This window comes from Hylobates moloch, unplaced genomic scaffold, assembly GCF_009828535.3.
Source record: "Hylobates moloch isolate HMO894 unplaced genomic scaffold, HMol_V3 SCAFFOLD_24, whole genome shotgun sequence".
Classification (NCBI taxonomy): Eukaryota; Metazoa; Chordata; class Mammalia; order Primates; family Hylobatidae; genus Hylobates; species Hylobates moloch.
Window position 1 is genome coordinate 22,343,633 of NW_026652299.1, and position 72,089 is coordinate 22,415,721.

Here is a 72,089-nt window from a genome sequence, read left to right on the forward strand (position 1 = left end):
CTGACTTGAACCCCTAACCCTTTGCCCACTCAAGCCCTTCCAGACTTGCTAGGAGAGTCTTGCCCTGCTCTCCCCAGGAACCTCAACTAGGTAATAGATCTTTTCATATCCTCTTTGTGCACCTGTAGCATCATTAGTCTCAATATCCCAACAAAATTTTAGGTTGAGGGTTCCTCCCAATTTTAGAGAGGAACTATACAACAGAATACATTTCCTAACATATCTTCTTATTTGTCTGTATTTCACTTTAGATTATAAATTCCATGAGGGAACATATTGTGTTGTTCACTGCACCCAGAACAGTGAGTAGCAGATATAAGGAACTGAATCAGCTGGGATTGTGTGTTTGCATGTGTGTACATGTGTATGTCAAGTATTTCTTTCTTGGTATAGTAGGTATCCGTGGAGCAAAAATGATCACCCAAACGGTACACCTATTTCTTTTGCAATGAAATATAGTTTACAAACCTCCAAATTAGAAGACATTATAGAACTTCATGCACCCCCACCAAAAAATATTGAAAGTCAAACACACTGACTTTTTAATGATTGCCATTCTAACTGGTGTGAGATGGTATGTGATTGTGGTTTTGATTTGCATTTCTCTGATGGCCAGTGATGATGAACATTTTTTCATGTGTCTGTTGGCTGCATAAATGTCTTCTTTTGAGAAGTGTCTGTTCATATCCTTCGCCCACTTTTTGATGGGGTTGTTTCTTTTTTTCTTGTAAATTTGTTTGAGTTCTTTGTAGATTCTGGATATTAGCCCTTTGTCAGATAAGTAGATTGCAAAAATTTTCTCCCATTTAGAATGGCGATCATTAAAAAGTCATGAAACAACATGTGCTGGAGAGGATGTGGAGAAATAGGAACACTTTTACACTGTTGGTGGGACTGTAAACTAGTTCAACCATTGTGGTAGACAGTGTGGCAATTCCTCAGGGATCTAGAACTAGAAATACCATTTGACCCAGCCATCCCACTACTGGGCATATACCCAAAGGATTATAAATCATGCTGCTATAAAGACACATGCACACGTATGTTTATTGAGGCACTGTTCACAATAGCAAAGACTTGGAACCAACCCAAATGTCCAACAATGATAGACTGGATTAAGAAAATATGGCACATATACACCATGGAATACTACGCAGCCATAAAAAGGATGAGTTCATGTCCTTTGTAGGGACATGGATGAAGCCAGAAACCATCATTCTCAGCAAACTATCCCAAGGACAAAAAACCAAACACTGCATGTTCTCACTCATAGGGGGAAATTGAACAATGAGAACACATGGACACAGGAAGGGGAACATCACACACCTTGGCCTATTGTGGGGTGGGGGGAGGGGTGAGGGATAGCATTAGGAGATATACCTAATGTTAAATGACGAGTTAATGGGTGCAGCACACCAACATGACACATGGATACATATGTAACAAACCTGCACATTGTGCACATGTACCCTAAAACTTAAAGTATAATTGAAAAAACAAAACAGAAAAATTAAAAAAAAAGAAAGTCAAACATACTCTAAGAACTAAAGTATAATGCCAAATAGGATAAACTTGGTATCTACATTATTTATTTAAGAAATACTTGTTAGGCATCATATACAAGGTAGTACTATAAGTACTAGGGATCCTGTGATAAGTAAGACAGAGATAAGAGCCTTGATTTTCTGAAACTTACTTAAATTTTAGCTGTCTTTCTCATTTTCTTTTTTAAAAGTAAAGATATTAGATTCTGTATTTTACTACCTAAAAGCTCATTTTTAAATGTTAAAAATTAGTACATTGCTTAGTTTCCTAAAAAGTAATATTTGTTTTTAATCAATTATCCAATATAATCAATTGGTGAGACAGAGTTAACACCATTCACTACAACTACCTCTTTCCTGAACATGCAAGAAGAATGCACTTCCTGCACTTAGGTTGAAGGCTGTATGACTGAGTTCTGGTCGATAATAAATTAATTGTAAGCTATTTCCACCCTTGGCTTTAAAATTTAGCCATTCAATACTCTTAGCCTTTTAGAGAGACCTCAGAAGCCATTTATTTCAGATGATTTCACAATAAAGTACAAGCTATTTGGGCCAATTGATCACCCTTTGGAGAGGAGCCATTAATAATAGCTCTCATTAATGACTGTCAGATGATCAAAAAAATAAGTTTACGGTGTTAAGGCTTTGAGATGTAGAGGTTGATTGTTACTGCAGCAGACTCTAGACTAGGCAGACACGTCAGTAAAATGAGATTTTACTTTCCTGCTTCTTTCTATACCTAATACAATTGTTGGCCATGCTGTCTTTAATAAAGATATCTCTTGACATCAGTAATTACAGTGACCGCTCACCACTTTAAAGAACATTTTAAGAATAATTAGTGCAAATATTAATGTAAATTTCAAACTCTGTTCATTTCTTGGCTGTGATATTAACATATTCATTCATTATTGACTGGATTGACTGTTCAATTTGAGCAGCTCGAATGTTGGATATTTCCAAGAAGAATTAAAGCCTGTTTGTATTTTACTACTGTTACAGAGAGGTGAAAATAAAGGCACTACCTTAAATATTTCTATTAATCATTTGGCTCCCTGCTCATTTTCATTAGCTGCAGGGAATTGCCCTCTAAATGACTAATTACGACTGGTGTCCTGAGGTACCCAGCACTCCTAGGTGATAAATTACTTGAGATTAAAAGCCAAAGACCAACAGGCCTTAAAGTGTTTAATGGGGCAAAATAACAAGGCTGATGTATAGACTTTCCTGAGCTTGTAGCTGAGATGGCCTAGGAAACATAGATGAATCTAGCTTCCTAGGAAGGGTCCCAACCTGAACTTATGCTATTCATGTGTCAGGAAACTCGAGGAGTTGGTGAATCAACATTTCCATTTCAGGAGCAGCTCTTGAAGAAATATGAAAAGCACTTGAAGAGGGCAGCTCTTAGAAATGTGTCAATGGACGTTTTTCATCAATTTCACTTTAAATTCATAACATTTCCATGAGTTTGGGAGAATCTTCATGGTGACATGTGTTAGATTAATATTATACACATTTGGAATAGACCCTGGACACTATTTCTGGGCCCAAATACCTTGATCTCCTAATGATAGGCTGATTGAAACACTCAACTATGAGAACAGTTTCTCAGAAATTAGGAATTGAGCTTTAGAGATCTTAACGAGTCTGTCTTTAGAGTGTGAGTTGAGATATATGCGAACTTTTGCTACACATCTCCCATGTGGAAAGAAATATCACTGATATACAGAGAGATAACGTTGAATAGACATCAGCAGAGAAATAGAATTAATGGACTACATAATCCCATAGAAAAAGACACGTAAGCGTAGCTCTTTTTGTTTCCGTTTCTAATAGCTAATTCTCTCTGACACTAAAAATGGTGGTGATTTAGTGTTTCTCTGACACTAAAAATGGTGATACAATTTTATAATATGAACTTTTTCTGGTCAAAGGCATTGAACAACAACAAAACCACTAAAAAAAGAAGCATATTTAGAATTGGCTTAAAAACAATACTAAGATTAGCTTGTGTTATCTTTCTCATAATAAAATAACCATTCAGTTTCATCTATAACCTACCATAGAGTAATTAGGCACTGGGGAATAAAATGAGTACATCTGATCTTAGCCAACAATGTAACACCGTCAGTGGTAAATTCCATGTAAAAATCGTTATATAATGACTTTATGGTTAGTTCCCCTGCCTATTTGTGTGACTTGGTTGGATTGGGGTCACCAGCAACTGGAAACTGAGAAATACACAATACATGTTTCTCCCAGTTCTTTCTGTTCTTGTTGGTCTTTTTGTAGCAAGTTTCTCTGGCAAAGGGAAAAGGAGCAATGGATGTTACGATTTGGGAAACTGCTTTCTAATTTCAATGTTCAGCAACCAGAGCACTCACTGAGATTTATTTGCAGCAAGGAAATTGGGGAACATAATTTTTACAGGACATAACAGCACTATATGCTTTTCACAGCTTCCACTGATAACATTTGTGACACTTCGGGGGAAAGTGCAAACTTTTATAAAGCTACAAAACAGGCCTCTAAGGAGAATGATTTTAGTTCAGTTAATAAAAGGTCTCAGAGTATTTCAAGCTTAAAAAGGGGCAAAGAATGAAGACCAAGACATCAGGAAAATCCTAGTCTCAAAATAAATTACCCTGTATCCCAGAAGAGGGAGAGTTGAAAAGTGGCAGACTACATAAGGAACTCATGCAGGTCTTGTGGAATATTTTCTCTAACCTACTTCCATTTAATTTTATGTTGCAGTGATACAGAGAATACTGGAAAGATTTTTTCAGGCTTCCTGCTCTTTAAGTTAGAGTTATATTGAAAAGAAAAATAAAAGAAAGAAGGCAAAAGAAGAAATTTTAGGAACAGGTATTTCTAAAAAGGATAGGGTTATCATGAAAGCTTATGAAAGTAAAATAAAGTGCTACAACATTTTGACTTTTGCCATATGGACATTATAATTAATAAATGTAATTTTGTAGTTGAATAAGAAGGACTTTCTTTTTTTATAATTTCATTTTTTTTAAGAGATGAAATCTCACTATGTTGGCCAGGCTGGTCTTGAACTCCTGGCCTCAAGCGATCCTCCCATCTTGGCCTCCCAAAGTGCTGGGATTACAGGCGTGAGCCACCATTCCTTGCCAAAGAAGGACTTTACATTGGAAATCAGATAAGTAGCCGTGAAAAATCTGGCACGTTAAATAGCTTACCTATTCCTTAGTTATCATACTGTTAAATGAAAACAGGAAACAAGCTAAATGCTTCAACTTTAGGCTTATGTATATTACATTCAACGAAATGTATTGCATGCCTATTTGACTGTGGTAGTCACCCCACCCCCAACATACTTTGTATAATCTTTAAAAATATTCTATAGTTGATAACAGTTTTCAGAGTATTTCTGAAGATTAAACATAACATTTGGAAGCATATAACACAGTCCTAAGAATAAGACCGAGAGTCAGAATTCAAAATATCAAAACTATTTTAAATATAACTCAAGTGAATAGTTAATTTAAGTTGCACTATTTCCCGCAACGTATAACTAAAATGAATAGGCTCAAAATACACTCTTGAAATAGAGATGTGTAAAGGCATGTTCCAGGAGTTGTAGATAGTAAGAGGATGGGTGAAAATTCAAACATAACATTTTGATGTAAGTTGAGTACTGTCTCCACTTTACCAATTTTCTCATAATCTAATAAAATAATGTATGGGAAAATGTTTTCCTTTTTATAGTTTTTTATGTTTTTAAAACATTTTTGTGGTGTACATAGTAGGTGTGTACATGTAATGGGTACATGAGATGTTCTGATATAGGCATGTGATGTGAAACAAGAATATCACGAAGAACGGGGCATCCATCGGCCCAGGCACCTATCCATTGAGCTGCAATGCCATCAATATTAGGTCTTATTCATTCTTTCTAACTAGTTCTTTTATACCCATTAACCATCCCAGCCCCCTACTACACTTTCCAGTCTCTGGTAACCATCCTTCTACTCTCCATGTACATAAGTACAATTGGTTTGATTTTTAGATTCCACAAATAAGAGAGAAGATATGATGTTTATCTTTCTGTGCCTGGTTTATTTCACTTAAAATAATGATCTCCAGTTCCATCCATGTTGCAAATGATTGGATCCTATTTTTTTTTTATGGATGAATAGTACTCCATTGTGTATATGTACCATATTTTCTATATCCATTCATCTGTTCATGGACACTTATGTTGCTTCCAAATCTTAGCTTATTGTAAACAGTGCTGCAACAAACATAGGAGTGCAGATATTTCTTTGATATGCCAATTTCCTTTCTTTTTTACCCAGTAGTGGGATTGCCTGATCCTATGGTAGCCCTATTTTTAGTTTTTTTGAGGAATCTCCAAACTGTTCTCCATAGTAGTTGTATTAATTTACATTCCCATTAAACATGCACAAGTGTTCCCTTTTCTCCACATCCTCACTAGCATTTGCTATTGCTTGTCTTTTGAATATAAGCCATTTTAACAGAGTTGAGATGGTATCTCATTATAGTTTTGATTTGAATTTCTCTGATCAATGATTTTGAGCTCTTTGCATATCCCTGTTTGTTATTTGTATCTCCTATTTTGAGAAAGGTCTCTTCAAATATTTTGCTCATCTTTTGATCAAATTATTAGATGTTTTCCTATAGAATGTTTGAGATCTTAACATAGTGTGGTTATTAATCCCTTGTCAGATAGGTAGTTTGCAAATATTGTCTCCCATTCTGTGGCTGTCTCTTCACTTTGTTGATTGTGTGCTTTGGTGTGCAGAAGCTTTTTAACGTGATGTGATATCATTTGCTCATTTTTGCTTTGGTTGTCTGTGCTTACAGGGTATCACTCAAATTCTTGCCCAGACCAATGTCCTAGGTATTTTCCTCAATGTTTTCTTATAGTAGTTTCATGGTTTGAGGTTTTGATGTAATTCTTTAATCCATTTTTATTTCATTTTTGTATATGGTGAGAAATAGGGGTACAGTTTCATTCATTTGCATGTAGACACCCAGTTGTCCTAGCACAATTTATTGAAGGGACTTTCTTTTCCTTACTGTTATGTTCTTGGCACCTGTGTCTAAAATAAGTTACTGTAGATGTGTGGACTGTTTTATGGGTTCTCCATTCTGTTCCATTGTTCTATGTGTCTGTGTTTATGCCAGTGCAATGCTGTTTTGGTTACAAAAATTCTGCAGTATAATTTGAAGCCAGGTAATTCCTCCAATTATGTTCTTTTAGCTTGGAACAGCTTGGGCTATTCTGGGTCTTTTGTGTTTCCATATAAGTTTTAAGATTTTTTTTCTATTTCTGTGAAGAATGTCATTTGTATTTTGATAAGGATTTCATTGAATCTGTAGATTGCTTTGGTGGTATGGACATTTTAACAGTTTTCATTCATCCAATCCATGAACATAGAATATTTTTCAATGATTTTGTATTCTCCTCAATTTTTTTCATCAGTGCTTTACAGTTTTCATTATAGACATCCTTCATTTTTTTGGTTAATTCTTAGATATTTAATTTTATGTGTAGCTACTGTAAATTGGATTACTTCTAAATTTATTTTTCATTGTTCACTGTTGGCATATAGAAATGCTACTGATTTTTGTATGTTGATTTTGCATCTTGAAATGAGTGAATTTGCTTTTAAGTTCCAATAGTTTACCTGTGGAGTCTTTAGGTTTTTCCAAATTTAAGATTATATCATCTGTAAACAAGGATACTTGGACTTCTTCCTTTCCAATTTGGGTGTCCTTTATATCTTTCTCTTGTCCTATTGCTTTAGCTAGATTTTTCAGTAATACGCTGAATAACAGTGGTGACAGTGGGCATTCTTATTATGTTCCAGATATTAGAGGAAGGGCTCTCAGTTTTTCTTCATTCAGTACGATACTAACTGTGGGTTTGTTATTTAGGGTTTTATTATTCTAGAGTATGTTTCTTCTAATACCAGTTTTTTGAGGGTGTTTATCATGAAGGGATGTTGAATTTTATCAAACGTTTTTCAGCATCAGTTGAAATGATACGGTTTTTATCCTTCATTCTGTTGATATGATGTATCACACTGAGTGAGTAGTATATGTTGAACCATCCTTCCATCCCATCAACAAATCCCATGATCATGATCAGTTGTCTTTCTATTGTATTAATTGGGTTTGCTAGCATTTTGTTGAGATTTTTTGCATCAATATTTACTAGAGATATTGGACTCTAGTTTTCTTTCTTTCTTTGTCTTTATAGTTTTCTTTCTTTCTCTTTCTTTCTTTGTTTCTTTTTCTTCTTTCCCACTCCTTCCTTCCTTCCTTCTTTCATTCATTTTTCAGTGGCTTTGGTATTAGGGTGCCCTGTACTACTTGTAGAATGAGTTTGGAAGTATTCTGTCCTCCTCTGTTTTTCAAAATACTTTGAGTAGAATTGGTATTAGTTCTTTAAATGTTTGCTAGAATTTAGTAGTGACGCCATCAGGTCTCAGGCTTTTACTTTTTATTACAGCTTCAATCTCGTTACTTGTTATTGGTTTGTTCTGGTTTTGGATTTCTTCTTGGTTTAATCTTGGTAGGTTGTATGTTTCTAGGAATCCATCCCTTTCTTCTAGATTTTCCAATTTATTGGCATATAGCTGCTCATAGTAGCAACAAATGACCCTTTAAATTTCTGCATTATCAATTGTAGTGTCTGCTTTTTCATTTCTGATTTTATTCATTTGGATCTTTTCTTTTTCATAGTCAGATTTAAGGTTTGTCAATTTTGTTCAACTTTTCAAGAAAAACAACATTTTTTCATTGAATTTTTAAATTTTTTTACTTCAGTTTTATTGATTTCTGCTCTAATTTTTATTATTTATTTTCTTCCGCTGGTTTTGGTTAGGTTTGCTCTTGCTTCTCCAGTTCTTCAAGGTACATCATTAGATTGTTTATTTGAAGTTTTTTTCTTTCTTTGATGTAGGAACTTATAGCTATAAAGTGCCTTATAGCTATAAAGCTTAAAGCTATAAACTTTCCTCTTAGTACCGCTTTTGCTGTATCCCATAGGTTTTGGCATGTTATGTTATTATAATCATTTGTTTCAAAAATATTTTCAGTTTTCTTCTTATTGTCTCATTGGCCCACTGGTCATTCAGGAGCATATTGTTTAATTTCCATGTATTTGTATGATTTATAAAATTTCTCTTGTAATTAATTTGTAGTTTGATTCCATCTGAGAAGATGGATGTTATTATTTTAGCTTTTCTGAATGTTTTAAGGCTTGTTTTGTGAACTAACATGTGGTCTGTCCTTTGAGAATGATGCATATGGTGAGGAAAGAAATGTGTATTGTGCAGCCATTGGATGAAATGTTCTGTTAATATCTATTAGGTCCATTTGGCCTACAGTGCAGATTAAGTCTGTTGTTTCTTTGTCTACTTTCTGCCTGGAAGATCTGCCCAGTGCTGAAAGTGGGGTGCTGAAGTGTCCAGCTATTACTGTATTGGGGCCTATAGCTCTCTTTACTCTAATAATATTTCCTTTTTATATCCAGCTGCTCCCATGTATGGTGCAAATATATTTAAACTAGTTGTATCCTTTTACTGCATTTAACCCTTTATCATTATATAGTGACCTTCTTTGTCTCTTCTTATAGTTTTTTTCTTTAAATTTATTTTGTCTGCTGTAAGTTTAGCAACTTTTGTTCTGTTTTGGTTTCCACTGGCATGAAATTTCCTTTTTAAAATTTTATTTTTTTTTTTACTACTTCATAATTTAAGTTATGGGATACATGTGCAGAACGTGCAGGTTTGTTACATAGGTATCCGTGTGCCACAGTGGTTTGCTGCACCTATCAACCCGTCACCTAGGGTTTAAGCCCCTCATGCATTAGGTATTTGTCCTGATGCTCTCCCTCCTTTACCCTCCCTTGACAGGCCCAGGTGTGTGTTGCTCCCCTCCCTCTGTACATGTGTTCTCATTGTTCAACTCCTTCTTATGAGTGAGAACATGTGATGTTTGGTTTTCTGTTCCTGTGTTAGTTTTCTGAGAATAGTTGCTTCCAGCTTCATCCATGTCCCTGCAAAGGACATGATCTCATTCATTTTTGTGGCAGCATATTATTCCATGGTATATATATTTACCACATTTTCTTTATCCAATCTATCAATGATGGGCATTTGGGTTGGTTCAATGTCTTTGCTCTTGTGAATAATGCTGCAATAAACATACATGTGGATGTATCTTTATAACAGAATGATTTATATTCCTTTGGGTATATACCCAGTAATGGGATTGCTAGGTCCAATAGTATTTCTGGTTCTAGATCCTTGAGGAACTGCCATACTGTTTTCCAAAATGATTGAACTAATTTACATTCCCACTGACAATATAAAAGTGTTTCTATTTCTCCACAACCTTGCCACCATTTATTTTTCTTGAAATTTTAATAATCGCCATTCTGACTGGCATGAGATGGTATCTCATTTTGGTGTTCATTTGCATTTATCTAATGATCAGTGATGTTGAGCTTTCTTTCATATGTTTGTTGGCTGCATAAATGTCTTCTGTCTGTTCATATCCTTTGCCCACTTTTTGATGGGGTTGTTTTTCCCTTTTTCTTTTCTATTTTTTTTGAGATGGAGTCTCACCCTGTTGCCCAGGCTGGAGTGCAATGGTGCGATCTTGGCTCACTCCAATCTCCTCCTCCTGGGTTTAAGCGGTTCTCCTGCTTCAGTCTCCCAAGTAGCTGGGATTACAGGTGCGTGCCACCACACCTGGCTAATTTTTTGTATCTTTAGTAGAGATGGAGTTTCACCATGTTGGCCAGACTAGTCTCAAAATCCTGACCTCGTGATCTGCCTGCTTCAGTCTCCCAAAGTGCTGGGATTACAGGTGTGAGCCACTGCGCTCAGCCTATTTATTCCTGTAAACTTGTTTAAGCTCCTTGTAAATTCTGGATATTAGCCCTTTGTCAGATGGGTAGATTGCAAAAGTTTTCTCCCATTCTATAGGTTGCCTGTTCACTCTGATGATAGTTTCTTTTGCTTTGCAGAAGCTCTTTAATTTCATTAGATCCCACTTGTCAATTTTAGCATTTGTTGCTTTAGGCCATTTCTTTATTTAGCAATTCTTTAGGCCATTTCTTTATAAAATCTTTGCCCATGCCTATGCCCTGAATGGTATTGCATAGGTTTTCTTCCAGAGTTTTTATGGTTTGGGGATTTACATTTAAGTCTTTAATCCATCTTTAGTTAATGTTTGCGTAAAGTGTAAAGAAGGGGTCCCACTTCAGTTTTCTGCAAATGGCTCCCAGTTTTCCCAGTACCATTTATTAAATGGGGAATCCTTTTCCCATTGCTTGTTTTTGTCAGGTTTGTTGAAGATCAGATGGTTGTAGATGTGTGGTCTTATTCTGAGGTCACTATTCTGTTCCATTGGTCTATATGTCTGTTTTGGTACCAGTACCATGCTGTTTTGGTTACTGTAGCCTTGTAGTATAGTTTGAAATCAGGTAGCGTGATGTCTCTAGCTTTGTTCTTTTTGCTTGGGATTGTCTTGGATATGTGAGCTCTCTTGGTTTCATATGAATTTTAATGTAGTTTTTTCTAATTCTGTGAAGAATGTCAATGTTAGTTGGATGAAAGCAGCATTGAATCTATAAATTACTTTGGGTAATATGGCCATTTTCATTGACTTTTTTCTATTCATCAGAATGAAATGTGTTTCTATTTGTTTGTGTCCTCTCTTATTTCCTTGAGCTGTGGTTTGTAGTTCTCTTCAAAGAGGTCTTTCATGTCCTTTGTTAGTTATATTCCTAGCTATTTTATTCTCTTTGTAAGAATTGTGAATGGGAGTTCTGTGGCACATCTAAAAAAAGCTTATCCACCATGATCAAGTCAGCTTGATCCCTGAAATGCAAGGCTGCTTCATCCCTAAATGCAAGGCAAATTAATAAACGTTATCCATCACATAAACAGAACCAATGACAAAAACCACATGATTATCTCAACAGATACAGAAAGGACTTTGATAAAATTCAGCATCCCTTCATTTTAAAAACTCTCAATAAACTAGGTACTGATGGAATGTATCTCAAAATAATAAGAGCTATTTATGACAAACTCACAGCCAATATCATACTGAATGGGCAAAAGCATGAAGCATTCCCTTTGAAAACTGGCACAAGAAAAGCATGCCCTCTCTCACCACTCCTATTCAACATAGGATTGAAAGTTCTCACCAGGACAATCAGGCAAGAGAAATAAATAAACTGTATTCAAACAGGAAGAGAGGAAGGCAAATTGTCTCTGTTTGCAGATGATATGATCCTATATTTAGAAAATCTCATTGTCTCAGCCCAAATACTCCTTAAGCTGATAAGCAACTTTGGTAAAGTCTCAGGATACAAAATCAATGTGCAAAAATCACAAGCATTCCTATCTGCCAACAACAGACAATCAGAGAGTCAAATCATGGAATTTGTTTCATCCCTTGATTTTCAGTCTATGTGCATCTTTATAGGTGAAAGGTGTTTCTTTTAGGCAACAGATCAATGGATTTTATGTTTTCATTTATTCAGCCAATCTATGTCTTTCGATTGGAGAGTTTAGCCCATTTGCATTCAATGTATTAATAAGGACTTACTCCAGCCAAATTATTATTTGTTTTCTGGTTTTCTTGTGATCTTCAGTTCTTTCTTAAATTTATCTGTCTTCCTCTAGTTATGATGATTTTCTCTTGTGATTTCACATAGTCTTGCTTTTTATTTTTTGTGTATCCATTGTATGTTATTTTATTTGAAGTTACCATGAAATTTGCAAATACTATCTTTTAATTCATTGTTGTAATCTGATAACAACACTATTTGTGTAAACAAACAAACAAGCAAAAAGAAAGTTATAAAAACTTGCCTTCACTTTGTCACCCCACTTCTTAATTTTTTGCTTTTTCTATTTATATTTTGTTGTACTGTGTGTTGAAAAGCTGTAGTTATTATTTTTGATTAGCTCATCATTTAATGTTTCTACTTAAGAACAAGAGTAGTTTACACACCGCATTTACAGTGCTATAATATTCTGTGTTTTTCTTTGTACTTACTATTACCAGTAAGATTTTTTCTTTCTTTTTTTACCTTCAGGTAATTATTTAGTGCTCATTAATGTCCTTTTCTCTCTGACTGAAGTACTCTCTTAAGCATTTATTGTGGGACAGGTCTGCTTTTGATGAAATCCCTCAGCTTTGTGTGCACAGGAAAGGCTTTATTTCTCCGTCAGGATAAAAGGATATTTTTGCCAGATATTCTATTATAGGGCAAAAGGTTTTTACCTGCAGCACTTTAAATATGTCATGCCATCCTCTCTTGGCCTGTAAGGTTTCCACTGAAAAGTCTGCTGCCAGGTGTATTGGAGCTCAATTGTATGTTTTTTTTTTTTTTTCTCTTGCTGCTTTTGGGATCTTTTCTTTATCTCTGACCTTTGAAAGTCTGATTATTAAATGCCTTGAAGCAGTCTTCTTTGGGTTAAATCTTCTTGGTGTTCTATAACCTCCCTGTACCTGGATGTTGATATCTTTCTCTAGGTGTAGGATGTTTTCTGTCATTATACTTTTGAATAAATTTTCTACCCCGTCTCTTTCTCTACCTTCTCATTAAAGCCAATAAAGCTTAGATTTGCCCTTTTGAGGTTATTTTCTAGAGGTTGTAAGCATGTCTTTTTAATTCTTTTTCTTTCTAACCCTATCTTTATCTCTACCTTCTCATAAAGGCCAATAAAGCTTAGATGTGCAATTTTGAGGTTATTTTCTAGAGGTTGTAGGCATGTTTTTATTCTTTCTTTTTCTTTTTTATTCTCTGAATATATTTTTAAATATCTTGTGTTTAAGCTGACTAATTATTTATTCTTCTTGATCCATTCTGCCGTTAAAGGACTCTGATGTATTCTTCAGTATGCCAATTGCATTATTTAGCTCCAGAATTTCTGCTTGACTCTTTTTAATTATTTCAATCTCTTTGTTAAATTTATCTGATAGAATTCTGAATTATTTATCTGTGTTATCTTCAATTTCTTTGTTTCCTCAACACAACTATTTTGAATTCTCTGTCTGAAAGATCACATCTATTTGTTTCTCCAGGATTAGTCCCTGGTGCCTTACTTAGTTCATTTAGTGAGGTCACATTTTCCTGTATGATCTTGATACTTGTAGATGTTTGTCTGTGTCTGGTCCTTTAAGAGTGAGGTATTTATTGTAGTCTTCACTGTCTGAATGTATTTGTACCTATCCTTCTTGAGAAGGCTTTCCAGATATTTAAAAGGAGTTGAGTGCTTTAATCTAAGCTGATTTTGCTTTAGGGGGCACCTCAAGTCCAGTAACACTGTGGTTTTTGCATACTTGTAGGGGTACTGCCTTGATGGTCTTGGACGAGATTCAGGATAATTCTCTGGGTTACCAAGCAGAGACTCTTGTTCTCTTCCCTTAATTTCTCCAAGACCAAGTTTCCCTCTCTCTTTTTCTAAGCCACCTAACACTGGGGATGGAGTGACAGACACAAGCACCTCTGTGGCCACCATCACTATTACTGCTCTAGGTCAGAGCTGAAGCCAGCACTGTGCCAAAGGCCTGCTATAACCACTCTTTGGCTACTATTTATGTCCACTCAAGGCCCAGGGACTCTACAATAGGCATATGGTAAAACTAGCTAGGCATGTGTCCTCCTGTATTAGTCTGTTCTTACACTGCTATGATGAAATACCTGAGAATGGGTAATTTATAAAGGAAAAAGGTTTAATTGACTCATTGTTCCACATTGCTGAGAAGGCCTCAGGAAACTTATAATCATGGTGGAAAACAAAGGAGAAACAGGCACCTTCTTCACAGGGCAGCAGAATGGAGTCAATGCAAGCAAGGGAAATGCCGGATGCTTATAAAACCATCAGATATTGTGATATTCACTCATTATCACAAGAACAGCATGGGAGAAACTGCCCTCATGATCTAATTACTTCCCACTGGGTCCCTCCCATGACATGTGCGGATTACGTGAACTACAAGTCAAGACGAGATTTGGGTGGGGACACAGCAAAACCATATCACTTCCCCTTCAGGGAGGTGAAATCCCTTATCCTCAGGTGGGTCCAGAAGTACCATCCAGGAGTCAGAAACTAGATTAAAAAACCTTAGAATTCTACCTGGTGTTCTATTGTATTGTTGGCTGAGCTGGCAACTCACACCACAAAATACAGTTCTTCCTGCTCTTCTCTCCCCTTTCTGAAGGGAGAGGAGCCTCACCCCATAGGCACCACCACTCCTGGTCAGAAAGAGTACTTCCAAGCTACCACTAATGTTCTCTTAATGCCTAAGGTCTCTTAAGTCAGCTTGTGAATGCTGCCTGACCTAGGACTCACCCTTCATAACAGTGGGCTCCCCCATGGCTCAGGGCAGGTCCAGAAATGCTGTCCAAGATTTAAGTCCTGGAATTAAGGACCCCAAAAGCCCACTTGGTGTTCTACCTACCATGGCCATGCTGGTACCTAAGTTGCAAGACGAAGTCCTTTTTACTTTCCCCTCTGCTTCTCTCAAGAAGAAGGCATGTTGCCCCATATCCACCACAGCTGGTAAGGTTCTGAGTCTCACCTGAAGCCAGCAAGTCTCAGAGGCTCACCAAGGCCTTTGATGTAGTACCTGGATATTGTTGCTGGTTATTTAGAGCCCTAGGGCTCTTCAGTTAGCAGTAAGGCAGTGGGTTCCCTTCTAGCCAAGGGTGTATCTGGAAATGTAGTCTGGGAGCTAGGGCCTAAATAAGGGGCCTCATGATTCTGACAGGTGCCTATCCTGCCATGGCTGAGCTGATATCTAAGATGCAAGACAAAGTCCTCCTCATTCTTTTCTCTCCTCCCCTCAAGCAGAAGGAAGAGATATCTTTTGGACCTGCAAACTATGCAACCTGGAGTTAGGGAATGGGTAATGCCAGGACTCCTCTGGCTGCCTCAGTATATCTCAGTGTTGCCTGTCCCCTACACAGTCCACTGTCTCTGGGCCTACTTCAGCCTTAGGACACGCCTAAGAGCTTCAGTCCTTACAGCCTACCTAGACTGTCTTTCAACTTTACTTAAAGACTGAGAGCACTTTGGCCCTGGGTGGTGAGGTTTGTGGGCACTCAAGTTTTCACCACTGAGAGAGGTAATTTCCCTCTGGCTAGGGTTGGTTTAAACGCACCTTCCTTGGGCAGGCAACAATTGAGTTTGGTCCCGTACTCCTTTCTTCTCTAACAAAACAGCATTAAGTTCTATGCCTTGCAATTGCTGTTTTCTCCTCCGCATCACCCAGAGAAGCTCTCTGCACCAAGCCTCTGCTACCGGGGGTGGGCGGTGGTGGTAGGGGTGCCGTCAAGGATTCTGGCCTGTTTTTTAAAAATCTCTTCATTAGAGATATGAAGTTAAAACCAGGTACTATGAATGCTCATATGACTTTTGGTTCTTATGAAGGTGTTTTATCTGTGTTGATAGTTGTTAACTTGGTGTCCTTGTGAGGGGGACAATCAGTGGAACTTTCTATTCACCATCTTGCTCCACCTCTGTGTGAAAACGTTTTCTTAAGTGAAAAATAGTACAAAATGTCTATCTGATAGTGACAGAAGACAGACAAATTTCTAGGTAGGCAGCGATGGGTCACCTGTGAAACCCAACCTTCAAGTCAAAGATGGCCTGAAACCTAGAAGTTGAACTTCCTGTTCTGGATAGAGTCCATGACCAGAGTGAAAACTTTTATCCCTGTCTCACCCTCTCTCTCTTGATTGGTTCCTTCGAGAACCAATTGAATGGTGCTTTTTCCAAGACCATAAGAAAGCTGAAATGCTTTGACTATATGTTAAAGACAGATGGTATAAATGTGATTTGGGGAGATAGGTGGAAGTGGGGCAAATCAACTAAGCTGTCAGCCTCATAATTGCAAAGAAAGCAGACTGGGAACTCAGATATATTGTGGAAGCCTTGGTAGATAGCAGTTGTCTCTTTGTGTGTGTGTGTGTGTGTGTGTGTGTGTGTGTGTGTAGACATATATTTCAGAAGCATTGGCCCATTAGGAAAGTTAAATATTTGTCTATTCCTGTTAGGGCCATAATTTTCACATTGAGTCTGATTATAGCATTAAAGCTGCTTATCATACAATCAATAATAAAACACAGTTTTACAATCTATTCTGTATTATGAGAAAATCAGAACTATACTTGGGTTGATTTTCAAGTGTACATCATTTACCATGGGAACACTCTAAATATGTTCCTGCTCCATTTTTTTTTTTATTGAAGCTGGATGCAATATATGGAGACTATAGTTTCTCTGCAATGTGATAACCATAACAGGTAAACACTAGAGAAATGAGTGGATTTATATAAGGAATCACTTTGAGCTTAACAATATTGAATAAACTTTATATTTTGAAAAGAAAAAAATGACTGTGATTTACAATGTTTATGATACTTACTTTACTGTAAAGAATTGTTATATTCATTAACATTTTTGCTTCCCACTTTTGCTTTTTCACTTTTTTTTTTTGAATACGAAATTTCTTTCCTGAATGGGCATAAGCGAAAATACGGGCAGAAAGATCAGCCAAATTTGTGCTGTTTTGGCCATCTTCGGGATTATGCCCTCTCTAAAGGTAAAGGAGTTGCCAATCAGATTTTTCAAAACCCATCAGGTTATGTTAGTGTCTAGTGTCTGTTAAGGTCAGGTTCCAGGTAGGGGGAAATCCTTTTACCTATCGTACCCTATTAGTTAAGCACACCTAAAGATGCCCCAATATATTCTTCCTCTTATACATCTGGCCCTTATTGGTAGAGTCTAAGTCACTCATCTTGTAGTAGTAGGGTCTGAGCATTGTGCTCTGTGCTACATGTTCACCTTGCCTTAGGATGGGTAAATCCAACCAAAGGCATCACCACAGACCCAGACATTTTAGACTTAAGGGAGAAGAAGTAGGATGCAAGAGGCTGGCCCAGATTTTTTTTTTTTTTTTTGAGACGGAGTTTCACTCTTGTTGCCCAGGCTGTAGTGCAATGGCGCAATCTCGGCTCACCGCAACCTCCGCCCCCCAAGTTCAAGCAATTCTCCTGCCTCAGCCTCCCGAGTAGCTGGGATTACAGGCATGCACCACCACTCCTGGCTAATTTTGTATTTTTAGTAAAGATGGGGTTTCTCCATTTTGCTCAGGCTGGTCTCGAACTCCTGACCTCAGGTGATCCGCCTGCCTCGGCCTCCCAAAGTGCTGGGATTATAGGCATGAGCCACTGTGCTCAGCCTGGCCCAGACTCTTTAGACTAAGCTGCTTTCTATAATCCACTTGTTATGAAACTTCTATATTTGGTGTATACAATTATGTATCCATGATTAAAGTTAACCTTTGTTTCTTATGTCAATTAAGATAAAACTCAACTGTAAATAAATTATAAATACAACAAAGTAAATCAAACAGGATTTCTTGGTTAGTTATTTGTTTTAACTTCTATTCTTTTTTACATAACAAGATGTCTAAAGCCATAGCTAAGCAGCCCAAGGCCAATGAAGATGCTCCATGATTATGCCAGGAATGCAATAGATAATTAAGAGGCGATGCAGCCATTCAAAGAAGCAGCTAACTGGGGATACAGCATGAATTGTGTTATATAAGCAACAGTAGTCATAATCATTTATTGAGAATATGCCTTTTAATAGGATGTTACGTAATGCTTTACATATATTACATCCATTAATATTTATAACAACAATAAAAAGCTCTGAGAAAGAAGCACTGTGATGATGATTCTCATTTACACATAAAGAAATGCACCCAAGAAGAAGCTTCAATGTCTAGAGCAGATAGTAGTACGTCAGGTAGATTATGAAAAAGTGGCAGATACAGTGTCAGACATAATTTCTTGTGGAGTTAGGAGACATAAGTTAAATAATGTATAATCAGAATCCAAATTACAAGTCACTGAAAAACAGCAGCCAAGACAGAGAAAGTGAAGTACAGACTGTGAAAGCAGAGTCACTGCAAAGTTGCTAGTGAACCAATGAGGGGCTTAGCCTCCAGCTTGCTCTGAGAAGCTGCCTGAACTGGGTACATGTAGGAGGAATCTTGATGTAGCGTTAATCAGTGAGACTTTCCTCTCACATATAAATTGTATCTGGATAGGCTATGGGGGAGGTGATGACAATGACACATTTCCTCCTGGCCAAGGCTAGAAGGAATAAAATTAAGGGGAAGAGCCAAAACTCCTCTGTGGAATGTATTGGTCAATACTTTTATGCAATGAAGCTCTTTTATCTGCATTATAAATATCAATTTTTAAAAATAGTTGATCTTGACATCAAAGGACACAATCAATAGACTGAAAAGGTAATCCACGGAATGGGAGAAAATGTTTGCAAATCTTACATCTGATAAGGAGTTAATAGACTATCTACGTAACTGTACAACAACAACAAAACAAGCTGTTTACAAAATGGGCAAAGGACTTGAATGACATTTGTCCAAAGGAAATACACAAATTGCCAATAAAAACACAAAAAAGAGACTCAGAATAAATCAAATCAAATGCAAATCAAAACCACAATGATATATTACCTCACATCCATTAGAATGATGCTATGGTTTTAGTATTTGTACCTTCCAAAACTCAAGATGAAACTTAATCCTCATTGCAACAACATTAAGAGGGTGAAAAACCTGACTATGACATTTGAGAGGGTGGGAAGTTTGGAATGTAATTAAGATTAGATGAGATCACGAGGTCAGAACAATAGTGGCTCTATAAGAAGAGAGAGGGGGGCCTGAGTGAGCAAGCATCACACTATGCAATGGCCTGCAGTGCCTCAGGACCCTGCAGAGGGTCCTCACCAGCAACATGGTCCTCACCAGATATGTCCTCTCAAGCTTGGATTCCCAGCCTCTGGAAATGGAAGAAATAGATTCTTTTTATATATAAATTACCCAGTATCAGGTATTCAGTTATAGCAACAGGAAGTGAACTAAGTCAGATGGCGTCTGCAGAAAAAAAAAAAAAAAAAAGAAAGAAAACGACCGAAGAAAACATTGGTTAGGATGAGGAGAAAATTGGATCACTTGTCCTCTTTTCGTGAAATGCAAACTGGTATAGCCCCTATGAAAAGCGGTATGGCAGTTTCTCAAAAAAAAAAATTTTTAAAAAGAATTATCATAAGATCCAACAATTCCACTTACGGCTATATATTCAAAACTATTAAAAATGAAGTCTCAAAGAGATATTTGTGCACTCATGTTCACAGCATCATTATTCATCATAGCAAAAAGGCAGAATCAACCAAAATATCTATTTATGGATGAGTGGGATCAACAAATTGTGGTATACACCTTGCAATGGAATATTATTCAACCTTAAGAAAAAGAAAATTCCGAGACATGCTCTAACATAGATGAACTGTAAGGACATTATGCTAAGTGATATAAGCCAGGCACACAAAAGACAATTACTACATTATTCTACTACATTATTCTGCTTACATAAAGTACCTAGAGATTGATAGAGACTGAAAGTAAAATGGCAGCTGCCAAGAGCTGAGGGGGGTGGGGAATGGGAAGTTGTGGTTTAATGAGCATAGAATTTCAGTTTTACAAGACGAAAAAATATGAAGATTGGTTGCACAACAATGTGAATGTACTGCTGAACTGTACACTTAAAATGGTTAATATGATTTTTTAAAAAAGAACCTGGTCTGGAATGCCGAACAAATTGGAGTTTTTTCTCTAGTCAGTGGACAGTGAGCCTCTAAAGATGTATAAGAAAACATTTGCAGTTTAGAAATATCCTCTTACCAACATCTAGTGGATGAATAGTTGGGAGACTGGAAGTAACTAGGAATCTATCCAACACAGAGGAACTTTGAAAATGTTATGCTAAGTGAAAGAAGTCAGTCACAGAAGAACATATATTGTTAGAATATGTGCTTATCTATATAAAATGTCCAGAGTAGGCAAATTTAAAGAGACAGAAAGTATATTCGTGTTTTTCTATGGCTAGGGGTGTGAAGGGGCTGGAGGCGGGCAACTAAATGGTATGGGGTTTCTCTATGAGTGATGAAAATGGCATAAAATTGATTGTAGTGACAAGTCTCATTACTCTGTGAATATATCAAAACCATTGATATATAAGAATCATGTGAATTACATCTCAGGAAAACTCTATCATCTATCTATCTATCTATCTATCTATCTATCTATCTATCTATCTATCTATCTATCTATCTATCTATCTATCTAATTGAGCTTTTAAAATTCGTTCACAGGGTTGCATATATTTAACACCATAAAGTCCTAAGCAGGAAGACCTTCTATGAAAGCTTCCACTGGTATGTGTTCTTGAGACTCCTGAGCCAATAATCAAAGTAATAAGAGACTGATCTTCAATCTTTGTTTTCATCCTGTATCATCGAAATTGGATGCCTCACGCTTGCAAAACCTCTCCAGTCTCGGTTTTTCAGGGCACACAGTTCACATCATCAGGGGATGGTTTGAAGACTGAGTCTGTATGCAAAAGACTTAGAGCAGAATATGAGAGAAGTGACCATATTTGCACTTAGAAAGTTGTGGTATCACTGAGAATGAAGAAGTATCAGGTGAAAACTACATGCTGGAGACTACCTGATTCTCTCACTCTTAAGCTAGCATTTCCTACACAATAGTGAGGTAAGGTTGGGTTGCACAGAGCAGAAGAGGAAGGAATACAGGAGGAAAAAACAGACTGTAAGGCATTACAGCAATATGTACTAAATCAAAATTTACGGAGAGGAATGAATTTTAATAAAAGAAGATATGAATGCTTCTTACAGTAGGAGCCAAGAAAGATAAACCATCACTGATCCTGTAGACCCAGGCTAGTGAAAACTGGAACAATATAATATTGGTGATAAGATTTTGGCTAGAATCCCTTTCATAGTAAAGCTATATTCCAGAGCATACTTGAAAGATATCAGGATTTAGAAGCTGGAAACTATCTTGATTTTTTAAGTTGTCATTTGCATCATGATCTCATAGCTTGTAATATATTCTTTTGTAAAAATGTGCACCTTCCAAATGCCTGATACTTTGTGAAGACATTAAGAAGAATAGTTAAACATTGACATTATTAGATCAATCCAGAAAATTAAAAAAAATCATGGCTGACAAGAATGTATAATACTGCTCTCCATGAATTAATGAAGAAGAAAAAATAATAATTTTATGCCCTTCTCTAAACTAATAATTCACTTGGCAAGAGCAAGCCTGAAGGGGTTTGGCAGTAGAATTTTTCTCTCAAGATTTATTACAGTCCATTCAAATCAAGATTGAGGTCTCAAGAGAAAAGTGGTGAGAAAGATGTGAAGCGTTTATGATTTGGTTGCCATTTGCTTTGCAAGAAATAGATATATAGTTACTATTACGGACTGAAAATTTTCTATCAGAACAAAGCAATGGTTTTAAAACTGCAAAGTTCTCCATTCCTCTCTGAACTGATCTAGATTCTTTTTATATCAAATAACCCAATTCAAGGCTTCATTTCCTATAAAACATATAAGGGCCAGCCTTAATCAACCTTCATTTTTTTCCAGTACCTCAATATTTGCATATAATATCCAGTATTTGATGTACACTCTTATCTAATAATGCCTTCTCCATAAGTCTTTGTTTTTCCACCACAAGAGTATTTCTCTTTTGTTTTTAGATGTAGCTCACCTACTATACAAATCAGACCACTGCAATCCTGTGAGAGAAAAATGTGTGTACTCATTTATGTGTAGAAGAAAAATATGGTGTTGTAATTCTTCACTATTTTTGTTGCACTCCTCCATCTCAATGTCTACACTAAACAGGTTTTGAACTTTGAGCTTATTAATCATATGTTACACAATCCTGGAATCACCTCTTAGACACAGTGACAAATTGATTCCAGTTTTGTTTTTAATCTGCCTATTCTCATGGATAAAGTTTTTCCCTTAAGTTGTTCTCTATTCTGATTTCTCTTACCTACCACTTAACCTATCACACCCTGATTCCCAGATGCCAGTGTCAAGATTGGGGTAACTCACTTGTCTGTGTGGCAAAAAACATTTTGACCTGTTGCAGGAAAGCTTTTCTTTTATTATGTCTGTAACTTTCATGCTTCCAGCCATAATTTGGGGTCTATAAAGATAATTTTAAAATATTTTTATTTAATTACATTATCAAAATTTAGCAAAGCATACTGGGAAATCAAACAGTTTGTTTACTGGGCTTCAAAAACAGGTTTAATAGATTATTGTTCTTCTGTTGAGTTGACTGAATAAATCAGTGGCCTTAGCCTTCCACAGACAAATACCTAAATGAACCCTGGTCATTGGTGGATCACTGCCATGGAAAAGACTTCTTTGTCTCTTCAGTATACACAAAGAGCAAGAAAACAACAATGGAGCAATTCTATCCAAGATCACATTTGCTATTATAATTACAGGGTGTCATGACTGCTGCTAGTCGTTAAGCTTCTGAAAGACTAGGTAAAAATAATAAGCATTTCATCAAACTTGATGTATGCCAAGAAGAAAAGTCTTCTTTCTCTGAAGATTGCCTGTTTTCTTTTTCTTTTTGTCACTTTTTAGCAAGCATTTTGTATTACTCAGAGGTAGCTATTGTCATTGTTTGTTTTACACTTACAGACTTGGTAATAAAACAAATGCTCACCCAGGTATCCTAGCAACTCCGTTCCCTTTTTTATTTCTCTCTGGTGCTTAAATTAGATGCTCTGAGAGCCTTTTCTCAAGCTATTAAGGGACACATATGGCTAATCTAGAGCAACACACTTCATCTTGGTTGAACTCACTGGAAATCAATATTCATTATCATGGATTATTCACCTCAAAAAAGAACACTATTGGATCTGAAAGTTATCAGGAGGCTAGAAATAACTACAAAATGGTGATAAAGGAGACACCTTGTGGAAAGCAAGGCCACAGATCGGAAAGGAGTGACAGAGGAGTTATGTCTCATTCTCCCACTGGACTCTGGCTTTCATTGCCCCAGCTGCAATCCCTGGCCTAAGGATGTAGGAGTTACCAGACTTAAATGTGGCCCCAGCTCTGTCATTACTAAAGTGTGTGATTGTCAGCAGGTCACTTAAGCCCAGGTTTATCTATGATCTAACAAGAAAAGGCAGTGTCAGTGATCTGGAGAGATTGGCCGGCCCCCCCCCCGGCATTCTGGGCAACCTCTAAAGTGTTGACTAAAAACCCAAGACACAAGTGTTCGTGGTAGACACCCATATACGGAGCAAGACAAAATGAAAATATGAAGACTATAGCCTTGTTTAGGGAAACAGACTTGGGAAATAAGCTTCTAGAAACACAGAGACAAGCAGAAACAGTCCTAGTATCCTGGAAGGGAATAGGGTGAGACTACAGCTGTCATATGAGAGCTGATTATTAAATTTTTAGGAATTTTGCTAGCTGGTCATTAAATCTGCCACTGGTAAAATCTAAATTATGTAAATGTACAATAAAAATACATTAGAAACAAAGATAAAAGACAAAATTAATCACTCCTTTATTATTTTACTATATTTCAGTAGTATCTATGAATTGGTACTATGTACATGATTGAAATTAGCAAATGCCTCAAATCAGGGTTTTTTGGAAGAGAGTGGAGAGGGATAACTATACTGGCTTTCAGAACACTTTTCACACACCTTGTGAGACAGTCAAGGTAATCACCATCATCTTACCTTATTATAGATTAAAAAAATTAATGAAGTAAAGTGACTGGCTTGAGTCACATAGTAAAGGGCTGCATACAGGTAAGATTCCAAGTCTCCTGACTCCTAGTCCACAAATATAATTTTCCTCTGTCACACTTCATCTTAGTTCATTTTCTGTTGCTTATAATGGAATATCTGAAACTGGGTAATTTATAAAGAAAATAAATTCATTTCATACAGTTACGAAGGCTGAGAAGTCCAAGGCCCAGGGGCTGCATCTGGTGAGGGCCATCTTGCTGATGGGGATTTTCTACAGAGTCATAAAGTGGTGCAGGGATCACATAGGAAAAACTGGCAGAATGTGGCTCAAATAACAAACTTATTTTGTTTATTTAGTCATTAGATAGCTCAAGTCTCTCTTCCCCTTCTAATAAAGGCACCAGTTTCTCTCCCATGATAACCCATTAACCCATTAATCATTAATTCATGAATAATCCATTAATGAGAGCAAAGCCCTCATGACCCAATCACCCCTTAAGACCTTACCTTTCAGTACTGCCACATTGAGGATTAAGTTTCAACATGATCTTTGGAGCAGACAAAGATTCAAACCATAGCATGTTTCACTTATTTTTCTTGTTATAGGAGGCCATAGACCAAACTTTTGGTGATTTTATGTAGGCTCCTTACCTTGCTTAGCAAAATATTGTGTTACGTCCGTGACACACCTAATTCTCTGTCACTCTTTAAAAGCCAGGTACTCCATTGTCTCAAGGGTAATGACATCTTCCCTGCCTTACCGGGTTGTTTTGAGAAAGAAGTGAGAAATGGATAGAAAAGTGTTTTGAAATGAATGTAGAGCTGTTAGAATTTTATGAAGTATTTTTTATTAAATTCTTTTAAATTTTGTTATTATCTCCACAATGATAAGAATTAAGCTAGTAGTAAAAGGATACAAACTGTTAGCTGGGACTTAAAAAAGAGACAAGTAAATAGCAGAACATGAATTTTCTGTCCCATTTACTCTCTCTTCAGTCTGTTTAGGTTCGCTATACAGGTGTGGGGTTTGTGACTCAAGTTCGAAGAAGTGTTAAAGGTAAGATCTCAAACTATAAGAGTCTGAGGAGACAACCTAAAAAATATAATTCTGGACATTGGCTTTGGCAAATAATGTATGATGAAGCCCTAAAGAGCAATTGTGACAAAAACAAAGATTGACAATTGGAACCTAATTAAACTAAACAGCTTCTGCACAGCAAAGGAAACTATCAATAAAGCAAAAAGACAGCCTACAGAATGGGAGCAAGTATTCACAAATTATTAGTCTGACAAAGGGCTAACATCCACAATCTATAAGAAATTTAAACAATTCAACAAGCACAAACCAAATAGCCCCCATTAAAAGATAGACCAAAGACATGAACAAACTTTTCTCAAAAGAAGACATACAAGTGGCCAAGAAACGTGAAAAAATGCTCAAGATAACTAATCGTCAGAGAAATGCAAATCAAAACCTCAAGGAGATGCCATCTCTCACCAGTCAGAAAGGCTATTACTAAAAAATCAAAAAACAAGAGATGCGGGTGAGGCTGTGTAGAAAAGGGAAGATTTCTACACTGTTGGTGCGGCTGTAAATTAGTCCAGCCACTGTGGAAAGCAGTTTGGAGATTTATCAGAGAACTTAAAACAGAACTGCCATTTGACCCAATAATCACATTACTGGATATATATCCAAAAGAAAATAAATTTTTCTGCCAAAAAGATACATGCACTCACATGTTCATCACAGCACTATTCATCATAGCAAAGACACGGAATCAACCTAGGTGCGCATGAATAGTGAACTGGATAAAGAAAATGTACATATACACTACAGAATACTATGCACAGCCATTAAAAAAAAAGAAGAACAAAATCATGTCCTTTGCAGCAACATAGATGCAGGTGAAGGACATTATTCATTTTTTGCTTTTTTCGTTTGTTTGTTTCTTTTTGAGACAGAGTCTCACTCTGTCACCCAGGCTGGAGTACAGTAGCGCGATCTCGTCTCACTGCAAGCTCCGCCTCCCAGGTTCACGCCATTCTCCTGCCTCAGCCTCCCGAGTAGCTGGGACTACAGGCGCCTGCCACCAGGTCCGGCTAATTTTTTCTATTTTTTAGTAGAGACAGGGTTTCACCGTGTTAGCCAGGATGGTCTCGATCTCCTGACCTCGTGATCCGCCCGCCTCGCCCTCCCAAAGTGCTGGGATTACAAGCGTGAGCCACGGTGCCTGGCCTGAAGGACAATACTCTAAATGAATTAACACACAACAAAAAAACAAATACTTCATGTTCTCACTTATACGCGGAACTAAGCATTGGATGCGCATGGACATAAAGATAAAAACAGTATACACTGGAGACTACTGAGGGGAAATGGGGAAGCAAAAGGGCTGAAAAACTACCTGTTGGGTATTAGGCCCATTACCTCGATGATAGGATCATTTGTACCCCAAACTGAAATGTCATGTAATATGCCCATGTAACAAACCTACACATGTACCCCTGAATCTAAAATAAAAGTTGAAATTATAAAAAACAAAAGAAAAAGGGAATAGTTTATTACTTTTTATTAAAGGTATACAAGTAATTGAGCAGAAGATTGTGACTACAAAAGAAAGAAGAAGTAAATAGAAAACCTTTGGCTAATAAAGAAGGAAAATATTTCTTAGCAATATAAAGTGTTCTTTGTTGACAGGAGAAAGTCCACAAAGATTATGATGTAGTTAAGTTATCTGGGGTTTGTAAAACTCAAAACTGATCTCCAGTAATCTGGGATTCTATAAGAATCAGATTCCCTACATACCTATGAGACAAAATTATACAAGGTGTTTGGGTTAACAGACAGGGCTGTTACAAGCAAAAGTTGGAAAATGCAAATTCAGGCAGAAAATAATTCTTGAGCTTTAAAACCTTCACAAAATTATGTATTTGAAATTAAGAACATAAAATCTTCTGACTTTTCCAGTATCAGAGAAATATTTTTAATATTTTCTTAATGAGGTTTTATTTTTATTTTTATTTTTTTTTTTTTGAGACGGAGTCTTGCTCTGTCACCCAGGCTGGAGTGCAGTGGCACGATCTCGGCTCACTGCAAGCTCCGCCTCCCAGGTTCATGCCATTCTCCTGCCTCTCAGCCTCCCGAGTAGCTGGGACTACAGGCGCCCAACACCATGCCCGGCTAATTTTTTGTATTTTTAGTAGAAACAGGGTTTTACCGCGTTAGCCAGGATGTTCTCAATCTCCTGACGTCCGGATCCCCCCACCTAGGCCTCCCAAAGTGCTGGGATTACAGGCGTGAGCCACTGCGCCCAGCCTACTTTCTTATTGAGTTTTAACTTTTTTTTTTCTTTCTACTTTAGTGGTACTTTGTAGTGCTTTATTTATATCTAACATGTATATATATATATACGTTAGATATATATATACACACACATGTGATATGTATATATATACATGTGATATATATATGATTATATATATTACACATATATATCAACAACTTGTTCAACAACAACTTGAACACAGAAGCAGATAAAATAATCTACCTATTAAATATCTAAACATTGTTTTTAGAAGCCACTATTCTCAATACTTTGTTAAAAAGTAATCTTTCTTTTGGCTGGGAACAATGGCTTATGCTTGTAATTCCACCACTTTGGGAAGCCAAGGCTGGCAGATTGCTTGCGCTTAGGAGTTCGAGACTAGCCTAGTCAAAATGGTCAAACCTTATCTCCACTAAAAATACAAAAATCTAGCCAGACATGGTGGTGAATGCCTGTAGTCCCAGCTACTCAGGAGGCTGAGATGGGAGAATCACATGAGACCCGGAAGTTGAGGCTGCAGTGAGCCATAATCACATCACTGCACTTCAGTCTGGGCAATGACAGGGAGACCCTGTCCCTCCCTGCCAAAAAAAAAAAAGGAATCTTTCATAAGACTATAAGACTATTTCATGTTAATATGAAATGTGTTCATTGTTATTTTAATAAACAAATAGACAAATAATAACATTAAAAATAGTGATACCTGTGTTTACTTAATATTTAAAATGGTAAATGTTGATATAGTCCCCATGATCAGAAACTCTTTGGAGTCTTCAATATTTTTTAAGAATGTAAAGGAGTCCTGAGGCCAAAAAAAAATTTTTTTAATATAAAAATTGATTAGTTGACGAAAGAAATTGGACCTTTTGGTCTTTAATTTCTGTAACTTTCAAATACCATTTATAATGAAGTAAAAACAAGACTTAGTATAACCCCCAAATCTACTGTAGTTGGCACTGCAAAACGGGAGATGTTAGTAGTGTGTTTTATTAAGTTCCTGTCATTCACCGACAAGAGATGAGCAAAGGTTCAGCTTTTTATAATCTAGCCTAATGGAAATTAAAACCATCCCTTTTATGCCTCTTTTATGCACACAAACCTACGTGTGCTTTTGGACAAGAAACTGATGAACATTCTTGCAACAGAGGACACTCAGATACCAAAGTTGGTTCATGCACATTGACATAAAAATAATGAAAATAGTCCTTTTAATTGTAGTTACATAGTCATAACTGGACTGGAGAAGACCTTAACTTTTAGAATCAAGAATCCATTGTCTAGAGAACATTCTGTCAGGCAAGCTGTTTACATTATAGTTTTTACATTAAGTTTTTTTTGGTCTAAATATCCTGTGCTTTATACAAATGTCCTCTGTGGATAAACAGAATGAAAAAAAAAAAAAAAAACAGAAAACTAAAACCAGACAGGGGGCACTGAAAACACTTGAGTAGAAAAGACAAAGTTCAAGATGAAGAGTAGGAGCAAATCAAGTTGGATTGTTAAAGTACATCAAATTGTGATGGCCAATTATAATAGTTGCAATTTGTATTTAAAATGTACTTCAAGTAAAAAAGGTGGTAAGGAGTGACCAAAAGTGAAATTTAACTTGGTGATAACACAGATAAAATCAGAAAGAGTATTCTAGAGATAGAGATACTATAACAGGAAAACTTCAGTTCATTTTTTCATTAACATATATTCAGTGACTCTATGGAGATGAATTAGGTGCTAGTCTAGATCCCAGAAATACAAGATTAATACAACACAGAATTTGTCCTTGAGATTCAGGAATTGTATTTCTATGCTTATATATTTATAACAATTGATTAAAATAAAAGATTCCATTAGATCTAAATTGATAGAGCTTCAAATAAGATTGTCCTCCAAAGGATATTTTCATCAAGAGTGCAAGTGGATGCTATTGAAAACATTTTTTTCCTGTGGATTCTGCCATAGGTGTAGATTTTGGCATCTGACACTTTCTTTCCCTGGCAGTCCTTGGAAGAAATTTATTTGCCTTCAAATAAGAATAATAGAAGTGGCATTCAAAATAATTGTTGCCTTAAGTTTGATTTTGTGGGACAAAGATGAAAAACAGTGGCTTTATCCCTGTGCTATTAATGGGAACAGTGCTGATACAGTCACTCCCTTTTCCTGCCCCACAGTGAAAGTCAGTGTGAAATAATCTGTTTAGAAACTGAATTATATTTTATTGATATATTGCAAATGTAAAACATTTCCCCACAAGTACGTTAATAAAAATCCATTCTTTTAAATAAATGAGAATAGTCTTTCCCTACTGGATTGAGCCACCTAACAAGAAAATCTCAGTTAAAAAGTTATATTCTGTTTTTGAAATGAAAAATGAAGACTAGCACCAGAGAACTAATGTCAGTAAATGGAGGCCATGTAAAATATGCTGTAGTTTGAACTTTGGAGTAATGAAACCCTCACACGCAAGGGGCTTCCAACCACTGAATCTCACTTTGATCCTGATTATACATTGCCTTCAAGCTTTCATGTGAAGTAGACAAACAGAGCTTTCAGAATCACACACACACACACACACACGCACACACACACACACGGGAGGAAGCCTGAGAACATATCCCCAGGAGCTGCGGTAGAGGGCAGATCGATCATCAAGAAAACTCTTTCCCAAGGAAAGCTCATGTGTAAATGAAAAATTTCCTCTACCTACAACTAGGAGAAAAGCTCATTAAAATTATGAAGAAATTTGAATTAAGTCCTGGTCTTTCTTTTTCTCAGCGTCCCTCAATGACCCTTTCCTAAACATGTTTCACACTAAAAAATGACCTCTTCCACCCCTCCTGTTGAAATCCCTATAACCTAATGGAACTCATTTCATCCAGTAACACCATATAAGCCTAGTGGCAAATTGTTGTAAATGGCTACCTGATATTGTATCTGTACAATTTCCATGTCTAAAAAGGAAATCTTAAATTCAAAGTAATCAATTTATCTTTTAATTTTTGTATTGGCGTGAAACTCATGTAACATAAAATGAACTATTTTCATATGATTAAAGACGTGTTATTAAAGGCACAAACACCACTTCTATCTAATCCCACATTTTTTTATCACTCCAAAATGAAACATCATACCCATTAAGGAGTTGCTCCATATTCTCCCCTCCACCCAGCTCCTGTCAATCACCAATCGACATTCTGTTCCTGTGGGTTTAATTTTCACATATATTTCATATAAATGGAATCATACAATATGTAAACATTTGTGTTTGGCTTTATTTACTTAGCATAATATTTTTGAGGTTCATCCATTTTTTGGTATGTATCATTCCTCGTTTCTTTTTGTGGCTGTAAAATATTCCATTATATCTATGTACCATAATTTACCCATTCATCTATTGAGGGATATATGGGCTCTTTTTATCTTTGGCCCTTGTGAATAGTTCTGCTATAAACATGTGTGTACAAGTCTATTTTAATATTAGTTTTTAACTCTTTGGGGTATGATGCTTTGAGGAATTGTAATCCTGAGTGCAATGGTAATTCTATGTTTAACTTTTGAAGAATGACCAAACTGTTTTCTACACTCCTAAACCACCTTAAATTTCCCTTATCAATGTACAGGAGTTCCATTTTCTCAATTTTTTTTTTTTGAGATGGAGTCTTATTCTGTTGCCCAGGCTGGAGTGGTGCAATCTCGGCTCACTGCAACCTCTGCCTCCTGGGTTCAAGAGATTCTCCTGCCTCAGCCTCCTGAGTAGCTGGAATTATGGAAGCCCACCACCACACCTGGCTAAATTTTTTATATTTAGTAGAGATGGGGTTTCGCCATATTGGCCAAGGTGGTCTCAAACTCCTGACCTCAGGTGATCCACCTGTTTTGGCCTCTCAAAGTTCTGGGATTACAGGCATGAGCCATTGCATCCAGCCCCCTTTTCTGATTTTTAATTGTGGTCATCACACTGGGTGTGATGTGCTACATACTTGCAATTTTAAATTGCTTTTCTCAGATGGCAAATCATGTTGGACGCTATCTCATGTGCTTTTTGGCCATTAGTATATCTTCTTTGAACAAATGTCTATTATTCCAGTCCTTTGTCCATTTTTTTACTTGGGGAAATCAATTTTTATTTTTTTTCAACTTTTATCTTGAAGGGGTACATGTTCAGATTTGTTAGCTGGGTATATTTTGTGATGCTGAGGTCTGGAGTACAAATGATTATGTCACCAGGGTACTGAGTGTACCCAGTAGTTCATTTTTCATCCCTTGCCTCACTCCTGACTTCGTCCTCTGGTAATGTTCAGTGTCTATTTTTGCCATCATTATGTCCATAAATATACAATGTTTAGCTCCCACTTTTTATAAGTGAGAATATGCAGTATACGGTTTTCTCTTCCTGTGTTAATTTACTTGGGATAATATCCTTCAGCTGCATCCATGTTGCTGCAAAGGACATTATTTTATTCTTTTTCTATGGCTGCATAGTATTCCACAGTGTATATATACCATATTTTCTTTATTCAATCCACTGTTCATGGGCACCTAGGTAGATTCCATGTCTTTGCTATGGTGAATAGTGTTGCAATGGACATGTGAATTGAATAGTGTTGCAATGGACGTGTGAATGCATGTATCTTTTTAGCAGAAGGATTTACTGTCTTTTGGATATACACCCAGTAATGGGATTGCTGGGTCTAATGGTAATTCTGCTTTAAGTTCTTTGAGAAATTTCTGAACTTATTTCCACAACGGCTGAGCTAATTTACATTCCCACCAACAGTATATAAGGGTATAGCAAGAATTCAGCGAAATATTTAGAAACAAAAGAGGAGAAAGAAAGCAAAGAATGGAATCCCTCCTGCTGCCTTGTTGCTGCTCCTCCTAAAACCACCCTCCTTATGAGGCTGTTTATTTTTTTCACACCCCAGGTAGCTTGAAGCAATGGGACTGTTACCCAACTTGATACACAATTGGACTTCTAATGCTTTGAAATAATCACTGTACACCCACTTGTGACAAACAAACCCAAAAGGAAAAAAAACAAACAACAAGAACAATAAAACACTTCTGCCCCCTACCCCCCCCCCCCCCACCCCTCCCCCCCTTAAAGCTCCTGTCCTTTGAAAGTATGCTGATGGCTTGGCATTTGGGCATCTTGTAAGAATGGTTACAGTGCAGTCAGGTTGCCCAGGTTCGCTCAAACTCTGACTCTGTCACTTTCTCGCTGTACGATTTGGGGAAAGTTGCCATGGCCTGCTTTATAAAATTACTGTGAAAATAAGAGAGCCTATACATGATGAAAATAATAAAATGTCCAACATAGTGTATTCACATAAAAACAACTTATGAATAAATATTAGCTATCAATGTTTTTGGCTATCTTACATGTCCCTCGTACTGTCATGCAACTAGCTCCAGAACACTGTTCATTAACTGAATGGATTGGTACTGGGTGCATATCTCCCTCTCAATTCAAAATCCAGCTGGTGTCCTTATTTCTATTTCTTCCCCTATCTCTCTTTATTCTTTCCTAGCCATTGTATACATATTCTCTGCTGACATTCACATTTTAATAGACTCTAATACAGGCCTCTTCTCCACCCAGATTACTGTTTTTCAGTTACTACATACAAATAATACATTTTAGCTGTCATCTGACTCCACTACCCCTCACTTCATTCAAACTATTTTCCACACTCTGATATAGCCTTCTCATTGAAAAGAATTCTCTTTTTTTTTTTTTTGGTCTCTTTCCTCCCTTCTTACTTTGAAGATTTATGCCCTGTACCTGGTCATTAAAAATATTAGCATTTTAAGTCTTATGCCTAGATTTACTTTACTCTATTTTCTCTTTCTAGCCAATAATAATTTTTGTTGGGTGAATCAATGTGTGAATAAGCATGTAAATGCCATTTAGTTCCATATCTTCTAGGTAATTAGTCAATACAATTTTCCTTAGAAGCTTTCCACTTATAAACATATTTGCTCCTTCCTTGGTAAAGTTTTTGTTGTATTGTCTTACTTCATACTGAGGGTGTACTGTTAAGTATTGCCTACAGGTGCTTATCATCCACAAACTTCTAATGAACCCCACATAACAGTTCAATAATTTTAATATTGACAATAACTTTGCTAGGCACTTTATATGTTTCTCATTTAATTATCACCACAAGCTGCTAGTTGTGTATTAACAACCCCAATTTGAAGATGAAGACATACCTTCCAGAAGTTTAGCAGCTGCACAGACTGAACACATCTAGTTAATGTTGAAACCAGAATTAATATAATGTTAGTGATGCTCTAAACCACTGCTCTTTCCAGTGTTTCAATTTTCCTCTCATAAAATCAGATCAGTCACATTTGTGCCTATACATAAACACTGACTGAGAAAAAAGATGATTACATCAAAGATCTGATTCTTTTCAAAACAAAAATGAGTAACCAGATGTTGCAAAGCATGGTTATGTGTGTGTCAATGTAGTGTCAATTTGCCTGAAATTGACAGACCTAGTCTAAGAAACCATGAGAAATTGACAAATGGTAAGAGGGTAACTTAGAAAATAAAAATTCTAATAGCTAATAATATTACTAAAAATGGCTGCATCACACTAAAGCACTTTAAACTACATTAAATCAGAATATGAAATTTAAGGTATGCAGTAATCTGTATTAAAAATATCTGGGGTGATTTGGGAATTAAAAAATAATATACTGAAGATTCCCTTCAGAAACACTCTAAAATTTGTGAAAGTAAATGTATCAATGTAGAGCTAATGAATAGAAGGCACATTACTTGATTAAGAAAACTAAGATTATAGCAACAAAATGCTTATTTTTATTAGTCTGCATACAAAGGGCACATTAAAAAATGCCTTTTGCAAGTGGTAAAATTATTTAAAGTTTCTTCTTTTCTTTCAATTTGCATATGCAGTTGTTTATAGGCAAAAAGGCAGTCTTGCTTCCATTGATGGAGACAGAAATTGAGTTTGTATTCTTTTCAAACTTGATAGTATTTAAAGAGCTTTGCACACAAATAATTTAGATTATGATTTTTCCTCAGTTCTGTGTAACAGTTGTACCTTCTGTTCTGTACACATAGATATTCAAAGGACTATACCAAAAAGGGATCTTCTAAATGAGTTCAAATAAAGTGAGTCTGGTTGATTGGATTAGAAAGTAGTGCTTTTATGAAACATTTAGATGAAGTCTGGAATGGTGACACTTGATAATTTAACTTTTGCCTTAGTTCTCATCTCACCTAGATTCTTCAATAACGAAAGAGCATATTTTCAAGGTTTTGTTTGTAGCTCATACAATAGTCAGGTAGTTCTAAAAAAAATAGCTATTTATGGTGCAGTGAGGCTGGGCCATCAGAATAGCAGGATCAGTGCGCAGTTGGTCCTGAGACACAAAATTCATTGCAGGTTGAGGTATAATACAAATATTTGAAATCCAAAATGCTCCCAAATCTAAAACTATTTGAGTGCTGAGATGATGCCACAAGTGGAAAATTCCACACCTGACCTCATGTGCTAGGTTGCAGTCAAAACAGTCAAAATTTTGTTTCATAAACAAAATTATTTAAAATATTATATAAAATTACCTCCAGGCTATGTGTTTAAGGTATATATGAAACATAAATAAATTTTGTGTTTAGAGATGGGTTTCAATCCCAAGATATCTCATTATGTATATGCAAATATATCAAAATTCAAAAAATCCAAAATCCAGAACATCTCTGGTCTCAAGTATTTTGGATAGGGAATATTTAACTTGTAGTTCTAATTCTCTGATAAAAGGTTACAGTCATCCTTGCTTAAATAATGATCTCAAAGAGAGTGCAGGCAAAGAAAACAGTAACAGAAAGTGGAAAATGGACAACAGTCAGAAAATAGTAGGCTTTCGATTATTACATAGTCCTTTTTAGAGGACTGGCTTGAGTTTGGGAAAACTATGTAGCATCACTGAGATATAAAACAATGCCTACTATAACCATTTGTAAGTAAGATAAGAAATTGTAGATTGATTTGCACATGAGAATAGTAAAATGGTAAAGTGAGAAAAGAATCTGAGTTCTGTGTACAGTTCACTCATTAAATATGCAGTTCCCACGGAAAATGGTGGAAACCAAACACTTAATTGGTTACAGGACATTTGTTCCAGAGAAACAGTAGTATCTAAACATGGTAAATTACTTGGTAGGTTTTTTTCTTTTCTTTTCTTTTCTTTTTTTTTTGAGACAGAGTTTCACTCTGTCGTCCAGGCTGGAGTGCAGTGGCGCAATCTCGGCTCACTGCAACCTCCACCTCCCGGGTTCAAGCGATTTTCCTGCCTCAGCCTCCGGAGTAGCTGGAATTACAGGCACCCGCCACCACGCCCAGCTAATTTTTTGTATTTTTAGTAGAGACAGGGTTTCACTGTGTTGGCCAGGCTAGTCTCGAACTCCTGACCTCATGATCCGCCCTCCTTGGCCTCCCAAAGTGCTGGGATTACAGGCATGAGCCACCACACCCGGCTGTAAGTTTTTTGTTTGTTTGTTTGTTTGTTTGTTTTTTACATAAAATCTCCTAAATACCTACCCAATCTTAAAGTGTTAGAATTTATGTGGAAAGAATTTCAAAACTGTATTTTAAAGAGCCCTCCAGTTAATGCTGACATGTGATCACCCAGGAACCCCTAAACTTAATCTGAATGGCTATTATGCTCTTGACAAGTTAATATTTCTGTAAAACAGAAAGGAATGTCTTCATCTCTCTTTCAACTTTTCTAACTAGCGAACTACAAAGTTATATTTATTATTTAATAATCATAACCACAACAACAGCCTAACCAATATTAAGCACCTTCCAAACAGGCCTATGGAAATTACTTTCCATGTGCTACTTAATTCTATTCACACAATTACGAAAAAGATAGGTACTATTGTTTTCTACTTTATATAAAAAAAAAATTCAAGAGATCAAGTACCTGCCCAGTGTAAAAGCTGATACATTGTAGAGCTTTGATTCATTGTGTAATGTGGCCGACATGGAGATGCCCTCCCCAGATCCCTCTTCATAGAAAGATTTGTTGCCCCAAGTGCTGAGAGTGTGGTCAGCAGACGGCTTCCAGCTGACAGCTTCTTCACAGTTTGTCTTAGGTAACAGAGCTGCCTTGCCCAAGGAAATATTCATCTTGGAGTTGCCCACATCCAGTGACTAATTAAGGCAAGTGTAAAGTGTACAAGGGACAGGCCATCCCAGCAACGACGGGACAATTTTGACAGGTCAAATATGCTCCTGCAATTCCTGTGAAGTGACTAAACTGTTTATCTCTAATAAATACCATGCATGCTAATTTTCATCTCAGCATCTGCTTTGGGGTTGACAATCTGCAATACCAGGCAGATCGGATTTTTGAATCCATTGTTTCAAGGCACCGTATTTCTCTTACTGTTTTTCCTTCATTCTTTTCTATTTTCCATTGCAGGATGTTGTACATTATTGGGAAACAAACTCTAAGATACAGATTTGTGTGTAGAGTATTTACCGGAAAGTACTCTCAAAATCAACACCTATTTCCTCAAGAGGAAACAAGATTGGGTAGAGGGCATAATAAATTGCTATACAGTCACAAGAAGGATTTTAAGTTATTTTACAGAGCTCTGGAGCTGAACTGACCATTTAGACTTTCTGCAATGAGGCAAAAGGGCCAGTAGGCTATTACGTCTCAGAATTATGATCAGTTGCAAGCTGTGCCTAGGAAAGGAGTTTAATAAGTAGCTCACCAGTTGAGGGTAATTTTTAGAGAAGGGGTAAGCTGAGAGCTGAAAATAATCAATAATGCCAGCTTCTGGGGGAATGCAAGTAATGTAGTGTTGTAAAGGAGGAGTTTCTGGGTAGTCTGCCAAAAGCATCTGCTATAATCCAGCCCTCACTCCACTTGGGTCCACAGTCTTATTTGATGTATTTTAGGAACTTTTACTTCAGGAACCTTCTTGACTTCCTTTCATAGGAAAACACAAAAGGAAGATTAGTAAATAATTGGTAACCCCTTCTGACTGCAACATATATATATTATTTTCTATTTTGTCTGAAGGTGAGAAGCGCAGTTTCAGAGCTTTTCAGTCTTTGGATGATACTAAATATGTCCTTTTTTCTTCCAATTTTTTATTACCCTCACCATCAACTAGACACTCTAATGAGGAGACCCAGAACCCCAGCAATTGGGAGTCTAAGCCCCTGGTCACCACCCTTTCTGAGGCCATGGCTGCAAAATTAGTCAATTTATCCTTGAAACTGGCAAGAGAGTATCAAGACACACCAAATTGTATTATTTGGGTGCCAAACATGCTCTTTCCTGCATACACCAGGTAACAACAGTTCTACCTCCTCCTGATTATCAAAATAATTATACCTACAGAATGGCGATCCCTATCCTTGTTAATAGTCTCTAGACTATCCATATGAGGAGCCCAACATTACAGAGTGCAAACTATGTCTTAAGAATAAACGGGATTCTCCTTTTGGAAGAAATTTCTGTCTCGAAACTAGGACCCCTGTAAGCTCACAGAGCTCAGAGTTGTGGGAGGCGAAAGCACAAATTCCCCAAGCAGGTCACTGGATGTGGTCGTAAGCAGAGCCCCACTTCGATTTCACTCTCTGGTCCTTTGACCAATTTATTTTGCTTATTAAGGACAAAGTATCAAATAATAATTATTGACCTAGGATGTATATACTGAGTCCTGGAGGTTGGTACCTCACCTGTGCAAGGTATCATCTCCAAGTTGCATATCTCAGTTGGGCTGTCAGCTCCTGAATAGCATATTATGTCATAAGACCAGTGGACCCTATAGTCATGAGTCTACTTTCATACTTGCTGTAAAGAGCAGCCCTTGTTTCGGTGCAGTATCATTCAGGCTCTTGTGTTAATGGCTCAAATATCTGTCAGCCTTTAGATATCAGTGCTGAATGAAGCCATGCAAATAGGAAGGAAAAACTTATTGTTAGAATATGTGCTGAAGAGTTGAGATAAAGCACTATCTCTTGAAGGGTAAAATAAATCTAATGTAATCAACTTAATTTCAAATAACTGGTACCTGATGTCCTTGAGGAATCTCTGATGTTTGTGGATTGGACAGGTGGCATTAGCAATAGCTAGAATAGCCTTGGTGAATAAAAGCTCTGGCTGTTTGGACCCATGCAAAACATCCATTCCTACCACTATGTTCTCTTTCTTCATGCACCTTTTTTTTTTTTTTTTTTTTTTTTATTACTGGCAGGGCTAATGACAGAGGTTAGTGGACATCAACTGGCAGTGATTTTTTTTTTAACTTGGTTATTTAGACTCTCATTTGTAGTTTTTTTTTTTTTTTTTATGTGTGTTTTATACCAAATCCCCATAGGTTCACCCAACTACAAGCCTTTTTCTGAACGTAATTTCACTCTTGATTTTTTAAGCTCTCTCTTTAGTTCCTTTCAGAACCATGACTAATGAGTAAGCCCATTCACCACTACTTGTAATCTTGTATGTGTGTGTGTTTATGTGAGTATATACGTACATGCAGTCATACCTTGGAAATACCAGGGGTTTGGCTCCAGACCACCATAATAAAGTGAATATTACAATAAAAAAGTCACATAACTTTTTGGTTTCCCAGTATATAAAAGTTACATTACACTATGCTGTAGTCTATTAAGTGTGCAATAGCATTATGTTGAAAAAGTACATAACTCAATGAAATATATTTTATTGCTAAAAAAATGCAAACAATCATCTGAGCCTTAAGGGACTTAAAATCTTTTTGCTAGTGGAGGGAGGGTCTTGCCTCAATGTTGATTGTTGCTGACTGAACAGGGTGGTGGTTGCTGAAGGTTGGGGTGGTTGTGGCAATGTTTTAAAATAAAACAACAAAGTTTGCTGCACTAATTGACTCTTCATTTAATTAAAGATTTATCTTCCTTTCATTTGAATACTTAGAAGCCAAAATAGGGTTACGATATGGATTGGTTCTGTATCCCCACCCAAATCTCATCTTGAATTGTACTCTCATAATTCCCACATGTTGTGGGAGGGACCCGTGGGAGATAATTTGAATCGTGGGGGAGGTTTCCCTCATACTGTTCCTGTGGTAGTTAATAAGTCTCATGAGATCTGATGGTTTTACCAGGAATTTCTGCTTTTGGATCTTCTTCATTTTCTCTTGTTGACACCATATAAGAAATGACTTTCACCTCCCACCATGATTCTGAGGCTGCCCCGGCCATGTGGAACTGTAAGTCCAATTAAACCTCTTTTTCTTCCCAGTCTCAGGTATGTCTTTATCAGCAGCATGAAAATGGACTAATACAGTAAATTGGTACCAACAGAGTGAGGCATTGATGAAAAAATACCAAAAAATGTGGAAGCGACTTTGGAACTGGGTAACAGGCAGAGTTTGGAACAGTTTGGAGGGCTCAGAATAAGACAGGAAAATGTGAGAAAGTTTGGAACTTCCTAGAGACTTGTTGAATGGCTTTGACCAAAAGCCTGATAGCGATATGGAAAATAAGGTCAAGGCAGAGGTGGTCTCAGATGGAAATGAACAACTTGCTGGGAACTGGAGCAAAGGTGACTCTTGTTATGTTTTAGCAAAGAGACTAGAGGCATTTTGCCACTGCCCTAGAGATTTGTGGAACTTTGAACTTGAAGATGATTTAGTTCAGAAAATTTGCAGCCTGACAATGTGATAGAAAAGAAAAACTCATTTTCTAAGGAGAAATTCAAGCTGGCTGCAAAAATTTGCCTGAGTAACAAGGAGCAGAATGTTAATCCCCAAGACAATGGGGAAAATGTCTCCAGGGCATGTCAGAGGTCTTCATGGCAGCCCTTCCCTTCACAGGCCCAGAGGCCTAGGAGAAAATGGTTTCCTGAGCCGTGCCCAGGGTCCCTGTGCCGGGTGCAGCCTAGGAACTTAGTGCCCTGTGTCCCAGCTGCTCCAGCTGTGGCTGAAAGGGGCCAACATAGAGCTAGGGCCATGGCTTCAGAGGGTGCAGGTCCCAAGCCTTGGCAGCTCTCACATGGTGTTGAGACTGAATGTACATGGAAGTCAAGAATTGGGGTTTGGCTGACAAAAACAAGCAATGGGAAAAGGATTCCCTATTTAATAAATGGTGCTGGGAAAACTGGCTAGTCATATGCAGAAAACTGAAACTGGATCCCTTCCTTACACCTTATACAAAAATTAACTCAAGATAGATTAAAGACTTAAACGTAAGACCTAAAACCATGAAAATCCTAGAAGAAAACCTAGGCAATACCATTCAGGACATAGGCATGGGCAAAAACTTCATGTCTAAAACACCAAAAGCAATGGCAATAAGAGCCAAAATTGACAAATAGGATTTAATTAAACTAGAGAGCTTCTGCACAGCAAAAGAAACTATCATCAGAGTGACCAGGCAACCTACAGAATGGGAGAAAATTTTTGCAATCTATTCATCTGACAAAGGACTGATATCCAGAATCTACAAATAATTTAAACAAATTTACAAGAAAAAAACAACCCCATCAAAAAGTGAGCAAAGGATATCAACAGACACTTCTCAAAAGAAGACATTTATGTGGACAACAAACATGAAAAAACACTCATCATCACTGGTCATTAGAGAAATGCAAATCAAAACCACAATGAGATACCATCTCACTCCAGTTAGAATGGTGGTCATTAAAAAGTCAGGAAACAACAGATGCGGGGGAGGATGTGGAGAAATAGGAATGCTTTTACAGTGTTGGTGGGAGTGTAAATTAATTCAACCATTGTGGAAGACAGTGTAGCGATTCCTCAAGGACCTAGAAACAGAAATACCTTTGACCCAGCAATCCCATTACTGGGTATATACCCAAAGGATTATAAATCATTCTACTATAAAGACATATGCACCTATATGTTTATCGTGGCACTATTCACAATAGCAAAGACTTGGAACCAACCGAAATGTCTGTCAAGGATAGACTGGATAAAGAAAATGTGGCACATATATATCGTGGAATACTATGCAGCCATAAAAAAGGATGAGTTCATGTCCTTTGCAGGGACATGGATGAAGCTGTAAAACATCATTCTCAGCAAACTAACACAAAAACAGAAAACCAAACACCACATGTTCTCACTCGTAAGTGGGAGTTGAACAATGAGAACACATGGACACAGGGAGGGGAAGATTACACAATGGGGCCTGTTGTGGGGTGGAGGGCTAGGGAAAGGATATCATTAGGAGAAATACCTAATATAAGTGATGGTTTGATGGGTGCAGCAAACAACCATGGCACGTGTATACCTATGTAACAAAACTGCACATTCTGCACATGTACTCTAGAACTTAAAGTATAAAAAAAAAGTATTGGCCAGGTGCGGTGGCTCACGCTTGTAATCCCAGCACTTTGGGAGGCCGAGGCGGGCGGATCACGAGGTCAGGAGATCGAGACCATGGTGAAACCCCATCTCTACTAAAAATACAAAAAAAAAATTAGCCGGGCGTGGTGGCGGGCGCCTGTAGTCTCAGCTACTCGGAGAGGCTGAGGCAGGAGAATGGCGTGAACCCGGGAGGCGGAGCTTGCAGTGAGCTGAGATTGCGCCACTGCACTCCAGCCTGGGCGACAGAGCGAGACTCCGTCTCAAAAAAAAAAAAGTATTGGGGTTTGGGAACCTCCGCCTAGATTTCAGAAGATGTAATGGAAACACTTGGATGCCCAGGCAGAAGTTTGTGCCAGGGGTGGGGCTCTCATGGAGAACCTCTACTGTGGCAGTGCAAAAGGGAAATGTGGGGTCAGAGATGCAAGAAGGAAACCCACTTCTTGCATCAGCATGACCTGGAGGTGAGACCTGGAGTCAAAGGAGATCATTTTGGAGCTTTAAAATTTGACTGCTCTGCTGGATTTCGAACTTGCATGGGCCCTGTAATCCCTTTGTTTTGGCCAATTTCTCCCATTTGGAACTGCTGTATTTACCCAATACCTGTACCCACATTGTATCTGAGACGTAGCAAGCTTGTTTTGATTTTACAGTCTCATAGGCAGAAGGGACTTGCCTTGTCTCAGATGCGACTTTGGACTGTGGACTTTTAGGTTCATGCTAAAATGAGTGAAGACTTTGGGGAACTGTTGGGAAAGGCATGATTGGTTTTGACATGTGAGAACATGAGATTTGGAGGGGCCAGGGGTGGAATGATATGGTTTGGCTTTGTATCCCCACCCAATTCTCACCTTGAATCGTACTCCCATAATTCCCATGTGTTGTGGGAGGACCCCGTGGGATATAATTTGAATCATGTGGGCAGTTTCCCACATATTGTTCTTGTGGCAGCAATTCTGTCTCATGAGATCTGATGGTTTTATCGGGAATTTCCACATTTGTATCCTCCTCATTTTCTCTTGCTGCTGTCATGTAAGCAGTGCCTTTCACCTCCCACCATGATTATGAGGCCTCCCCAGCCATGTGGAACTGTAAGTCCAATTCAACCTCTTTTTCTTTTTAGTCTCAGGTGTGTCTGTATCAGCAGTGTGAAAATGGGCTAATCCAGTTATTAACTGGCCTAATTTTAATATTTCTGATTCTGGGGATAGAGAGGACCTAGAAGAAGGAGAGAGAGAGGGGAACGACCAGTTTTTGGAGCAGTCACAACCCACACAACATTTATTGATTAAATTTGCTATCTTATATGGTCGTGGTTTGTGACACCCCAAAATAATCACAACATCAAATATCATCAAATATCACAAATATCATCAAAAATCACAACATCAATAACATCAAATATCACTGATCACAGATCACAATGACAGATATAATAATGAAAAAGTTCAAAATATTGCAAGAATTACCAAAATGTGACACAGAGACACAAAGAGAGGACATGCTGTTAGAAAACAAATGGCACTGATAGGCTCGCTCAACACAGGGTTTTCACAATTTTCAATTTGTAAACATTGAAATATCTAAGAAGTGCAAGAAAACAATGTACAATACAATGAAGTATGCCTGCAAACATGTTTGTGTACACACATGTACCTACACCCTTCAGGCTACTTCTTTTTATAGACAATGTGGCTGGCCAGGCACACAGACTACATTCCTGCCGATTTACCCCTCACTGCTTTCTTTCTGTTATCTCTGAGTGAGCCTTTAGTGCAGCTAAAAAGCCCTTTTCACCTGCATCCAAAATTCAAGCTGGCAATTCCATTAAACAAGCATATTTTCTTTTCTCCTTCAACTTGTAATGGTGATGGCTGCTGAAGCCATAGATGTAAGCTGAGGAAGAGCTACTGGGGAAAAAGCTGTGGATGATGCACAGGTCTGAGCCTCTGGTTGATGTGGTTTACTTGAGACCTCCCAAATGCTTGACTGCTTGACTGTGATACTAGATGAATTATTTTCTTTTTCTTTCTTTTCTTTTTCTTTTCTTTTTTTTTTTTTAGATGGAGTGTCACTCTGTCACCCAGGCTGGAGTGCAGTGGCACAATTTTGGTTCACTGCAATCCTGCAACCTCTGCCTCCTGAGTAGCTGGTATTACAGGCATGCATCATCATGCCTGGCTAATTCTTCTATTTTTAGTAGAGACGGGGTTTCACCATGTTGGCTAGGCCAGTCTCGAACTCCTGACCTCAAGTGATCCTCCTGCCTCAGCTTCCCAAAGTGCTACGATTATAGGCATGAGCCACTGTGCCTGGCCTAGATGTACTATTTTCATCTTAGCTTATGTCGGTATGCTCTAACAAAGACATCATATATATCATAGTAGGTGCAAATGGGACTGCTACTAGGATAGCTTTTAAAAAACCCACTGTCATCTTCCATGATCATTTAATTTTTATAGGCGCTAGACTTGATATAAATGAAAATATTAGAAACACTACACATGCATCTTTTATGTTATTAAAATCATCACTAACTTCTGCTATTCCACCTGGAGTGTTTTATACACATATGTACACACACACTCACACACACACACTTTTACAAATATGCTATCTAGGCTAAGCTGTAGTGAGTTTCAGAGGAAGGCTTCTATTTGACCTTACCCCCTAGAATTGCACTATAATCACTCTTATCACACACCTTGCATCAGTCAGGACAAGAGAAACAGAACCGATACAAGATTATATTGTACATACATAAACACATACGAAGCATATAGGTTCTGTATTCCTTTGGTGATTCTAAATTTATTGAGTCTCAAATCCATTTTCATTTCTATGATACCTAGAACAGAGGAAGGAAACAATTGCTATAAATAAAAAATATATTTTCAATACCAAGTCATATCATATCTACATATTGACTTATTATCTTCAGGTCCTTAACCAGGCATCAAAAACACTCACTATTGGTTACGGTAAGATGTAATTATACCATAGGCCTTTGCAATGCTCAGAACACAGCTGATTTAATAATTTTTAAGACCTTTTCTTTGACAGAAAAACTAAAATACTAGAGTTAATTAAGAGTATGTTGGCAAAAATGGTAAAAACTTAAATATTGTAACCAGAGGAAAGCAACAGAGGTTCTTTAGCCTGAAAACATTACCCATTATTGGGCATGAGAGGGCATGAAAGAAAGATACATTGACATCTTTAAAGAGATTCCTTCATGTGTTGCTAAGAGAGTAAAAGAAGGCTCAGGTGAAAGCTATGAAGAGAAGACTTGAAATTTAGTAGGGGACAAATAATTGAGAAATAAGATTGTACATGAAATAGAATGGCTGGCTCGTGTCTCATTCCCTAGTTCATTTATTCTTTAAATATTTGTATTGACTGCATACTTTATACTAAGTCTTTGCTGGGTAGATGGGATATCGAAATGAATCAAATATGACCAATTTCTGCTTTAGAGACATCATAGTTTTGGGGAGAAGAAAAATTGCAGACAAATGACTGCAATCAAGTTCTACATTTAATGATGGAAAATATTGAGATAACAAAGTGGGCAAGGTGCATTACACTTGGGCAGGGGATGTGAGGTAGGAGTGACACACCCACTGAGAAAAAGTTTCAGAGGGTACAACGTGTGCAAGTAAAGGCAAAATGATCACCCTTAACCTTTGCTATGGTGGCGATTCCTACATTAATAAAAGTTGGAATTATCCACTCTTCCCCACTCTCTACATTCTACAAATCCTTTTCCTTTTCCTTGTAGCTTTTGTTGCTAACTGAAATAATCTTGCCCATCTATTTGCTAATATCCTTATTGTCTTTTCTTCACCCTGCTGGAGTGGGAGAACAATGTTTACAATTCTATCCCCAGTGCGTAGGTCTCTGCCTGGCACAGTACAAGTGCTCAATAAATGTCTTTTAAGTGAAAGAAGAAAAATCATCCTAGATTTATCTATGACTCTAATATCTTATAATTCTAGGTTCCTTTGAATAAGATGCATCTATAAATGTTCTTATATACTTCACGTAGCACTACTCAGGGCGGCAAATATAAAAATCTCATTTTGAATAACAGTCACACCTGGCTGTCATTTTACATTGAAATGCTCCATGTGCTTTAATTGAATGGCAATTAGACTTAAAGCTTGACTATATTGATTGAAGGGCAACAAACTACAGCTTCTTGGTCATAGTTGTTAAGTATTCAAGCCAAGTACTTGTGATTAATTGGCAAACAGCAGCATGTGGGCCTGCATGTCCCCAGGCTCAGCTACATAGACATGAATGCAGATTTTTACAGGGAGGCCAGCTCTTCTCATCCTTTTGACTCTCAATGCCTGGAATTTCATTTTCATACCAAGAGGATTTGCTTGAATTACTGAGCACCAAATTAGGTCATTTGAAAGTCTCAAATAACAGATCCTTCAAGCTAAACTGCCCAAAGGTATCAAACTATGCAAGTCAATCAATAAGCGACTTGTGGATTTGGGAAAACTGTGGCTATGCTATAGGTACCAAGTGTAATATATGCTTTCCTGAATTATCCAACAGATTTAGAAGAATCCCTGAAGTCGGTTTATCATTTTCATTTTATTCTTGTTTTTTAAATTTTATTTTCTTTTCAAAACATAATGGAGGAGAGGAGGGCTATAGGAGGTTTTGATATATACTTATGTTGTTGATCTGTCTTGTGTGTCTTAATTTACAATATTAAACTATAGGACCTTAAAAATTAGTATTTTCAAGCATATAACATATGCCATGTGACTTCCTCTAGCTCAGTTTTATGCTGCTAATTATGTGGCTCCCAGAAGCAGCAGGAAATTGTCCAAAAAATGAGGCTGATTCCCAAGGAGGGAGCATTGAAAAATCACCCACACAGTAGGAGGCATAATCCATTGTTATTCTCTCACTGATGTGGGAGGGGAAAATACCCGACAAAAATTAAATGCAAATATTCCCCCCCCTTTTTTTTGCCAAAAAAGGATTAACACCAATTCTTCTCAAGCTCTTAAAAAAATGAGTAAGATAGACAAGTAATTCAATGAGGCTAATATTACCCCTTATATCAAAGTAGAAAGCAAATGCGTTAAGTACAGGACAATATGACTTTTGAATATAGATGTAAAAATCCTCAATAAAATAATAGTGAACTGAATCCAGCAGCATATTAAAAGATTCTACACTATGGCCAAGTGAGATTTATCCTAGTAATACAGTGTTTCAACATAAGCAAATCAATCAATATAATACATATAACTAAAACAATAGGGGAATACCACGTGATTATATCAGTCAATTCAGAAAAGTATTTGACAAAATCTAACACCACTTCATAAAAAAATAAAACTCTAAAAATTATCAACTGATGGGAACTTCCTCAACATAATAAAGTGCATTCAAGAAAAATTTACATCTAAAACGGTACTCAAGTGATGTCAGCAGTCTGACAGAGGAGAAGATACCAGCCTTCATCCTCTCACAAAAGACAGCAAATAGATACTTGCTCCGCAAAGGTCACTGGCATCTTTTGTCACTGAGATAAATAAAAGCCATTACTGCTTACTGGCCCCTTGGAGAGGATATGCTGCTGCACCCACCATCCGCAAGAGTGAGCCTCTGTTTTATTACCCTGGGACCAGGGCCAACATACCTCTCAAATCTATGTGCAGCAGTTCCACGCATGTCTGTATTCCATATCCCAGCTCTGCAGCCACACTGCACGCCTGCACTTCAAACACTGGGGGCACTGACATTTAGACATTTAGAATGCCTGCAAGGCATTCTCAGTTCCCATAGGATTCCCTTAGCCATGACTTCTTGGTGGGAGAAAAATAGATTAGAAAGATCCCAGTAGCGTTCACCACCAAAGACTGCACCTTACCTTGGAGCCTCAGTTGCTCTGCACACACCAATGCCACATGCTGTGGCTCCACCACCACTACATGAGTACCTGTACTTTAGACATCTGAGCCACCGCCCCTGTACTCCAGTCTCTAGCTCTGTGCCTCTACCGCTCATGTGTTTTTATCTCAAACACCAGGGCCACTATATCTCCATCTTTGTGGGCTAGTCCATACCCCAGTTATTGCCGCAGTGGGTCTCTCTGCATGTACCTGTCCACTGGGCACCATTTCTACTGCTATATTGGGAGCACCCACACCTTAGACATTTGAGTCACTACCACAGTGGGCTATCCTATGCCTCAGGCCCCATAGCCACTGTCACTCCCCACCTTTCCATGATTCAGTACCCAGTTGCTCTATCAGCATTTGCACCTAACATACCATAACCAACATGGCAGCAGAGGCACCTGCTGAAGATCAATGAAAGTGGAAAAACAACATACCAAAATTTATGAGATGCAGCAAAAACAGTTCCAACAGTGAAGTTTACAGCAATAATGGCTATGTTCTAAAAAAAAATCTGTAAATAATCGAATGTTACACCTCAAATATGTAAAGAAACAACAATAAACTAAGCTTAAAGCTATTAAAAGGAAGAAAATACAAAGATAAGTGCTGAATGAGACACTAGAAAAACAATTGAAAATATTCACAAAACTAAGAATTGATTTTTTAAAAAGATAAAATCGACAAACCTGTAGCTAGATTACAAAAAAAGAGAAATCTCAAATAATAAAATCAAAATGAAAGAGGACAGACATTACAACTGTTATTATAGAAATTCAAACGATCATTAGAGACTGCTATGAACAACTATATGCCAAAAAATTAAATAAGAAGAAAAAAATGAATAAATGTTTAAAAATGTACAAACTACTAAGAATGAATCATGATAAAATAGAATATCTGAAGAAATACCAAGTAAGTAGACTGATGAAGTAAAAAGTCTCTCATAAAAGGAAAGCCTAGGGCCTGTGTTATTACTGCTCAATGGTACCAAATATTTAAAGAATTAATACCAACAATCTCAAATTTAACCAAAAATATAAAGAGGAGCAAACACTACTAAACTAATTTTACAAGGACAACATTACCCTGATACCAAAGTCAGACGATAACACTAAAAAACACAAAATTGCAGGCCAACATCCCCAATGAACACAGATGCAAAGTATTTACCAATTACACACAAATAAAATTTAACAGCATATTAAAACAATCATATCCCTCAATCAAGTGGGATTTATCCTTGGAATGCAAAGCCAGTTAAACATATACAAATACAAAAATGTGATACACTGCATGAGCAAAATGAAGGATAAAAATCATATGGTTATCTCTACAGATACAGAAAAAACATTTGACAATGTTCAAAATCCTTTTATTAAAAAAAAGCTCTCAATAAATTAGATACAGAAATAATCTACCTCAACTTAGTAGAGGTCATGTATTGCAAGGCCACAGCTAACATCATACTCAAAAGTGAAAACCAGAAAGCATTTTATCTACAATGAAGAATAAGATAAAGATCTCCACTCTCACCATTATATCCAACACATTAATAGTACTGGAAGTCCTAGCCAGAGCGATTAGGCAAGACAAAAAAATGAAGTGCATACAAATTAGAAAGGCAGATGTTAAATTGTCTGTTTGCAGATGGCATGATTTTATGTACAGAAAACCTTAAAGTCTCCACCAAAAGACAGAAATAATGAACAAATTCAGGAAAGTTTGAAGATACAAAATCAACATACAAAAATCAATTGTGCTTCTACATGTTAACAATGAGCTATTTGAAAACAAAATCAACAAGATAATCCCATTTGAAATAGCATCAAAAATAATAAATGGGAATAAAGTTTAACAAGAAGATGAAAAATCTATACACTGAAAAGTACAAAATAATGATGAAAGAAATCAGAGAAGATACAAATAAGTGGAAAGATACCCCATGTCCATTGCTTGGAAGAATTAATATTTTTTGAAATGCCCACACTACCAAAAGCAATCTACAGATTCAGCACAATCACAATCAAAATTCTAATAGTATTTGTAACAGATACAGAAAAAATGTTAAAATTCACATGGAACCACGAAAGACCCATAATAGCTAAAGCAATCTTGAGAAACAAGAACAAAGTTGGCATAGTAACTGATCTCAAATTATGTTTCAAAGGTATAGTAATGAAAACAGTATGGTACTGGCATTAAAAACAGACACCTAGACCAATAGGACAGAAAGAGAATCTAGAAATAAGCATATATATATATATATATATATGTATATGAAATAAGCATATATATATGACTATATATGTATATGTATATAGTATATGTATATGTATATGTGTGTATATATATGTATATGTATGTGTATATATATATACATAGTCGACTAATCTCCATCATAGGTGCTAGGAATACACAATGAGGAGACAATAGCCTCTTCACATAAATGGTGTTGTGAAACTGGATATGGACATGCAAAATAAAAAAAATTGAACTTATCTTTTACCAAAAAAATTAACTCAAAGTAAACTAAAGAATTGAGTATAGACCTAAAATTGTAAAACTCCTAGAGGAAAACATAGGAGAAAACCTTTTAGACATTATCTTGGCAATGACTTTTTTGGCTATGACACCAAAAGCACAGGCAACAAAAGCAAAAATTAATATTTGCGACTATATCAAGTTAAAATTTTCTGCACAGAAAAATAAACAACAAAATGAAATGCAACTCATGAAATGAAATAACATATCTGCAAACCATATATCTCATAAGAAGTTATTACCCAAAATATATTAAAAATTCAGACAACTCAATAGTATAAAGAGGTATTGCCTGATTAAAAAGTGAGAAGTGAGGAAGAATAGACATTTTCCAAGAAAGATATTAAAGTGAGCAACAGGCATATGAAAAGTGCTCAACACCTCTAGTCACTAGGAAGATGTAAATCAAAACCACAATGATATATTGCTTTATATCTGCTAGGAGGGCTATTATCAAAAATACAAATGATAACAAGTATTGTTGAGAACATGAAGAAAAGGAAGCCCTTGTAAATCGTTGGTCAGAAAGCAAATTGGTACAACCATTATGGAAAACAGTATAAAGTTTCCAAAAAAATATAAAAAAAACAGAACTACCGTATAATCCAGCAATCTTCCTTCTAGATATATATTTAAAGGAGTTGAAATAAGGATCTTGAAGAGATATCTCTACTCTCATGGTCATTGAAACATTATTTATAATAGCCAAGATATGCAAACAACCTAAGTGTCCATCAGTGGATGAATGGATAAAGAAAATGTGAAATATTCACACACACACACACATAAATATACACACACATACAAGCATACACAATGGAATGCTATTCAAACTTCAGGAAATCCTTTCATTTGCAACAACATGGATAAACATCAAAGACATTATGCTAAGTCAAATAAATCAGACACTGAAAGACAAATACTGCATGATATAACTTATGAGGGGAATCTAAACAATTCAAACTCTTAGAAGTAGAATGGTAGTTACAATGGATTGGTAGAGTGGTGATTCAATGGAGAGATGTTGGTCAAAGGGTACAAACTTTTAGTTACACCTGAATAAGTTCTGGAGTTCTAGTGTACAGCATGATTACTATAGTTAATAATAATAAATTATAAACCTTAAATTTGCTAAGAGAGATCTTAAATGTTTTCATCAAAATAAACATAACTGTGAGATGATATATGAATTACTTATTTGGATTATGGTAATTCTTTTATAATGTATACATATATTAAATCATTATACACATCTTAAATATATATAGTTTTTATTTGTCAATTAGACCTCAATACAGCTAGAAAAAAAATCAAAATAAAGGCAACCTACATTCTTGGATTGAGACTTAATATTGTTAAGATGTCAATACTACCCAGAGAAATCTACAGATTCAGTGCAATCCCTATAGAATCCCAACAGCCTCGTTTGCAAAAATGATAAAAGCAATTCTCACATTTATATGAAATTTCAAGGGACTCAATAGCCAAAATAATCTTAGAAAAGAAAAAAAAACTGAATGGCTCATGTTTCCTGATTTCAAACCTTATTACAAAGCAACAAATTCAAAACAGTATGATACCAGAATAATACATATATAGATTAATGGAATAGAACTGAGAGTCCAGAAGTAAACCATGAATTTATTGCCAATTAATTTTTGGCAAGGGTGTCAAGATCATCACCGGAAAATAATGGACTTTTTAACAAATTGTGCTGGAATATCTGGATATCCACAGGCAAAATAATAAATTTTGAGACCTGCCACACATACATAAAAAAGTACCTCAAAATAGTTCAATCTAAATATAAGTGCTAAAACCATAAACTAATGGTAAAGAAAACACAGTAGTATATATTCATGACAAATCTACTGGATTTGTCAATGGATTCTTAGATATGACACCCAAAGCATGAGCAACAAAATAATAAAATAGATAAATTAGACCTCATAAAATTAAAACATTTTTTGCATCAAAGGACATTATAAATAAAATGAAAAGACAATTGCAGAATGGGAGAAAATATTTGCAATTCATCTATATTATAAGGGTCTAGTACAGAGAATATAAAAAGAACTTATAACGCAGTTGCAAAAGGACAAACAACCTGATTAAAATATAAGCAGAGGACTTAAATAGACATTTCTCCAAAGAAAATATACAAATGACCAACACATACATGAAAAGATGCTCAATACCATTAGTCATTAGGGAAAAGTAAATCAAGACCACAATGAAGTACCACTTCATACGCAATAGGATAGTTATAAATAAAAAGAAAAAAAAACAGAAAATAAGTCATCGTGAGAAATTGGAGAAATGGAAATATTTCTACATTGGTGAGGGGAATATAAAATGGTTCGGCCACATGGAAAAAATAATTTGGTAGTTTCTCAAAAATCTAACAAAATTACCATATAATCCCACAATTATAATCCTAGACATGTATCCAAAAGAGCTGGAAATGGAAATGAACTCAAGAAATAGACTCAAGAATTGGAATTGGAAATGGACTCAAACAAGTACATGCTGTAAGTACACAGCAGCGCTATTCACAAGAGCCAAATGGTGGAAACGATAGAAATGTTCATCAGTGGATGAATGGATACTCAAAATGTGACATGTACATACAATGGAATATTATTCAGCATGAAAAGTGATGACACATGCTATTATATGAATGAATCTTGAAAACATGCTGAGTGAATGAGGCCAGACACAAAATGTTACATATGCTGTGATTCCAGTTAAATGAAATAGGCAGAATAGGTAGATCCATAGAGAGGGAAAGCTGATTAGTGATTGCCAGGGAGAGGGGAAAAGGAAGAATAACTATTTGTGGATACAGAGTTCCTTTTGGAGTGATGAAAATATTTTAGAACTAGACAGAGGTGATAGTTGCACAACACTGTAAATGTATTAAATGCCATCAAATTATTTAATTAGAAATACATTAATTTTATGTTATGCGAATTTCACCTTTTATTTGACAATAGCTCATAAACATTGAGAGTATTCTGGAAAATATTTAAACTGTAATATATAAGCATTCATTGAATTCACTTACTTTTTGAAAAAAAAAATGGCCTGCCCCAACTTACATGTTTAAGAATTGTAATGTATCTCTCTCATGTTTAGCTGAACATCTTAGTCCTTTCTTTATTGGATTTGTGCATAATATTTAATAAAATTCGAATAATAAAACAAAAAATATTAATGCTTATATTTTCAGATGTGGTTTATTACTTGGATTATGAATAGTGTTAAAATGAAGATTTGTCTTTATATTTTGATTGTGGAGCCATGATAAGAGGAGTAGGTGGCTGATATTCACCAAGTTAACTTATTGATATGTGCTGTGTCATTATTATGTGAGCTTTTAAAGTTGGCGCAACATAATGCAAAGAAAGTGTTACAATGAAAAGTAAGGCATGCCAGTTTCAGTTATCTGTAAGACTGTAGAAACCAATACATATTATATTTCTCATTATTGTAGTCAGCCCATGAAAATATGTGTATGTGTTTTCTCACCAGAAGTGTTGTAAAGCTGAGGACATTTTACCAGATACAGTAATACTGCTTAAAAAATCATTACCTTCACTGCTCAGGGACATAAGAGAGGAAACAAACAAATGGAAAAACATTCTATGCTCATGCATAGGAAGAATCAATATTGTGAAAATGGCCATACTGCCCAAGGTAATTTACAAATTCAATGCTATTCTTATCAAGCTACCACTGACTTTCTTCACAGAATTAGAAAAAACTACTTTAAATTTCATATGGAATCAAAAAAGAGCTCATACAACCAAGACAATCCTAAGCAAAAAGAACAAAGCTGGAGGCATCAGCTACCTGACTTCAAACTACACTACAAGGCTATAATAACCAAAACAGCATGGTACTGGTACCAAAACAGATATATAGACCAATGGAACAGAACAGAGGCCTCAGATATAATGCCGCACATCTACAACCATCTGATCTTTGACCAACCTGACAAAAACAAGCAATGGGGAAAGGATTCCCTATTTAATAAATGGTGTTGGGAAAACCAGCTAGCCATATGCAGAAAACTGAAACTGGACCCCTTCCTTAAACCTATATAAAAATTCATGCAAAATGGATTAAAGACTTAAACGTAAAGCCTAAAACCATAAAAATCCTAGAAGAAAACCTGGGCAATATCATTCAGGACATAGACATGCACAAAGTCTTCATGTTTAAAACACCAAAAGCAATGGCAACAAAAGCCAAAACTGACAAATGGGATCTAATTAAACTAAATGGCTTCTGCACAGCAAAAGAAACTACCATCAGAGTGAACAGGCAATCTAGAGAATGGGAGAAAATTTCTGAAATCTATCCATCTGACAAAGGGCTAATATCCAGAATCTACAAAGAAGTTAAACAAATTTACAAGAAAAAAAAACAAACAACCACATCAAAAAGTGGGCAAAGGATATGAACAGACACTTCTCAAAAGCAGGCACAACAAACATGAAAAAAAGCTCATCATCACTGGTCATTAGACAAATGTAAATCAAAACCACAATGAAATACAATCTCATGCCAGTTAGAATGGTGATCATTAAAAAGTCAGGAAACAACAGATGCTGGAGAGGATGTGGAGAAATAGGAACACTTTTACACTGTTGGTAGGAATGTAAATTAGTTCATCCATTGTGGAAGACAGTGTGGTGATTCCTCAAGGACCTAGAACCAGAAATACCATTTGACCCAGCAATCTCATTACTGGATATATACCCAAAGGACTATAAATCATTCTACTATGAAGACACATGCACATATATGTTTGTTGCAGCACTGTTCACAATAGCAAAGACTTGGAACCAACCCAAATCCCTATCAATGATAGACTGGATAAAGAAAATGTGGCATATATACATCATGGAATACTATGCAGCCATAAAAAAGGATGAGTTCATGTTCTTTGCAGTGACATGGATAAAGCTGGAAACCATCAGCAGACTAACACAGGAACAGAAACCCAAACACCACATGTTCTCACTAATAATTGGGACTTGAACAAATAGAACATGTGGACACAGGGAGGGTAACATCACACATGGGGCCCTGTTGGGGGGGTTGGGGGCTAGGGAAGGGATAGCATTAGGAGAAATACCTAATGTAGGTGGCAGGTTGATGGCACATGTATACCTATGTAACAAACCTGCACATTCTACATATGTATCCCAGAACTTAAAGTATAATAATAAAAAAAGTATTACATTCTTTTGGTATGCTTAATTTTTTCACAAACTATTATTTGTTTGTTTTTTCTTAATTTACTTTTAGTGACAAAAATATATATTCATTGTTAGAATATGTGTTGATTTATGTATACATTGTGGAATGGCTAAATCAAGCTAATTAACATTCTGTTATCTCACATAATTGTCATTTTGTGGTGGTGAGAACACTTAAAATCTACTATCTAAGCAATTTTCAAGTATACAATGTATTATTATAATAATTATTATCACTATGTACACCATGTCTAGTTGTACAATAGATCTCCTAAACTTTTTTCTATCTATGTGAAACTTTACAGCCTTTGACCAACATCTCCCCAGTCTCTCCTCCCCATCAACTCCCAGCCAAGGCCCCGGTAACCACCATTCTACTCGGCTTCTATGAGTTTAAATCTACTTTCAAATGCAATAGTCCATGATACATATCTTCTCTTTCCTTTAAAGCATTAAGAGATCAAGTAAGGGCAAGTAAATATTTTCAGGTTAAATACAATCACTTCAAAACTAAAAGGAATCACAACAAAACTTTTATTTTATAAAATTCTGACTCGAATTTAAATATTCCTATATTTGATTCCTAGAGTTGGAAGGGGTCTTGCATTCACTACGTTCAATATGTGTTTTCTATAAAAGCAAAGATCAAGATCTAAAAACGTTACATGGCATTGCTGTGGTAATATAGATTATTAGTGATGAAAACTGGATTAGAACTGGGGTTGTGTAACTTATTTCAAAACACTGAAAATTTCTATCCTAAAATAATTACCACAATCTTTCAAACCTAAGGCAGAGAATATATAAGTGATGCGAGCAAGGTTATATCAAGTTATCAAGAGACATTTGAAACAAGATATAGATTATAAATATGTTTGATGTTCTCTCTAAACTGCTGTTATTTGTAGACATTTTAATTCTAAGGAGATCATTAAATAAAACATTTAGAAAGCAAATGACATTATGATATACAATTCTAGTCTTTCTTGCAATTGTGGAAGAAGCAGAGATAAAAATTACCTTACAGAAGATATTATTCCAACAATAAGAAATGTAACAGAAGTTATCTTCTATTGATATGAGATGAATATATTTCCACAACCAGAAGGGCAAATAACTCTATTTGTGGAGTTTGATGAGCCCTAAAATGTGGATAATTTCCCTTTATCTATGAAGGCTACTGTAAAAGTTCCAACACTAGTTTCCATTTGGTCCTCTTTTCAATATGATTAACTGAAGTATTTAGGTGGTTAGTATGAGGTCTAACAAGGAGTTTGTGCATGAAATTTATAGTCTTTTAGAGGAATGCTTATGCTTGCTGAGCTCCAAAGCTAACGTTGCAAGGCAATAGACACAAATGACTCGTGACAGGCAGTACAGTTTTCTAAGAGATTACAATCCACTTCCTGGACCTGGAGGGTGCTACTGAGAAGGCAATGCCATTTATAGGCAAGAGTTTTCTACTAGATAAAGAGATATGCATGGGCAGTTGAAATCTCAACAACTCGCCTGTCAACTTGGACTGTTATGATTCTTCAAGTCTCACATGATGCTTCCAGGAATTAATTTCCAAGGCCTGTAATGTATCTTGCTGGGTTTGCACCCACCATAATTGCAGACTCAAGAAAATGCAATGCAGGCTTTGGGAATCCATTTATGGAGTTAGAGAAAATAACTGAAAAATAGCAAGCAACTAATGAAAAATCTAAACTCCAGTTTGGCCAGCTATGGAAGTCTTCTGTGTATCTCACTTTTATTGTTTTTTCTTTTTCTTTTTTTTTTTTTTGACAGGATCTCATACTGTCACACAGGTTGAAGTGCACAATCATAGCTCACTGCTGCAGCCTAGAACTCCTGGGCTCACGTGATCCTCTACCTCAATCTCCCAAGTAGCTGGGACCACAGGTGCGCACCAACTTGCCCAGTTAATTAAAAAAAATTTTTTGTAGATACAGGGTCTCCCTATGTTGCCCAGGCTGGTCTCAAACTCCTGTACTCATGTGATCCTCCTGCTGTGGCCTCCTAAACTGCTTGAACTGTAGGTGTGAGCCGCTGATCCTGGCCTGTGTATCTCACCTGCTGAATCTAAATTTCTTATTTTTAAATAATTAATATTAATTTACCATTTTTAACTTTTCATCTCAACTACTTTACCTAACTGGATGATTCTGTATCTCTTCAATATACTGACTTCATTTCCTTTGGATATATATATCCAAAGAATACTGAGTATACCCATTTGTAGGACTGCTGGATAATATGGTAGTTCTATTTTAATTTTTTGTGGAACCTCCATACTGTTTTCCACAGTAGCTGTACCAGTCTACATTTCCACCAACACTGTTGAAGGGTTTCCTTTTCTCCACACTCTCACCAAAATTTGTTATATTTTGTCTTTTTCATAACAGCTCTTGTAACTGGAGTGAGGTGCTATTTTATTGCGTTTTGATTTGCATTTCACTAATGATGAGTGATTTTGAACATTTTGTCATATACCTGTTGGTCATTTCTGTGTCTTCGTTGCCACGTTTATTCAAAGCACTTATTCACAATAGCCAAGATATGGAAGCAACTGAAGTGTTCATTAATGGATAAATAAAGAAAATATATATGCACATAACGAAATATATGCACACAATGAAATACTATTAATCTATAAAAAAGAAAATCGTGTCATTTTCAACAACAAGGATGAACCTGGAAGATATTATAAATGAAAAAATACAGACATGGAAAGACATACAGCATATGATCTCACTCTAAAAAAGCTGATATCATAGAATCAGACATTAAAATAGTGGTTACCAAAGGCTAGAAAGATTAGGGTAGAGGAGAGAATGGGGAGAGGTTGGTCAATGGGTAAAAAGTTACAGTTACATAGGAAAAATAAGTTTTGGTGTTCTATTGCACAATAAGGTGATTACGGCTAACAACAATGTGCTGTATATTTCAAAATACCCAGAAGAAAGGCTTTTAAATGTTTTCACCACAAAGAAATGATAAATGTTTGAGGTGATAGATTTGCTAATCATCGTGATTTGATCATTACGGTTTGTACAAATGTATCAAAATATCACGTTGTACCCCAGAAATATTTACAATTATTACATATCAATTAAGAATAAAATAATGCTGCAAAATCAATGGTTTTGTTTGTTTCAAATATAATTATGAATATGCATATCCTTACAAATTATCAAAATTCATTTCTATCTTATTTTATTTTATTCATCTTTCTTTGCCAAATGAATACAGTTCAAACAGGTAAAAATCACTATTAAAAAAATATTATACATGGATGCACACCACACATACGTATGCATGCACATACTATTACAAATTAATCAACATTAAAAACATATATTTTAGATAAGTCAGTGTAAGTCCATTGATTGTAACAAATGTACCACTGTGGTATAGGATATTGATAGTGGAGAAAGCTGGTGGTGGGGGAGCTTATATGGAAACTCCTCGTACTTTCCACTTTACTTCGCTATTAACCTAAGACTGCTTGAAAAGAGTAAAAATAATAAAAATAATAATATATAAAAATATATCAATATGAAATTTAGATTTTTAGAATGTCTAATACTTATTAGTTTCGCCTAATATTTTAAATATCCTTTTTAATATTTTTTTTAATCCTCAGGTTCCGCTATCATTGTTACCCTACCTCTGCCAAGCAAAATATCTGTTGAAGAAACTACATAATTTATACTGTAGTTTCCTACAATTCGCACGTTTATTTCTACTAAGAAGTCAACCAAAATCCTATTGATATAATGCTATACATTTTGCATGTGTTTTTCACTTAATATTTTTCTGATTTGATCTGCTTGTTCCTTGCATTACAATTAAAATCCTAGATGGGAATGATGTCTCTAATGGACTATATACTGAGATACAGGGTTAAGAAAGCCATGTCAGAATAGTCATATGTCTACCCGGAATTTCTTGAGGTCAAAATCTGAAGGAAATAGCTGAGTTGCCTTAGGTGACAGCCAGCAATCGTTATGAAACTTCAGTGCCAATAAGCAAGGCAAAGAATCTTAAAGGGAAACTAATACTGAATTTAAAGCTGTGGACAATCCAGAGACTACAGTATGCAGATGAAGGAAGTATTTGAACAAGCAATTTAGGAGATTCATAACCAGTACCAAACAGATTACATTACAAAGCATCTGAAAACTCTGAAGATTCTAAAATTTGCTGGTATAAACGTGAAGGTATACATATAATAAAAGTGGCCTGTTGTTTAAAAAAATTGTAAATGCTCTCTGTTGTAAGAGAGCCACGAAAAGCATGTTTAATGTACAATAAATAAGAAAGGAATCTTCCATGCCCCTTTTGTTGACAATTTTTTTCTACCCTAGTCTTAACTAGTGCATTAATAACCCAGACAATAAGACACATGCTGAACAGCTGGCCTGAATAGCCTGTGAAGTCCCGGAATTCTCTTAAGTGGTGCTGACTTGCAGCACTAGCCCAGTGAAATCTAGGCTGTCTACAACGAATGTGAGGTGCAAAAGATATTCCCATTTGTCTGACCCTCTGGGGAATAATTTTGTTGGAACCTACAACAAACTGAGCTTCTCTGTTACGGAAATGGTGTTTCAGTCATCAAACTACACTCAGCATGCGGTTTGCTTGCCAAGGAAAACCTCCTTGTTTCAAATTCTAGGATTCTCCTTATACTTAAATTGTACATCTGGTAGCAGATTGGAAACTTTTCAACTCCTCCGTCATTTTCATTTTTTTTCTGGAAAAGGGGACTATTAACCACCTAATTCAAACTAATATTATCACTTTTTACAGAATTAATGAGATGTTATAATTGCCAACACTGTTTACCTGCTACTCTGGGAGTATATTTCAAAGGCACATGAATTAGTCAACACCAGCTTTATAATTAGCGTGTGACAACTTTAATTTCAACGGCATGTTTAATCAACAGATGGAAGTGCGCCTGGTGGTAAGTCACCCCCTTCACAGCTCTTGATAGCGGGTGTGTCCCGCTAGCTCTGAGTTATAAGCTATTTAGCATAGCAAGTGCAAAATTACTGGGAATATTCTCAGTCTTTTTTGGAGTATCAGAGTTGCACTACCCCAAAATAATTAAAATCACTGACATATACTGACTACTTACAACATAGTAAACACTATTCCCATTTTAATTTAACGAAAACTCCAAACAACTCAAATTAGCTAATTTTAATATTCCCATTTTACTGGTGAGGAAATTGAGCCAGAAAGCCAAAACAACTTGCCTGGGGTTCCACAGCTCACAAGCAGTAGGGACACGATTTAGGTTCAGGCTCTTATGCTCTTAGTCTCCATGCTATTCACCACTATGACCATGGTATCATAAAAGCCGTTTGGTGGTCTTCAGTTGTGTGTGCTGTTTACCGTAGGGATTTGGATCCGCTAACTAAACTATTATATTGTGGATTTCATGATTACAGATCCATGATTATGGAAAGTTTTCTAACTTTCCTCCTCAGTAGGGCCAGTCATATGCACAGGAGACAGAAGTTTGCTGCTTGGCAAGCATAACTCACGCTTGAGTTATTCAGCTACTTCAGATTCAGTCACTGTGTAAAGTTTTGACTCCTCATTATCTGTCACAAATAGTGGCTCCTGGCCATTTTCAGGAACCCCCTCAGTGATGCCATTTCTACTTCCCACCAGACTAATGAGCATATGTTCACCAAAGCTCCATAAGTGCAGAACCTTGCGGCTTTATCCTCAGCCCCTAAAAGACATCACATCATAGGTTTCGCCACAGAAGGATAAATGTGATCCATCTTGTTCAGATGTTCATCTTCAAAATTATCAGACCTAAGATATGAAACTACACAAAGGAAAGGGATCCCAAGGTTTAGGAGTTTGGAGTACTTTGATCTGTCATTATCAATGCAACAAATATCCTTCTATCTTTAGACAATATAAATTATACACATCTGGATTCAGAACGAGAGGTTTTCAAATTTTTTTTTTAGACATTGAGATTACTTGGGGAATGTAAACAGTACAAAACTACAGAAACTATGCCACATCCTTATTCAACATCTCTGGGAGTGGGGATTGTTAAAACCTCTGTATGTAATTCTCATGGATAGCCAGGGTTGAAATGTAGCTTTAGCCCTTCAAATACAGAGGATTTTAAAATGTTTTTAGGAAGAAAAAATGTGTATTTGTATTAAAGCCCAAAACTTAAGAGTAAATTGCTTATAACAGTCATTTCTCAGGCACAGAAAGTCTATTCTGAAAAGGCTCCGGCCTCTGCAACAATTTTGAAGCGAGTTGTCCCCTCTAATATGTAATGTGTGTTGTTAGACAAACGACAACTGTGATGGGATCAGAATAGATACTACCTTCATTTCTTTCTAATTAACCCCATGAGAGACCTTTTATTAGTTTTAGAAATACATAAATATCTAGCTGCTAGAAATGGTTTAACGTCCCTAGAATTAGATTATTTTTTATTATTGTTCCTCAAAGATCATTGGCTTTTTCTCCTTCACATAGAACACATTGCAATTCTAGGTGGCTCAGGTTCATTACTTGCTTTTCCCACCCTTGGTGAAATGTTTTAAAACATGAAGATAAGAAAACACATATGCACACACACACATATACACACACACACACAACTATATCAATGTTAGTGTATTAGTCCGTTTTCACATTCCTGATAAAGACATACCCAAGACTGGGCAATTTAAAAAATAAAGAGGTTTAATTGGTCTTACAGTTCTACGTGGCTGGGGAAGCCTCACAATCATGGCAGAGGGCAAGGAGGAGCAAGACCTGTCTTACATGATGGCAGCAGGCGAAGAGAGAATGAGGAAGACGCAAAAGTGGAAACTCTTGATAAAACCATCAGATCTCGTGAGACTTATTCACTACCACGAGAACAATATGGGGGACACCACCCCCATGATTCAAATTATCTCCTACTGGGTCCCTCCCACAACATGTGGGAATTATGGGAGTACAATTCAAGATGAGATCTGGGTGGGCACACAGAGCCAAACCATATCAGTTAGTACCAAATAAACTTTAGATAAACTCTTGATTTACAAATAGGAAAACATTCATTATCTTTCAAGTAGCTTGATACATTCATAATATAAAATTTACATAATTTAATTTAATTGATTCACTGACAGTCTTGAATATTACGTTAATGAAACAACCCAAATGTAATTTTTAATGTATCATGCAATGTCCTTGAATTTGAGTAATAAAAATATCCTTTCATTCCTAGTTGGTCTGTGGATGAAAACAGACTACAACCTAAAATTATAAAATAATTTCTCTTAAATAAAGTTAAATGAATCACAAAAATCACGATTTTGCACCATGTACTCAATAATTAATATTAAAAACATTCTACTTGGTCATGTGAAACAGTGTTGCCTGTGCATTGCCTTGCCACAGAAAACAAACTTTTATAAAGCTTAAGGGAAAAAAAAACACTTAACTGTAACAATATGAATATGATTCCCAGCATTTATTGTCTTTTTTTTCACATTGTTTAAAAGATGAAATTATGCCTTGATGTGAATCCTTCTGCTTTGCTTCATTCTCCAGGGCCACATTTATATGTGTTCAACTGCACAGGATTCAGCACTTGGAAGGGTCCATACTTGGTTTATCATTTTTCCTGATCTTGAATTTCTTAATAATTATGAATAAAGGGCTGCACACACTCATTTTGTACCAGGCCCTGTAAGTTATGTAGCCATCCTCCTTCACTCTTGCTGATCTACCACTCTTAGGACTACCAGGTTTATAGCTCTGATATCTCTGTCTTATATTTCCTGGCTCAAAAAATGTTGAAGCAGAATTTGACCCTCAGCTCTCCTAGAACAAGCCTGGCATTTGTTTTCTCTTGCCCTGTGCTTCAAACCACTTCTGGTGGTCTGTGTGCCTCAACAACCTTGGGAAACCTGAGGACACATTCTGTATTCAGAATCATGGCTCTAACCTGTGATACCCTGCGGGGTTTCCTTGCACTTCCGCTCATCATCTGCCCTAGCAGTTGATAAGAGTAAGGCCTTTATTTAAAAAATGCAAATGATTTTACTTACTGAGAGCATCTTATTTCTTAAAAAATGTAGAAAGCAAAGTGACATATGCTTTTCTCTTGTATCTTCACCTTCCTTTTGTATGCTTTTTTTGTTATAACATTATACACATGGTTTAACATGTACTTCATAGTTAGTATTCTTTTTTCATTGAAACTAAGAAGTCTATGCCTAAGACTGGCTATTTTGATTCCTCTTGTACTGGTTCGATTAGCTTCAGTCTCCGAAGATGATCTTGTTGTTTCCTCAAATTCTAGTCAGATACTCCATTTCCAATCGTACTATATTCTTGTGGGATACATGCGCAAAATCATTATAATGGTTAAAGCAGTTTTTTCTATGAAAAAAAGGCATACATTCTGTATTGTTAAAAGGTAATCTCTTAAAGCTAACCACCTCATTGGATTTAGGGGACTGAAGTGTCTTAACCTAAACAAAATAATCAGCACACACACACACCCCCACCACAAAATCCCCAACTGGAACATTAATGGTGAACACATTCAATATGTTTAGTATTTTTAGCCATGCTGGCAAATCGAGCTTTCAGAAAAAAATGTGCAAACAAGAAAATCAAACCACAGCCATTTCATTAATATAAAGAAACTTTAGTATGTGAATAGTCCCAATTCAAAAGCAGTTTATAAATGTTTTATTGAGGAAATCATTTAAATCTCATGGAAATATGTGTAAGAAATAAGAGCAAATATGCGTAAGAACAAATGGTAGGTGATACAGGGGATATATGAATAATACCCAGGTGGCAAATGTGTTTCTATATTATTGAGGTTACATTCAAAATAAAACTCACTATCCCCAAAATAATTGGCATTCATTTTCTCTTGGACTATAAATGTTCTCATTTTGTTTACTCATCAAACTACACCTGTCATAATTATTTATAATATCCCCCCTGGTGTCATTAAACGGAAAAGATCTTTATGCAAATAACTGTTATATGTATCTGAAATTATATTATCTGCAGAGTGGTTTTATATGACGACAAACTCTGAAATTACACATTTTCTGGAACTTCCACCTACACTTGTGTCTGTGCGTGTGTTTGTGTGTTTCTTTGGAGTGCTTATCTACTCAAACACCCTAACACATTATGAAATACTTTAACTACTGAAATGGTCTGATTCCATAATTTAAACAAGTCATAGTTAATTTCAACATAGCCCTTGACCACATGACACTGATGTGATCAGAATAGATCGGACAATTCTCTGAGAAAAGACACTTACTTATCCCTATGTTATTATCATCATGTATTTCTCTCAAGTTGACAGTTATTGACCAGACTGATTATAGGAGCAGCAAAGAACATCACTCCAAAAACTATTTTATTGGCAAACTTTGGTTAATTTCTCAGCTTTTTTCTTTTGCTTTCATCATTTTTAATTGACACATAATAATCCCACATATTTATGGGGTAGAATGTGACATTTTGATATGTGTGTACAATGTACAATGTTCAAATCTGGGTAATTAGCTTATCCATCACCTCAAACACTTGACATTTCTTTGTGTTGAGAACACTCAAAATCTGCTTTTCTAGTGATTTAAACATATACAATAAATCGTTGTTAATTACAGTCACCCTATAATGCTATATTTATGAATACAGGAAAAGTATAAAATGACTGGTAGAACAGATACATGAAGGAGAAAGCGAAAAGATTCAAAACCTATAACAGCAGAACACCACTAAACCACAACGACAATAAGAGAGGAAGAAAGGAACAAAGCATATATTAATACAAAACAACCAGAACACTATTAACAAAATTGCAGGAGTAAGTCTTCAACTATCAGTAACAACCTTGAATGTAAATAGATTAAATGCCCCCACTTAAAAGATTGACTGGCTCAAGGAATTTTTTAATGACCCAATTATATGCTGCCTACAAGAAAAGTATTTCCTCTAAAAAGACACAAATAAATGGAAAAATAAGAAATAGAAAAATATAGTCCATGCAAACAGAGGTCAAAATGGAGCAGGAGTAGCTATACTTAGATAAGCAGACTGTAAATAAAATAACTGTAATTATACAATAACAAAGGAATAAATCAGCAAGAAGATATAACAATTATAAATATGTATTCACCGAACACCAGAGCACACTGATATATAAAGCAAATATTATTAGATCTGAAGGAATATATAGACTCTAATACTATAATAGTTGGGGACTTCAATGTCCCACTCTCAGCATTAGGTCATCTGGACAGAAAATCAACAAAGAAACATTAGATTTAAAGTATGATTTAGATAAAATGGATCAAACAGACATTTAAGGAACATTTTATGCAACAACTACAGAATACATATTCTTTTCCTTAGCACGTGGAACATTATCTAAGACCGGCCACATGTTCGGCAACGAAACAAGTCTCAACGAATTTAAAAGATTTAGAATTATATTATGTATCTTTTCTGACCACAATGGAATAAAACTAGAAATCAATAAATAGAAAATTTTAAATTGTACAAATAAATTAAACAATACACTCTTGAATGACCAATATGTCAATGAAGAAATTAAGAAGGAACAAATAAAAATGTAAACATAACTTACAGAATACAGCAAATATGCTATTAAGAGGGAAATTCATAGGAATAAATGCCTACACCAGAAAAGTAGAAAGATTTCAAGTAAACAATATAATGATACATCTCAAGGAACTAGAAAAGCAAGAACAAAGCAAATTCAAAGTTAGTAGAAGAAAAGAATAATAAAGATCAGAACAGAAATAAACAAAATTGAGACTAACAAAACAATAAAAATTTCAATAAGAAAAGTTGTTGTTTTGAAAATATAAAAAAAGTGAGAAACCACTGACTAGATTAACCAAGAAAAAAGAAAACAAGACCCCCCAAAATGAAAATAGAATCCAAAAAAAAAAGACATTACAACCAACACCACAGAAATACAAAGGATCATTAGAGACTATTACAAACAACTATATACGAACAAATTTTTGGACACATACAACCAAACCACATACAACCAAAATTGAACCAATGACAGGCAAATTATCTGAGATCAGGAGTTCAAGACCAGCCTGACCAAGATGGTGAAACCCTGTCTCTTCTAAAAAAAGATAAAAAATTAGCCAGGGGTGGTGGTGCACACCTGTAATCCCAGCTACTTGGGAGGCTGAGATGGGAGAATCACTTGAACCTGGGCGGTGGAGGTTGCAGTGAGCCGAGACTGCGCCATTGTACTCCAGCCTGGGCAACAAGAGAGAAACTCCATCTCAGAAAAAATAAAAATAAAAATAAAATGGAAAAATAAAATACTAGTAAACCAAATCCAGCAACACATTAAAAAGATCATTCATCATAATCAAGGAACATTTATCAGAGAGACACAAGGATGGTTTAACATAGACAAATTTATGAACATGATATATCAAATCGACAGAATAAAGGACAAAAACATATGATCATCTCGGTAAATGCTGAAAAAGCATCTGAAAAAAATACAACATACCTTCATGATAAATACTCTCAACAAGTTAGGCAAAGAAAAAAACACCTCAACACAATAAAGGCCGTAAATGATAAACCCATAGCCAACATCATATTTAATGAGGAAAAGTTAAAAACTTTTTCTCTAAGATCTGGAATAAGACATAAATGCCTACTTTTACCACTTTTATTCAACATGGTGCTAGAAGTCCTAGCCAGAACAGTTAGGCAAGAGAAAAAAATAAAGAGCATCCAAATTGAAAAAGGATGAAGTTAATTTGTCTCTGTTTGCATATGGCATAATCTTATACATACAAGACCCTAAAATCTCTTCAAAAATTCCTTAGAAATGATACGCAAATTCAGTAAAGTTGCAGGATACAAAATCAACATACAAAAAATAAGCAGTGTTTCTATATACCAAGAATAAACTACTTTTTAAAAAGTCAAGAAAGTAGGCCGGGCACGGTGGCTCACGCCTGTAATCCCAGCACTTTGGGAGGCTGAGGCGGGCAGATCACCTGAGGTCAGGAGTTTGAGACCGGCTTTGCCAACATGGTGAAACCCCGACTCTACTAAATATATAAAAATTAGCCAGGCATGATGGTGGGCGCCTGTAATACCAGCTACAGGCTGGGGTAGGAGAATCGCTTGAAATCAGGAGGCAGAGGTTGCAGTGAGCCAAGATAGCACCACTGCACTGCAGCCTGGGCAGCAGAGTGAGATTTCATCTCAAAAAAAATAAAATCAAGAAAGTAATCTCAGTAGCTATAAATAAATAAAATACCTAGAAATAAACTATCACAAGAAGCAAATGCTCTCTGCAAGAACAACTACAAAACTCTAATTAAAGACATTGAAGAGAATACACACACACACACACACACACACACACACACAATCCCATGTTCATAAATAGGAAGAATATTTTGAAAATCAGCCTACTACCAAAAGCAATCTAAAAGTTTAATGCAATTCTTAGCAATTCTTAACAAAATACCAATTATATTCTTTACAGAACTAGAAAAAACAATTCTAAAATTTGTATGGAACCAGGAGAGATCCTGAATAGCCAAAGCAATCCTAAGTAAAAAGAACCAAGCTGGAAGCATCACACTTCAAGAGTTCGAAATATAATCAAAGCTGTAGTATCTAAAAGAGCATGGCACTGGCATAAAAACAGACCCATAAGCCAATATAACAGAATAGAGTACCCAGAAACAAATCCACATGTTTAAAGCCAACTGCTTTTCAACAAAAGTGCCAAGAACATTTTTTGGGGTAGGGACAATCTCTTGAATAAATGATACTGGAAAACCAGATATTTATATGCAGAAAAATAAAATTAGACCCGTATATCTTACCATATACAAAAATCAACTCAAAATCTATTAAAGACTTAACTGTAAGACCTAATACTATTTAACTACTAGAATAAAACATCAGGGAAATGCTTGAAGACATTGGTCTAGGCAAAGATTTTACGGAAAAGACCTCAAAAGCATAGATAACAAAAGCAAACTATATCAATGTAATTTCATAAAACTAAACAGCTTCTGCACAGCAAAATAAATACCTAGAATATACAATAAACTAAAACAATTCAATAAAAAAACAGAAATTAGTTTTTTAAAGGACATGAGCTGAATAGATATGTCTCAGAAGAAATACAAGTAGTTAACAGGTGTATTTTTAAAATGCTCAACATCACTAATCATCAGGGAAATGAAAATCAAAACCGTAATGAGACATTCCATTACTACCATTAGAATGGCTACTATCAAATAAAAAATAAATGCTATACACTATTAGTGGGAATGTAAGTTAGTACAGCCATTATGGAAAATAGGATAGAAGTTTCTCAAAAAACTAAAAATAGAACTACTGTACAATCTCAATAGTGAGTAAACAGAATGAAAGGAAATCAACATATTAAAAAGATATCCGCATTCCCATGTTTAGTGCAGGCTATTTACAATAGTCAAGATACAGACTTAATTGTTTATTGACAAAACAATAGATTTAAAAAAATTGTACCCTGGTGCGGTGGCTTACGCCTGTAATTCCAGCACTTTGGGAGGCTGAGGCAGGTGGATCACAAGGTCAGGTGATCGAGACCATCCTGGCTAACATGGTGAAACCCCTTCTCTACTATAAATACAAAAAAATTAGCCGGGTGTGGTGGCGGGCGCCTGTAGTCCCAGCTACTGCGGAGGCTGAGGCAGGAGAATGGCCTGAACCCGGGAGGCAGAGCTCACGGTGAGTCGAGATTGCACCACTGCACTCCAGCCTGGGCGACAGAGCAAGACTTTGTCTCAAAAAAAAAAAAAAAATGTATATATGCAAAGTGGAATAGCACTTAGCCATACAAAAAAGAACAAAATTATGTTATTAGTAGCAACATGGATGAATTTGGAGCACATTATGTTAAGTGAAATAAGCCAGGCACAGAAAGATAAATATTGCATGTTATCATTCATAAGTGGAAGCTAAAAATAGTTGATCTCCCATACTCTTCCGTAAGCCATTTCACATTTCTGTAAGACATTTCACACTGTCTTATATTACATTACAGAAATGTCTTCTGTAAGATATTTTATACTGTCCGTTTCTCTAACAGGTTAACATTCTGTGCTATAGATGAAAATAAAGATTTCCTCTTTATTATCACTGTTGCCCATAGTGTATATGCAGAACTTTTTTGGACATTTTCAGCAATATCTTTATAATATGGAGCAGAGAATAAGTAAACAATAACAACAACAATAAAATACAGTGATTCATGCACAAAGATCTTGGCTTTAAGAACTTCGTGGCAACACGCCATTGGCACATCCAGCCTGCACCCACGCCATTTCATTTCATGTTCCACTTTGTGGCCATGTCTGTGTGGGGAAATCTGGGCATGTGTGGAAAATATATTTTGTAGCTGAAGAGGGCCGAAGTAGTCTTTTTACTATGGGGATGCTGAATATACTGCGTGTTGTGCCTGTGTTTTGACTGTAACCTGTCACATGAGGGCAGGTGTAGAATGTTCTCCTTGTGGCATCATGTTGGTGCTCAAAAAGTTTTGAATTTTGGATCATTTCAGATTTCAAATTTTCTGTTAGGAATGCTCAATCTGTACTCAACATTCACCACATTTATTGGTTTGCTATTTGTTCCAGATACTGTGAAATTTGGAGTTGAATATCCTCGATGAGCATATAATGAGGTAAATATTATTAAGTAATTTAAAATTAGATAAAAGATTGGTATTATAAATACAGTATAAATGACCAGGCTATGGAGACTGAAGAAGAGCTAACAAAAGTTCCTTGGAAGGAGGTGAAATTTTAGCTTCTTTTGCAGGGCAAGTGGGATTATGTTAAGAACTCATGTGTCAATAAATTACAATATAACTATTTAATATTGGCCTTCTTATATAGACTCTATAATCTCTGAGTTCAGGGTGCATATCAATCCTGTTCCTTTGTAGCTTCCCAATGCCTCTTATAAAGTAGATGTTTAATAATACCAGTTGAATGAATAAATGATATATAGCAGAAACTGCATCTTTGTGTCAGAAATCAACACAGAGATTCAGTAAAGATTTTTTCAGGAAATAGAAAAATTTAGCCAAAGTCTTGCTATTTGCAGAAAAAAAAAAAGGTTAAAGCCTTTGGTTGCTGGAGAGTGAATTGAATATAACTCCAAGATGTGAGGTTGGGGCTATTAGTATAAATAGGGAGTCAGGAGAAATGTTTGTCTTGAGTCCACAGGGGGAAAAAAAAAGAAGTTTAAGACATTTTAAATTTAGATATCCAGCATATCTTACATCACAAACTATCAGGTCAGTAGTTCAAAATGCACTGCTGGATGCCAGAATAAATATCTAAGCTTTAACCTATAGATTTCTGGAACTCTACATACAGGGAAAATGAGAGATTCAGACTTTAATGTTGAGGTAGGTATAAATATAGATTTAAATATATTAATGTACCTCTTTTTCTCTCTATATATAGAGAGAGATATGTATATTCTAAAAGGTTAAGAAATGATTTGGAAGAGGTAATGATTAGAGCTGAAAGCCTGAATAAAATTTCTAAATAAAAATTAAAATAAAATTTAAATAACATATTAGAATCAAATAAAAACTAGAAAACAATTCTAAATAATTGTTAAAATATGTATTAATTTCAGTAGTCAATATTTTAGTATGTCTATGTTAAAATATTATAAGAACATATAAATGTTATACTCTTGTAGACTTCACACATTTTGGCTATTTTTTGAACTGATCTCTTGTCTGCTCAAGTCTTTTTCCCCCTCATGTGGGGGAAAAAGGCAGAAACTAATTTTCTTCTAACAGTAGCAGTTGATATTTTAAATCACCATTCATTTGATTTATTGATTTGGCTTCATTCAAATTGTTTTGGGCCTGTCATACTGGCAAAATAAGTGAGGTTTTAATTACTTTTGTTCCTCTTTATTCAGAGGATGTGCTTTTCAAAGGATCTTTTGCAGAAGGAATGCTTCAGCAAGTCAGGGAATGCATTTTTTCAACAATAAATCTATTCATGTGTTAGTATAAAATGCCACCTCAGGGGATGACAGAATAGTCTAAAAAATAGAAAATACCTCCTTTTTCTAGATCTGATTATTTACTATTTCATATTTTGTTTACATTCAATTAATCTGTAAAGAAAATTCAACTGAAATTAAATTCACAAAAGTGTTTTTCTAGTTTGGGTAACTAGGCAAAATAGTCCTAAATGTTTGTAGAATAAAAATGTTAACACCCCAGGTTGAAATACAAAGTTTA